We start from the raw sequence: 57,873 nt of genomic DNA on the forward strand, positions 1-57,873 counted from the left end.
GATGTCATTTAGCTTGCAGAAAGTTTCGAGGACCTCTTCCTGTTTTTAACCGTAAAGTTATATCTCTTTGTAAGCAATGGTGCCTTAACCTGGAAGACAATAAAAATATAATGAGTCAAATGTTGTTTTTAAAGGTAAACAGATGTAAAAATGTTCTTCTTATATACATGTAACAATCTGAATGGAATATAGTTTATCTTCAGCTAAAAATTTGTAGCCAGTAACTCAAAAGCAATACGGCGCTACAAATACAGCATTTTTTTTCTTTGCAAAAACCAACACAGCTTATTATGATGTTTGTCGCCAGAATTGATATCATCCCAGGAAGTTAATCTAACTGTGATTTATTGATTCTCAAATGCTTTGTGTCACAAAATCCTTAATGTTATTCATGTTTCTTATCCCTTTACCCACACAATTATCAAGAGAAGCAACCCCTCATCTCAAGCTTTTAAGACGTATCATCTCTCCAGCTGACACTTCAGCCTACCCAGCGTCTGGAGAAGCTCGAAGGAAGCATCTGAGGCCTTGAGCAGCAGCCAGTATCCCCTCCTCTGGGCTGCAATGCTGCTGGGACTCGGGGGAATGGAAGTCAATGAAACCAGGCCTAATTTAGCCTCCGCTGCTCTACGAGCTGCCAGGAACCAGAGTGAGACTCCTTCCCTTTTTAGGGCTCCCACACTGCAGTCTGCAAGTGGCACTGCTGCAATCCAAGCCATGCGATGGTGCTGCAGGAAGAGAAGGAGGTGACAGTGAAAACTAGTTACGAGAAAATGCTATCTTACCTATCATCAAGGTCTGAATGTTATAACCCTGCACAGAGGGAGCTATGTAAACAGAGCCCACGTTTATCGAAATCACACTGCTGTAAGCTTATTTTACTGCCAGTTTGGACACTTTTACAATCATCTTATCTTAACAGCACTTTCCGCAGACACACAAACAGCTTGGTCCTGTAAAAGAGTGAGACACACAGCCTGCTATCACAACAGCCAGCCATAAAATCACACCAGTAACCAGGTGTGAAAGAGAAATATTATAGAGTCTATGCTTACATGACGCACTCAGCTCAGCACTGACACCCTGACATATGACCTACAACCACAATCTACACTAAAACTACATTCAAGTCTTCCATCTTGTCTGATAAATACCCTGCCACTACAAAATAAAAATAATATAAAATAAACTGAACAAACTACCATCTTGTGTTATAATTTCCTTAAAAAAAAGAAAGTCTAACCTTACATGTTGATGTGTGTTAGCGCCAAAGAATCTGAAACTGGTAAGAGGCAGGGTGAGGCAGCTGTGCTCATAAAATGATGGACACGTCACAACTTATTAAGCGTGGCAGCCTAAGTATTTTAAATAAATGGATTAGATGAGGATTACTCATTGAGTCTTTGCTCCCTTCCTGTCCTTGTGTTTTCTACTTATGATATGATTACCCATGTATTATCAAAGAGACAGTGATCACATAAGCCATGTAAGGAATACACAATAGGATTATCTGTGGTGGGGAGATGAAGTTTCTTCTCTGCCTCCTACCTCCTATAGGGAGCACTAAATTCATGGCTCCAGTTTTGCAGCAGGAGTTTGGAATAACCCCTGCAAAGACCAATTCACACCGACATAATCCCATTAGTCTATTCAAGGTCCCTGTCCTCGTCCGACCACCCTGCATAATGAACAGAGAATGCTACTTGGGCGATTTCCATTAGGAGCTGTTTTTAAGAAACATTATTCATGCCTCTTGTGTCATGGTCAACTCTTGATTCTGTGAATACTCTCTCATGGGAACAGCATATTAAGAAATGTAAGTATCTTAGAGGGCTTTTGGCTTTCACACACCTTCCTCACATACTGTTAGGATTGCTGTTTAGTTGCTGAGACTTGTTTATTCTACCTCGCCCCTATCAGACTCCAGATCTCCATTTATAGAGCACTTCATGGAAATCTTTGCAGCTCCTTGGAAAACTGTCTACCATGTGACATCATTTATGTGAATGATGAGCTCAGTAGCTGTCATCAGCCCAGTATGCAATTAGATAAGTAGCTTCATAGCTGGAGGCTATTCAGTGACAAGTGACATCAATAAAACATTAAATAACAGTCTTATGATGGTATTTAAGTTGAGCCTGCTTTGCCAGCGCACTTAGATAACACAGAGTCATACAGTGTTACAGAGGTGAATTCATAATAATAATATATCAGGAACATGAGTGGGCTTTTTAGCTTTATATATAGTGCTTTACAGATAACCATCTGTCATAAAAATGAGAAAACCACCCAACATTATCAAGTGCTTTAACTCTTACTCTTTGTTTTTTTTAGGGATTTCCTTACGCCTTAATATTTTGAACAGGAATGAGGTGTTTCAAACTGATTATTTTATGTATTTAAGTCCAAATTTGAGCCAGGAAACTGGAATTCACTAAGAAGTCAGGAATTCTTTACAATAATATTCAACTAATGAATCACTTTTCTGTTCAGAAACACAAGTAATAACTGTAAATCAAAATTAATCATGAGATTAACCTTTTTCTGCTTTTTTTTTTTTTTTTTTTTTTTTACAAAACAGTAGAATTGAAAATGCATGGATAACGACAAGATCATATTTTAGCATCAAATACTAGGGATGCACATTACCGGTACTGGTATTGGGTATAGGGTGTCCCTCAAGGCTGGATCGGTATCAGTAGGAAGGGGCCAATCCATGGTGCTGATACAGGCAAACAGCTCTATGCCTTTTTTTTTATTTTATTGTTTTATTTTTTTTACCAGCCCTCTTGGCTACTTAATTTTAAATGTTACTTCTGATGCACTTTCTTTGTTTTTTTTTTGCTGCATTACCAATCTACAGGGTGTAATACTTTACAATTTAATAGAATTTCTGCACATTATAATGCATTTTTAGCTGGTAAACATTTAAATATTTTATAGTTTAAAAAAGCATTAACTCCAGATATTCCATATGCTCATTTTTTGCCTTTTGCTCAAAGCATAACCAGTCTCATCCCACAGTAGGGCAAGCGGGTTATTATTTAATACTGGTTTCGGTATCAGTTGATACCCAATGCTCAGGAATCGGTACCAGAACCTGAAAAGTTGGATTCCTGCATTCCTATTAAATACATAATTTAAATCAAAGAGCTTGCACTAACCATTACAGAAACAGGAAAAGTGTTTTGGTAGTCAACTAAATACTGTTAAGTGAGGGCGGGGGTGGCAAACACATTACACTGTGTGGTGTTCTTATAAAGTAGTTAAACCCTGTATGTCATGATTAGATTAAAACTGTGCAGAAATACAAACTAAACATTTATTTCAAATCATTCCTAGGTTTCATGATATTTTTTATGTGTGTGTTCTGTTTGATAAACAACAGGTTCTTTGATTATCCTGTTAATTCTATATAATGCAACAGTTTCTTTTTATATATTCCTCTGTGCAAATGACCTTCCCCCACTTACGGATATACCATTGGAAGATGATAAATTGTCAGAAGTACTGTATATTAGAGCTCATTTATTTCACTTGTTACTCCTGTGTTTACCTTTGGGATAAAAAAGCTGCATTCATGCATTTTTAAGATGTTGTGAGCCATTTAGTATGACTTTACCTTCACCTAGTCTGTTGAAAAAATAATCAGGTGGTCATTTGTCCTGGGGTTATTCTGAAGTGACTTTTTCCAAGTTGTTGAACATTTTAATTCCAACCAACTAACTGGTATAGAAAAATCAGAAAACAGTCGCACTTGGGCACAATTATCTAACACAGGATCATAGAGTTTGGGGGAAAACAATCGAATATTGGTTAGTTGCGCTAGCACCACCAGGATTCAGTCATCTTTGCACATTATCATCGACATGCTTATTTTGGTCACATGTTGCTCTGGACACATGTTTGAAAAGTGATTTGACCTGACACAACATTGATAAAAATTTATGGTAACGCTTTATATCAAGGTCCTGTAATAAGCATTAATAAGACCTTTGTAAGTACTTATACGATCCATATTAACATTATTTGTTTATAAGACTATATAACTGCTTAATAAGTGTTTAAAAAGGTCATTTTAATAGTTACTTCAAGACAACTTAATCTATAAGCTATATGGAACCTAACCTTAACCCTCTTTGTTTTTTGTCTTCTGCTTTTGTCTCTCATGAGCCCTACCCCAGCCCTTCCCCTAAACCTAACCATTCAGGGCCCCATGCCTAAACCTAACCTGTGGGACCTTATCAAACACTTATTAAGCAGTTATATAGTCTTATAAACAAATAATAATTTGAATAAGCATCTAATAAGTACTTACAAAGGTCTTACTAATGCTTACTACAGGACCTTAATATAAAGCGATACCAAATTTATCTCAATTTTTTAGATTAAAACAGTGTCAAACAAGAGCGGCTAAATGTGACACCATCTAATCATTAAGACGTTTACTCATTTAGTCACATAATACGGGATTCCACTCCTTGAAGGGATATTGGTGATTACTTGTGCTGTATCAGTGATGAATTAAATGGTCCAGTGATCATTACCTCATGGAGCTGAGGATAAATAAGAGAAAAGGGGTTCAAACATCAGACCAAGATTTAAATGAAACACATATTCTATACAGTACACAACCCTCCACTTAGTATCATAGCAACCAGTGAACTGAACATGGCACCTATTGTAATTCTAAAACTAGCTAAGCTGTGTGCCAGACATAATTATATCTCTACCCAGCCAATCAAACAAGGCTGAGCCATAAATAACAGACTGCTCCCCTACAGAGCAGCAGTCTGTGCCGAAAAGTCAACAAAGACTTTCTCCAGTAGCGGCTCTGGCTCACTACTGGATTGGTCCTGCTCATCTGAGAACAAACAGAGGGGGCGAGAGGCCTGTAGGTTTATGAAAGAGAAAAGAAGGAGCACGAGAGATATGGAGAGTGGAGAGGAAAAGAAAAACAAATGCAGCCTATGATTACTGAGTCATAATGAAGGCTGCTGGATGGGACTGCGGCCATGAGCTATGTCATTAAAGACGGTGCCGAGTGGCTGGAAGACCTACAGGTCGCTATTTGAAACACTGGCATGCTGGGAGACAAGGATGCAGACAGCAGCATGGGATTCAAAAGGCCTCCAAAGAGCTTCTCCAATGTTATGACAGCATTTCACAAGTATTCCCCCTATATTCTCAATGTCAGAGGCTCCCTTGTACGAGGCAACAGCTCAATGTCCAAGGCCTATTACCCTGTTTGTGTTATTGCCAGGCAGCTACTACAGCACTCTGTGAAACAGCTTAGTCCCAAGGGCCTTATATTTAGATTTTACGACCAATATTGAATTCTGACCTAAGTTATTTTCACCAGGGTGATTTAAGGTGTCACCTCAATAGGGCAACAAGTTATGGCAGCAATTACGACCAGCTCACATCACATCACATGGCTAGAGGAGGACATTGGTACATTTGTTCCCTCTGGGTGTTGAGAGATGGGCTCTACTATGTATCTGCACATTGGGCCTTATTAAGATGTCACACATAACAGCACATTTGTTTTTGAAAAGAGGATTTAAGATTTTATCTCACCTCTGAATGTCATGTCATCACTGTCATTGTGGTGACACGTCAGCAGTGACAAAAACTGGCTGACACAAACTGACCAAGCTGTTTTAGACGGATCTGTTAGTTTCAAGTTACTTCAAGGCTCTTGAAACTCTACATTTTTGCAGCATTTGATCTTATCAGCAGAGAAGCCAGTGTATCTGAGTAATGTGTAAGAAATGTAAACAGGACTGACAGAGGTGCTGTAACATATCTTTGGCATGTATCACATAATAAAACAGCTGTGTCCCAATTTCCCCTGTGCTATTGGTTGTACTTAGCACCTTTCATATGGGAAGGTGGTGCTTTTGTGACTTTAGTGTCACATACCCGTGAGTCATAGTCTTATCCTTGTTTGTGACAGATGGAGTTTACGTGTGTGCACATCTTGACTGGGATTAGGTCAGCGTCGGCATTTGGTGTGTGATATTGTATGCCACCATGAGAGAGCTTACTCTATCATCACTTACAATGACACACGCCACTTAAAGGAGGGCAAAGAAACCATGCACTTGCCATATTTCAAAATTCATTCTTTGAAAAGGGCCAGATTTAGAGCTCAATGTGGCCTTTAAAACCTCAGCCTCAACTATAATTTTAGGATTTTGATTGGATGAAATAAGAAGTCATTTTGTGATGTTATACATAGAATCTTTGGACTATAATGACAGCTGGTCAAATCAAGAAAAGTAAATTGTGGTTATGTTATCACACAATCTACAGCATAAGCTAAAATTAATGCTATCTTCTAAGTGTTTACCTGCAAATCTGAAGGACAAGAGCACTTTTGTAGAGGTGAGGAGGCTGAGTGTGATGCTACAGGCACAGGCCTGACCCCTCTCTCAGCTCCTTCCTACAAGCCTCCCTATTGGGATTCTGCTAGCCTACATTCCCTGCTTCAAGGTCGACGGCAGTGGCAAATTAAATTACTTGTCCTGTTTTGTGGTGTTGGCGTCGGGTCAACAGCAACTTGGCAAAAATGATGACGCGGGATTCTGAAGGGAGCCGCATTTGCCCTGAGCCTCTGGTGTCATGTTTGCAAAGCAAGTAGCAGCGATGAAAAGAGCTGAAATCAAAGGCAGTGTATTAAATTCTGCCTCTGTAATCACTTGCAAAAAAATCAATTACCACTGCTTTCAAATGCACCACTTTATACTGTTGTCCTTTGGCTTTACCCTGCTGCTGCTGCAGGATGTCATGTGCTTGCACATGAAGGGAGGCTTGAGTACATTAGACCTAATTCTGTTAAATTCACACCACATCGCACGCCACCTGCTGGCTCATTTCTATACATGTGGCAAACAAAACTGAACATTAACTGTATGTTTCACATGAATGCTGCTCAAAAGGGTGTATAGTACCTATAGTAACATGACTGTTTACGTAAGATCTCTCCACACAGACATCCTTCCTTCAGTTGAGCCTCCATTTCCACAACCACGATGTATTTATGTCCTGTAGGCTGTCAGCATCTCGTGTTAGCTGTCTGTACGGCAGTATGTGGAGTTTATCTCTCTGTCACTGAGAGGGTTGTTATCAGCAGACAAACAGCTTACACACAACACTGTGGAATGGGAGGAACTTTGAGAATGCAATGCTTCATCAAAACACACACACAGGAACACAGGCTACTTGTTATGATGCTTCACTTAAGAGCTCAGATGCGTGTCACCAAGGTTCAGCTAAATAACAGAGGAGTCAGTGAGGGACAAGGTGACATCAGTGTCTCTCTCCTCTGCTCCCAGGCTGTCTGTAACAAACAATAACATAACTTTGCATCTTTATGAGATGATGGCATTTGCTAGATTGTGAAGAAGAGTTGAATAATCCCAATCGTAAGTGAATTTTGGCAGTTATAAGAAACTTGTCTATTATCAAGAATGGATTTTGGTCTTAAAAATAAAAAAACATAAATCTTACCTTTGGAGAATAAAGTTATGTAATGCATCATTTTTACTTTCATGTGACACTATTTATTTAGTTAGATGCACTACAGCTTTATTTAGACAGTGGCTGGTTTTCCCCAACCTCATCAGTATTATTATCAGTGTTGTAGGGATTTATCTAGTTATATACCTGTATCTAATTTTTGTTATGTTCTGTCATATACGATTGCAATGCTATTCATTGACCAGGCTGGGTGAGTATGGTATAGCTTAAAAGTCTTACAAAGAGGCACCCAACAGTTTGTGTTACTGTCCATCAGCCAAAAGAGTGTCACATTATTGAGCAAAAGAAACTTCATCTGCCTTTTGCTTCCTGTTACTGTGTTCATGTCTTAACTATTGTCCATAAAAGGCCTTCTGTAGTCAAGCCAAAATAAAAAAAATAGAATCTGTTATAATAAATGCTTCTCAAAGTCAGTTTTAAAGGTAATCACCAGTTGATCAATACTGTCATTACTGTTTACATATTGATGGGTCTACAAGAAACCACTGATGTTTTCAACCAGAAGAGGTCAGTCAAATCATGTTTTTCTGCTCTGTTCTCCTTATGCATGATGCTGACAAAAGGAGACACTAGAGAGCAGTAGAGCAGCCGCAAACAGACACTTTCTGACTCACATTTCTTCCTCACTGTACTGCTCATAAAATGTACAGGTGCTTATACTGGAAAGCCTAATAAACTACATGTAATTACTGAGCGCTAAATCAAAACTCACACAAGTCAAATCGTTTAAGCTTATTTGAGTGTTATGGGTTTGAATGGGTGCACATTAAGTGAAAGAGCTTTGGTTAATATATCCTAAAAAACAGCTAAATGAATCAGGGATAGGAAACAAGACAACAGGATACAAGAAAAAAACAATAATGGAATGTGGAAGATTTGAACAATATCTATGTCCATTATAATTAGTCTGGGTTTATACGTGGAGCAGAGTTTATAAGATGCGATCGAGATCCACACTCAATTTAATTGTACCTAGTGCAATGACACTACTCTTCTATTCTATTCAAAAGCAGCAGCCCATTCATTCCTCTTGACACAGACCAGTAAAGAAATGCCTCTCCCAAGTGCCTATTGTTGCTCTGCGTTGGCAGAATAGATGAATATTTAACAGGAGGAAGGAAAGTGGAAGGCATCCGATCACTAAGAAGAAAATAACACTCTCCCCATCATGTGACCTGACTATCAATGCTCTAATTACAGACAAGCTTGGTGGTCCTGATTGGCTGCTCTTTTTTGTCATTGTCCAGGGCTGAGCTTAGAAAAAAAACACAGGTTTAAATTTAGGCTGTGGCCTGTATGATTTCAGGTTAGACTGGGTCATATGGTGGGTCAGACTCCTTTAATAGAGATATAGAAGGGAAATGCTAAGAACTAGCAACATGGGCAGTGAACAGAAGCTTCTGCAGGTGATCAGCGCCATGCAGATGGAAATCAGAAGGCTGGAGCTGGAGAACATGGGTTTGAAGAGGAGAGCTGGAGCTACTCTTCGAAAAAGTGCAACAGTTCCCATCATGACAGAAGAGAGTAAAGGTAGATGACATCATGCTGATACTGATAATAGCACCACTGATTAAAAAAGAAGTAAAGGATAAGGTTGTGGCATTAATTTAAGTGTAAATTGAGAATAATAAATGTGAATTTCCGAGTTTTGTGGCCTGACACTACAGTTTGATAAGTTTATATGGCAAGCCATGCTTTATGCAACCATAAAAATAAATTGACTTTTTTTAATGTTGGAACTCACCATAGTGTTGTTCATGGTTTTCCTCTAACCTAGAGAGCGTTGTCATGACGGTGAGAAGATATTCAGTCTTCCAACCGTTGGTCAGCCATGGGAATTCACAGTGTTAGAAGGCAACGTTGGACTGGAAAAGGACACAGAAAGTAATGAGTATGGAGCCAAACTCCAAAGCAAAGGCATGTAGCCATGCAATGGCTGTGCCTCCTGTTGAAGAGAAATGTTTACCAGTTCCAACCATCTGCAATTTCCTGAAGATTAACAATGAGGTGAGTTAGCTTAACTGTTATTAGCTGTGTGATTGTCTCCAAACGGTGAAAAATCCCGCACCGTTCGGTGTAATTCTTTATAATTGGGTAAGAAAAGGTTTAAAACCAAACTCAAAAAAGTTTTTGACACATGAATTAAAAAAATGTCGAAATATAATTGAAGAAATGCATATACTTTGATGTAAGTGGGCGGTTAATATTAACCTGTGGAATGCACCTGTCAGTACCATAGGACTTTACTATCGCGAGACTTCCGCGTTGCGCAGTGTTGTACAGTCGACCGCCATCACTGCATGCAAGCTAACATTAGCCAAAAACCACTGAGAGGAGAGCGAGTGACAACAACATAACAGACACACACCGACCTATTTCCTTAAGGGGAGGTCACTGAGTTTCCCTGCCGCTTCTCTGGCATAGAAAGCAAACTAGCAGCTGCCTTTCATGTAGTCTTTAAGTCAACTAAGAAACGAAAGTCGTTCTAATTAAACATGTCCAACCTCAAAGGCGGCACCAAGAAGGACACCAAGATGAGGATACGAGCCTTTCCCGTAAGTCTTTACCGGCTCTGTGAGCGCTGAGACCCGAACTATGAGACTCTAGTGCCGGGGATGATACACCTTTTTGCTAGCAAGTGCATGCTAGCTAGCTGGTCAAACAAGAAAAACATGTCATTGTAATCAGAAAATAGCTGTTAGCAGGGAACTGTTTTGTGAGAAACAGCATAAGCCTTTCAACAATTTTCTTTTTATTCAACGATAGCTAGCGTCTTGCTTTCAATGAGGCTAATGCCGCTTCCCTTGAGCTAATGTTAGCATATGTGAAGAAAGTTCCCTGGTAAATAGTAGCTATCTGTGTAGCAGGCCTGGTGGTGTTAGCTGACCTGACGCCAGCCAAGTTGCAGTCAGTCAACAACTATCATTACGCTTTGGAAACAGCAAACTCATTTGGATGTTGGCAAATGATTGCACAACGCAATTGACTGATATTGATGTGAATGTACACAAAATCACTCAGTGCTAGCGTCCTAGCTAATGTAATGTGAGACTACAGTAAACAAGCCACTAGTGACTTAAGCAGTTAATGTTATTGACGTTGTCAGCACAGCAGCCTGCCATGTTAGCTACGAACAATTTTTAAGTACACACCACTGCACTGTGTTGCATATTTTTCCCAGTCAGTTTAAAACTAATCCCACTCATGAGCACAACTGCCATTTTGTGAGATATGTAACATCGTCTGAATATTTCTGGCTCCAGCAACACATTTTCTTGTGTAGATTAACGGTGTGAAAACGGCAGATAGATGCCATTTGTACTCTTGGATATCTTGTGTTATGAGTGGGTGTTTGGTAGAATGAGTCAGTGAGCAGATGAGTGAGAGAGTGCACAGCTAATCCTTTCTCAAATGTTTAGCTCACATGCAAGTGCAAGTCCAGCCCCATTAGTGAAGGGTTAAATCCACTACCAGGTGGTCCTAGTTAGTATATCAACAAATACCAATGCAGGATTTATTATTTGTCATTTCAGCTGCTTCTGTTATAATTTTGTGATCCGTCTGTTGATTTTATTTGATCCTATTTTAAGCATAACTGTCAACAGGTATAGCCTTTCATCAGATGTATCTGGGTAAAATGTATCCACATCATGACTGGTTGCTTGTGTCTGAACCACATTGCAAAGAGTGGATAAGCCATGTAACTCAATATTATTTTTGCTCTGTTTTGTACTCATATTGGCTTATTATAAACGGTTTTGTCATGATTCATGCTTACTTTCACACCTGTTTTTTTGGCATACCTGTTACATTGTATTCTTTCTCCATAAAACTTATTTTCAAAACAAATCAAACTTTATTTACAAAGCACTTTTCATACATTAAAACCATAGCACAAATTGCTTTAGATGTCTAAAAGCAGCCTCCACACAGACTGCACAGTCTTCATCGTTGTTAAGCAAAGCCTCTCTGGAGATGGCACTGTCTTTGTGCGCTTAGGTTCTCAGCACAATTTGCAATGCACATTGTTTTGTTTTCTCTTGGATGTTGACTGCCAAAATATCTCAACTCTGCCAACATTCTCCAATGCCTGTTTCTTGGAAAGTGCATGGTGCTGCCAGCCCACTTGTTTCTTCTTTACTTCTCTTTTACTTAAGACTGCAGCAATTAAACCAACCAAGACTTTCCAGCTTACTTTCTAAACTCTAACAATACCATTCCTAGCTATATCTGATCACTACCTCCTTCGAGTTTCAAGTTCATTTAAGTTTATTCAGACAAACTTGTTAACTGAGTGAGAAATGGCAACAAAACATGGTAGTCTGAAAAGGAGTAGGCTGAAGCTGAAGCTTATTTTACCCGACCCCAACCAAGGTTATAATAGTTAACTAAAACATAACTAAAACATAACTAAAAACGAAAACTAAAATTTAAAATACATTGCAGTTAACTCAAATAAATAAAAACTAGAAAAACTAGAAAAGAAAACAAAAACGATAGGTAAACTAAAACTGTATCTTGTGTTCTCAAAACTAACTGAAACTAACTAGAATTAAAGAGAAAATGCCCTTAGTTTTAGTTTTTGACAATATTAAAAGCTTTTAGAATTTAAATTAATCCGACTCATTTTCCCAACCAATTTTACAACAATTTCCGGCAGTTGTTAGTGCTGTACGGCACCATCATAGCGATGTACTGGGACGTGCTTGTTTACTGTACTGACTGGCTGTGCTCTGTGCTGCAACGAAATGTAGTGGAGCAATGAGTTATAGCATCTGCAAAAGTCTGACTTTAATTGTTTTTAAGTCTGTCTTTCTTGTTAGACTCCAAGTTTCTAAAGATTTAAGCTCATATCATATTTTTTTTATATAGTTTTTGTTTATATTAATTTTATGTAGTTTAGGTCAACATTATTTTTTATATAATTTATGTATATATTTTTTATATTAAGTTTATATTATGTTTTTTGTGTTTAAGGCAGCAGCCAACAGTTCAGTATCAGCATTAACTAAGCAGTGAGCACTATGTTGGACCGGAAAATAAACAGTATTACAAAATATTTACTCTGACCTTTTTGAATCCTGCACCTGGTTAATAAGGTATGAAAAAAGTAAAACTAAACTAAAACTAAACTAAAACAAAGCCTTGTTGCAAAAATCAAAACTAAATAAAAACTAGAATGCCTGCTCTAAAACTAATTAAAACTAAACTGTAATAATAATAATAATACATTTTATTTATAGAGCGCTTTTCAAGTTCTCAAAGTCGCTTTACAAGGTAAAAGCAGTATAAAAAACAAGTTTAAAAACAGATACAAAAAATGAGATAACAGAAAAAGAAAGAAATATATAGAAAAGAAGACGAGACAAAAACAATTCAAAGGTGTAGAGTAAAAGCAAGTTCAGTTACCGGGGGTTGTTAAATTAAAAGCTATGCGAAACAGGTGAGTTTTGAGTTTTGTTTTGAAGGCAGTGAGGTCAGCAGTATCACGGAGGTGTTGGGGAAAAAAATTCAAAACTAACTAAAACTAAACTATAATAACAAATCCAAAACTATTTTAACCTTGCCCCCAACACAAGTTACACAATTTTTGAAACATATAGATGGCTACCAGTCCATACATCACAGCTTTAACAGAAACTACCAAATCTTTTTTGAACTGATATGCATCACAATGCTTTAATACAAGACACAAAACAAAATATACTGGATGCAGAGACTTTTCAACATTTTTTTTAAACAGTCATTGGTCACTCTCAACATAGGAATTTAAAATGTTTTGCTTGGTTTTCTTTTTGAATTGAAATAATGATTAACAGTCTTTTTGCTCTCGGTCCAACTTGTTCCAAATATTAACATCAGCAACACAAATACAGTGCTGTTTTATGTTTGTTCTCACAATCTGTTTTTTAAATATTTCACCTCCTGGGAAATTAAAAACCATATCTCTCTTTTGAAACATCCCTGGATATGAACAGGTAACTTATTGTTCTTTATGTTATACATAACCTGGGCTGTTTTAAAGACAACCAAGTCCGTAAATTTTAAAGCTTTCAGTTTGATAAAAAGTTTGTTTGTGTGTTCCCTGTAGGTCACTTTATTTACAATTCTAATTGCTCTTTTTTGGATCACACAAATCGGCTCAAGATTAGTTTTATACGTATTCCCCCACACCTCTACATCTTAGGCCATATAAGGGAGAACTAGGGAACAATACAAAACATATCAGTTTTTTTCATACAGGAACTCTTTGACTTTAGAAATTATTCCTAGTGATTTGCATAACGTTGCTTTGATATGGTTTATGTGAGGTTTCCAACTAAGTTTATTTTGTATAATTATTCCAAGAAACTCACAAGTTCTATTTTTGGTTTTGTGATAGTTAGGGGTTGATCTTTCTATTGGTCTATAACCAGACAATCTAGAAAACATTAAATGTAGAAGTATTTAATCTCCCTGACCAATGTGGACACCCAAACTACAAGATTTAAATATACATATTGCATTCTTCTGCCCATATCTGGACAATACAGCCACATGTTCTGATGGAAACACGCTTCTTTCTGCTCCTCCTAGATGACAATGGATGAGAAGTATGTCAACAACATCTGGGACCTTCTAAAAAATGCCATCCAAGAGATCCAGAGGAAGAACAACAGTGGGTTAAGCTTTGAGGAGCTGTACAGGAATGCCTACACGATGGTGCTCCACAAGCATGGGGAGAAGCTGTACACAGGCCTGAGGGAGGTCGTCACGGAGCATCTCATCAACAAAGTGAGAAACACGTCCTCTCTGATTGTCCCATCTTAAAGTTATTGATAGAAACACCCTTTTCAGAGATTAAGATGCAGTGATCTTTACGAAATTTCCACTCTGTTTTAAGTTTCTTTTCTGCAGGCAGAAAGGTAAAATGTTGACAGTACACTGGTTTTTTATCTCCGATAGGCAGTCTTAAGAAAGCTGAGCCCATCCATTGAAGTATTGCTAACTCAAAGTTCAACTCTTTCTCTTTGGCTTATTTGATAGCCTGCTGAGTAACCAAGTTAACAGAATTAGCCTGCTCCATGGCACGGCAACTGTCAAGCTTCATTTGGCTATTTGTCAAAGTAAGGTCATAGTACAGTTAACCCTCTCCCAGGTGCAGGTTTCCACCAGGTTAGATTTGAGCTATCTCCCATGTAGGTCTGTCACAATAACAAATTTTGCTCGACGATAATTTTCCAAAATATTATTGCCGATAAACGATATTATTGTCAATATTATTTTGATTTTTTTCCCACTTTTTCATTGATGTAATTATGATGAATGAGATAATAAAGTGAGTACACCATATCAAAAGCAAGAAACTTAAATTTCTTAAGAGTATTTAACTGTAATTAAAAGGTCAGGATCTTTTGAATAAAATAAATTAAACAAAAAAAATATATCATACATTTAACAAACAAGAAAGAGAAAAAAAACACAATGAAAATAAAATGGACTCTATTTTAGAAAAAAATACATGTCAATGAAAATAATTAACACTAATCAAAAACAATAAAACATAGACCCTGTCTCTAAAAAAAAACGAAACTCCAAAAAAAACAACAACAATAAAAACTCTAGCCTAAATAAAAGGGAGTTTATACAGTTCCTGAATTGTTTGTAACATGTACTTTTTCCCAGTCAATCCGTACTGTCTGTCAAACATTTTTAACATTTCTGGCTTTCAACAGTATTGAAGGGCTGCATTTCTTTGGCAATGTAGCTGTCTTTGAGCGCCCACCATTTGGCGCTTTTATTTCTATTTACTTTGCCGACCAAAAGCCTCAGTGAGAGCGGATTGTCAAAGAACAAGGCTCCACTGCACCTCCCTCTTCTTCTTCTTCGTCGCCACTATTTTCAAACAAACGCGACATATCAGCTTGTTGGTGTTCATGAGCTCACACTTTGTTCATTCTGATAAAAAACTAAATATTCCCACACTGGGACTGTGGCAGGCGGCTTAAGAACCGTATCTTTCGTGCCATCACTCATATTAGTGTGTGTTTCCTCCTTACCCCTCAGGACGCTTGCTTCAGCTCTCTCCGTGTGTATGCACGAGCAGCCCCATCTTCACCCCAAAGATCGCATTTTTGACAGATGCTCACTCCGCTATAAATCCGCTATAGAACCTATGCACCCCGATGTTAGGAAAGTGAGCCATCTTCTTATTCAGCCTCTTTGGTTGAAAGAGAGGAGGAAAACAAACGTGCATGCACGTGTCAGTTTATCGAGGCTGGCAAACTTACTGAGGACATTTTTATTTATCGCTCGGTTAATTGATTTATTGATTATCGTGACAGGCCTAGTTGTACACTATCTCTAAAAGAAATTCCCACATTACATTTGACTGGTGTATTTACAGTCATATTAATTTGTGACTGTAAGCTCCTGACTGTCAGTAGGAGTTGTTTAGTGATTGATGAGTGCTTTGAAGGGTTTTTGTCTGATCATTTCCCTCATCACTGAAATTTCTGGTCCTGAGAGGCACACAGCTTATTACCTTGGTTTTGCAACATTAAACCATCTCTCAATGAACCCTTCTGTGTTACGCGTTTCCCTGTGTGAAAAGCGCCAGGCATGCCAGATTGAAAGTGTTTTGATATGGCTGAGTTGTGTAAACATAATGGCGTGAGTCCAAAGGGAAAGTCTTAATTCTCAAGCAGCATTTTTGAGTACGTGCTGCTTTCATGGGCTGAGCTGATGGAACAACCAATATGTGCTTGAAAGACGTCAACACACAAATGAACAGAAATGAGCTTATCATTGTTTTTTCTGTTATATTTTCAGGTACGGGAAGATGTCCTTAACTCTCTCAATAATAACTTCCTGCAAACGCTAAATCAGGCTTGGAACGACCACCAAACTGCAATGGTTATGATCAGAGACATCCTAATGTACATGGTAGGTGGAGCTTTTTTTAAATGGAAATGACATAAAGTTGATCATCTTAGCGATGGCCTGTGGTGACTCTGCATGTGGATACATTTTCTTGTTAACTGTCATGAATAATTCCTGTTTTTGAAGAGCTGTGCCTTTGTTTCAAACTCCAGCCTGCTCTCATTTACATCTCATTCTGGACTTTGATTGTAAGGTGCTGTTTTACTTGCAGGCTCAACAATGAGCCTCTGTTGCTGTATTTGTTTGTTTTTTTCGTTGGAAAACTGGCAGAACTAGTCGATTTACTTGAGCCAGCAGCAAGTCCAAAGTGTTTGTGGGTTTGTGAGCGAGCCTTTGAGATGGCCACAAGCAGAGGCTAAACAATGGCACAGTTAGTACCCAGACCAGACAGCTCCCCTGGGCCCTTTTGTAGTACAGTCTCTCTTTTCTCCTGCCCGAGCTGTACCCCAGGCAGTCAGCTTTCTCTCATTTAACCACAACATACTCACCACGACTGTGCAATGAGAGAGGCCTGCTGTTGGTGTCAGCTGCTGCTGACCTCTGAAGGAGAGCCACAGGGATGCAGCAAGTGTGACTTTGTTTTCTTGTCAGGTGTGTTCAGCTCTGCTTCACTTTAGGCTTTGGATGCACTGATGTAGGTCCAAGAGGATTATAAATGCACACACTCTTTCCTTTAGTTCTGCTTGACTCTGAAGCACTCGTGTATTTGTTCTTTCATACATTTAAGCCTCAGTATCTGCTAGGGATGGGTACCTTTCACATTTGAAACGATACGGTACTGATACCCGGTACCTGGCAATCGGTACTGGTACTCAACGGTACCAATTTTCGGTACTTTTTTTGTGTCGCGTGGTAAAAAATATGAATTTCTTTAATAATAAAATATACATATATTTTGCAGTTGAACATATCTATTCTTCAATATATAACCTTGCAATGCTGTGTTCATGTCCAGCATGGAAAATCACCTACTCTCCCACTCCCTCACAGTCACAAGGTTACATTTAGGTACCTAAACATGGTACCTTTTGATTTTACATGAATCAATACCCGATACTTTTGACAAAATTCGGTCAGTACCTGTAAAAGTACCTAATTTGGTATCCATCCCTGGTATCTGCTGTTAGTACATAGAGAGTCTTCTAAAAGCCACACTTCCTAAGTACAAAAACACAGGATTTGAAATTGGAAGGACAGGAAGAAACGTTTCCTTTAAACAAACTTTAAATAAACAACATTGACATTTACAACACGATCACAGGATGTATCTTGGTGCTTTTCTGGTCTGGGAATAAGGTAATTATGGTTCTTGTAAATATTTGTCATTCTGCACTAATGCAGGTTGTTTTTCGAGTCTTGTCCCAGAGAAACTCACATGACCTGCACTCCCTCTTACAGCAGCAAAGTGTTCTCTGGTATTTGAAGCTGATTGTCTTTTTAACCCCTGTCTCATCTCCCAGGACCGAGTCTATGTGCAACAAAACAATGTGGAGAACGTGTACAACCTTGGACTCATCATATTCAGGGACCAGGTGGTGCGCTACGGCTGCATCCGAGACCACCTACGACAGACGTTACTGGACATGATCGCTCGTGAGAGGAAGGGAGAGGTGGTAGATCGGTATGCAGGAGGACATTTTTAATAAGTCATGTTGAATGCTACTGGGACTATGATTAGATTACATCAATTCTGAATAGGGCTGCAACTAACTATTAGTTTTAATGGGATTATTTTTTCGATTAGTCAATTAATCCCGATTTTTTGTGTCTCAACCTAATTTGGCCTTTAAAATGTGCAGACCTTTAAAATTCAACCTGTGTGTTGCATTTTCTCTGCATGTACCCAGAGTTACATACTCACCTCTGATTGGTCAGCCCTGTGGCTTTATTTCATTCATGATTACTTACATAGAAATATAAGCACAATACAAAAAAACAAAAACAAAATAAATTTCAAAATGAATGAAGCAGGTAACAAGACAATTAAGTTTTTGTTTTGTATTGTTTGGACAGACCGCTTATTAGTGACTTTGAGCTTGTTTTCTCATGTTTATTTGCTTATTGGGGCTTGCTTTGATCTCTGTACGATCCTGCTTGACTCTCTCCCAGCTCTCCATGACAACCCGTTTGGTTTCGTTTCTTTACATGCGCTACTTCCACTTCCTCCCCTCCTCCTCCTCCTCATCCTGCTGAGTGTTACCGGTACAGTGTGAGCATTAGTGTGAGAGCACCATCGGATAATTGTCCTCTCTTTTAAAAAGTTAGGGGAGTTTTGACTCTAGTTTGTGACTCAGGTCCTAAAAAACTGTTTAAAACAGAGTGCAAAGAAGACTCTGCAAATCACGTTATCAGACACTAAACACTGAGAGCTGTCAGGCCGTCCTAGCCAGAAATACAGAGCATCCGTCAGCACGCAGACCAGGGGTGCGGAGACATTTCCTCATCAGTGTTCCTAATATATGAACTTAGTGATCTTTTCCCATAAAAATATATGTTAACGTGGTGCCTCATGCAGTGAACTGAAGTTACATGAACATTACCACCTGGTACTTTATTCCACAATATGACAAAAACAATATAAACAATAACAAGACCTGTTGGCTGTTAAAATTTGTGTTTTTTATAGTTGACGAGTCAAATATGTCGACTAACTGTTGCAGCCCTAATTCTGAATGTGGTTTTAATTTCCGTGGAATTGTGTCAATTTTTCACATGTATTTTTGTAATATTGTAATATTGTAATATTTTATTTATTTAAAATGGCAAATGGGTAATTTAGTGGCTGTACTTTTGAAACTTTGCAAACATTTTCCTTTTTTCTTCTTTGCAGGGGTGCCATCAGAAACGCCTGCCAGATGCTGATGATTCTGGGCCTGGATGGCAGGTCTGTGTATGAGGAGGACTTTGAGGGCCCTTTCTTAGAAATGTCAGCAGAATTTTTCCAGGTGAGTCTGTGGTTCCATGTTCTTGTCCTCGCCACGTTTCTGTAGCCACTGAAGCATTTTCAAACAAAACAACAAATCACATCTCTGCTTTTTAGATGGAGAGCCAAAAGTTTCTTGCAGAAAACAGTGCCAGTGTCTACATTAAGAAAGTGGAGGCTCGAATCAATGAGGAGATTGAGCGAGTTATGCATTGCCTGGACAAATCCACTGAAGAGCCCATTGTCAAGGTGGTAGAGAGAGAGCTGATTTCGAAACACATGAAGACAATTGTGGAGATGGAGAACTCGGGCCTCGTTCACATGCTGAAAAATGGAAAAACAGAAGGTAAAAATTTGTCTTGTTGATGTGATGATCTTTATTTATTAATAAAGTCAGGGAAGGAAGGATTTATTTTCTTGTCAGCCTTTTCTTAGAGGTTTCTGTTTGTTCTCCCCCTCCTTCTCTCAGACCTGGCATGCATGTATAAGCTGTTCAGTCGTGTGCCAAATGGCCTTAAAACCATGTGCGAGTGTATGAGCTCTTACCTGAGGGAGCAAGGCAAAGCTTTGGTGTCAGAGGAGGGAGAGGGAAAGAATCCTGTCGACTATATCCAGGTACGCTGGTTAAATGAGCCCAAAAGCATGACTGAATTTCTCAATACTTTAAAAATAGGATAAATCTGTTGCAGATTTTGACCTCTTTGTGTTGCCTCTAAACAGGGCCTGCTAGACCTGAAGACACGATTTGATCGTTTCCTCCTCGAGTCCTTCAACAACGACAGACTCTTCAAACAAACCATAGCTGGAGACTTTGAGTATTTCCTCAACCTCAACTCCCGCTCACCAGAGTACCTCTCCCTCTTTATCGATGACAAGCTAAAGAAAGGGGTCAAAGGGGTACGAAGCCTTTCAGCATCACAGATATGTCTGCATGTTTGTTCTCTATATGTTAAGTGTGGAGTCTCATTCGTCTTTGTCATGTTTTGTTGACCAGTTGACAGAGCAGGAGGTAGAGTCCATCCTGGACAAGGCCATGGTGTTATTTAGGTTCATGCAGGAGAAGGATGTGTTTGAAAGGTACTACAAACAGCATCTGGGCCGCAGGCTGCTCAGCAACAAGAGTGTCTCAGATGACTCTGAGAAGAACATGATCTCTAAGCTTAAGGTAAGAGAAAAAGTTAGCTATAGCTGCACGGTCATAAACTGGTGGTGCTGCCTTCACAGTGTCAGTGGTTTGAAGTCTGTGTCCTCTGATTTTCTGCTCCACAGACAGAATGTGGCTGTCAGTTTACCTCAAAACTGGAAGGGATGTTCAGAGACATGAGCATCTCAAACACTACCATGGATGAGTTCAGGCAGCACATACAAACCACATCGGTAAGACAGCCCAACACCTTTGAAGAAAAACACAAGATATTGATACATGAGTCTTTGGGTTTTTTTTATCAAAGATAAAGGAGAAAAAACCTTAATCTGGTTACATTCTTCATTTGTGTATTCCAGTCACAGAAAGTAATGCACAGTTTTTCTGTGATCAAGATGTTTAACCTGTTCACTCATGCTAACTGAAAATCCACATTAAAATAAATTCTAAAAAACATCCCTGCGTCTCTCTAAAGGCATCTCTAAGTGGTGTTGACCTCACAGTAAGAGTCCTCACAACTGGCTACTGGCCTACACAGTCAGCAACACCTAAATGCACCATCCCCCCTGCTCCCAGACACGCTTTTGAAGTCTTTAGAAGGTAATCCCCACAAATTTTAACCACATCACATAAAGAGTCTGAACATTGTTCCTGTTTCTACAGAACTTAAACATCGCTCTCATTTGACAGGTTTTACCTCGCTAAGCACAGCGGCAGACAGCTTACACTACAGCACCACATGGGCGGGGCTGACCTGAACGCAACTTTCTACGGGGCTGTCAAAAAGGTAAACATAACTCATGAAATGCTGGTGGATTCTCTTTTAACTTTGAGATGCAAGGTGATCCGTAATAGAATCAGTCAAGAACGTGTTTTCTTCAAGGAAGAATAACGTCTGTATGTATCTTTTCTTTACTTCATGTGCAGGAGGATGGTTCAGAAGTGGGTGTGGGTGGTGCCCAGGTAACGGGCTCTAACACCAGGAAGCACATCCTGCAGGTCTCCACCTTCCAGATGACCATCCTTATGCTCTTCAATAACAGAGAAAAGTGCACTTTTGAGGTGGGGACGCACTTTCATCCCACTCTGCCTTTAAATCGTTTTGCTTTTAAAAAGACACTCGTAGCCCGCAGCAGGACTTGACTAAATTATTACAACCTTGCCGCCTTCCTCTTGTAGGAGATCCAACAGGAGACGGATATTCCCGAGAGAGAGTTGGTGCGGGCGCTGCAGTCTCTGGCCTGCGGGAAGCCGACGCAGAGAGTTCTCACCAAGGAGCCAAAGTCCAAGGAGATCGAGAGCGGTCACGTGTTTACAGTCAATGATCAGTTTACTTCCAAACTGCACAGAGTCAAAATACAGACAGGTGGGTGAACGTTTGTTTACAACACATGGGGTAACCATAGTGAACTCCTGGCCTGGCTTGCTCTGGGTGGAGAGTCTGAAATCTGAAACACGATGCTGAGAGCTTCGTTCTATACTTGACCTCACACTGCACTTTAAAAGCTGAGCATCCTGTCATGTTTGAACACATCTAAAGATTTTTAGTTTATTGGTCATTACAGGTTCAACTACTTGTGGACAGATTTAGATTAACAGCTAGTTTGGAATATCAACAGAACACTCCAGTTTCATGTTTCTTTCTGGATGTTCCTGTCAGAGCTAAGAATAGCCATACGCTGTATGACTTATAAGGTACATTTACCAGCAACCCCCATCCCAATAAAACACCAACCCTACACCCCAGCAAGGAAAGTTTGGTTTCATTGCTGATGCCAGGGTTTCTGCTACATGTAAATGATCGTGGCGCTCCGCCATAAATAAATGTAAATTACACTGTACAGGGCTCTTTTTACATGCGACCAAAATTGCTTTGACTTAAACTCACACTCATGGTAGGATCGTATTGTGGTCAAACATATAAGAGACGGAGTGAGTCTTTCTCAGCTCTCTTCATCGCGCACGGCAGAACTCCGCCGATGCACATAAGACACAAATTGATTCTGCTCTTACTTTGATCATTAATCAGTGTTTACAGATATGTGTTATCTAGCTCTATTCTTTTTATGCTGTAATGATGCAAATCATGTCATAAATATCCTGTGAGTCGCAGAGTTTCTATCCGTATATAGAGTCAGCACGAGCAGAAGTTCCTCCCGTCACTCTGCCTGGTTTGTATTTACTCTAAACTTCATCCTTCCTGATCAGTTTGTGGAGACTAATGCTGATCAGTGCTGTGAATCTGGTGGCGCATATTGCACCAGCTGATCGTTAATTTTCCTCGCATTCATACAGGAGTCACCTCTCTGCTGTCTCTTTGGGACAACAAGTTGCAGTTTGTCTGTCTTTCCCTTCATCCTTTAAAAAACAGAAGTTTTCCACCAGCTTTTGTTGAACAAACCTTAAAGCCTGTCAGCTTTCATACCCCTATTACCAATGTTACTATGTGCCTCTGTGCAGGGGCATGTCCAGACTTTCAGAATGGTGTGTCACAATGAGTGACATAAGTAGGGGTGGCCAGAGTGTGCAAACGTAAAAAAAGCATCACCATTTATCTTATTTATCTTTACTCTCTGTAGGCCTGTCACGATAATCAATAAATCGATTAACCGAACGATAAATAAAAACGTCCTCTGTAAGTTTGCCAGCCTCGATAAAGTGACACGTGCATGCATGTTTGTTTTCCTCCTTTCTTTCGACCAAAGAGGCTTAATGAGAAGATGGCTCACTACGTCTATCTTTCCTAACATCAAGGTGCATAGGTTCTATAGCGGATTTAGCGGATTAACAGCAGAGTGAGCATCTGTCATAAATGCGATCTTTGGGGTGAAGACGGGGCTGCTCGCGCGTACACACGGAGAGAGCTGTCCTGAGGGGTAAGGAGGAAACACACAGGCCTGCCACAGTCCCAGTGTGGGAATATTTTGTTTTTTATCAGAATGAACAAAGTGTGAGCTCATGAACACCAACGAGCTGATATGTCGCATTTGTTTGAAAATAGTGGCGACGAAGAAGAAGAAGGGGAGGTGCAGCGGAGCCTTGATCTTTGACAATCCGCTCTCACTGAGGCTTTTGGTCTGCAAAGTAAATAGAATGGTGGGCGCTCAAAGACAGCTACATTGCCAAAGGAATGCAGCCCTTCAATACGGTTGAAAGCCAGAAATGTTAAAAATGTTTGACAGACAGTACGGATTGACTGGGAAAAAGGACATGTTACAAACAATTCAGGAACTGTATAAACTCCCTTTTATTTAGGCTATAGTTATTATTGTTGGGTTTATTTTGGAGTTTTGTATTTTCTTTAGAGACAGGGTCTATGTTTTATTGTTTTTGATCAGTATTAATTATTTTCATTGACATGTATGTTTTTCTAAAAGAGAGTCCATTTCATTTTCATTGTATTTTTTTTCTCTTTCTTGTTTGTTAAATTTATTATATTTTTTGTTTAATTTATTTTGTTCAAAAGATCCTGACCTTTTAATTACAGTTAAATACTCTTAAGAAATTAAAGTTTCTTGCTTTTGATATGGTGTACTCACTTTATTATCCCATTTATCATTATTACATCAATGAAAAAATGGGAAAAAAAATCAAAATAATATTGACAATAATATCGTTTATCGGCAATAATATTTTGGAAAATTATCGTCGAGCAAAATTTGTTATCATGACAGGCCTAACTCTGTTTTATTAGATAAGATATTAGACAAGGCTAAATTATTTTTGTATTGAGTAAATAATTTATAAAAGTTTGAACATGTGAGGGGCTCCCCCACAGTTTTAAAAAATCCCAGAGGAAACCCTGGATGTGATCATGTGTAGAGGACAGTGTGCTGCACTGAAAAAGAGGATAGAGGAAGGAGACTCCAAAAAAAAACAACCATTGACCAGTGTTTCCCAGCATGTAGGGATAAGAAGCTGTCCAAATGTTTCACTGCATGGTTCATTTGTTGTTATCAGGCATTGATCGTGCATCATCCAGTGAGTGCTGAAGATATTGTTCATTATGTATTTCTATCTGTAAAGCCAGCACAAGCATCAGTATTTCCCTCTTCCAGTCACTCAGTTTGTTTAGTATTCAACTGATCGACTTGTAGGAGACTAATGCATCAGTGCCATGCTGTGGAATCAGTGGCACATTTTAGGATCCACTTGATGATTAATCCTCCTCCTGCCTGTGTGGGAGTCACCTTTTAACCATATTCTCTGACGTTGTAATCCAATCTGGAAACGTGACGTGCTGTTTGGGTGAAAGCATTCTGAACTTTACTGCACTGCCATGAACATTTGTTGGCAGAGAGAGAAAAAAGCCTTGTATTTGGACCCATCTGGCTGTTGGTATTTTTAACACTGAGTGTGTTTTGATCTTTTCTCTGTCAGTTGCTGCTAAACAAGGGGAGTCAGACCCTGAAAGGAAAGAGACACGGCAGAAAGTGGACGATGACAGGAAGCACGAGATCGAGGCGGCTATTGTACGAATCATGAAGTCGAGGAAGAAGATGCAGCACAACGTCCTGGTGGCAGAGGTAAGATTCACATGAAAACTCATATTATAGTGTTTTTCCTTAGTGTTCAACTGATTGATCATTTGGTTTAAAGATATACAATAATAAAGCCACATTAATGCTGAAAATTTTGACACCTGGCTGTTGTTGTTTTGCCTTCAGGTGACCCAACAGCTCCGGGCACGATTTCTTCCCAGCCCCGTGGTTATCAAAAAACGTATAGAAGGACTAATAGAAAGAGAATACTTGGCAAGGACGCCAGAAGATCGTAAAGTGTACACCTACGTTGCGTAGAGGATGCACCGTAGGGAAGAGGAGGAAGAGACTGGTCAGAGAGGATTCGTTTGTTTTCTTTGGACTGTTGTTACGCATGGACTGGAAGTTTCTTTAAAAGACAAACGCTGGGAACCTGATTCATCGTCCCTGACAAAAACACAGTAAACACACGTAAATGGGGAATAAAATGTTGGCGCAGAAAAAAAAGAATCCATCAAAACTTGTAGACGATTTTAAAATGGGGCCCAGTCTTCCTATTCCCTGTGAGTTTTGGATGGATCCAGCTTCAAGCTTTTCACTGTTTTACCCTTGTAGAGATCAAACTTGCAAAGAATCCCTTGGGAAAAATGTGAATGCACCACATTATTTTTTTTGTTTCAATACTGTATAAAAATAATAAAATTATTAAAAACAGAAACTGTGGATTGTTACAAAACAGAAATAAAAGTAATGAGTATTGATGCTCTGTAGTTTTTCACACTAATGCTTTGCTGGATAGCAACATTGTGCTTTTATGCTGTTTTCAGTATAAAAAGATCTCAGTCCAAACACTGTTTATTTTTCCTTTTTGTATTTGATCAGTTGACATTTTTTCACTTTACAGGCATTGGATTAGACTTTTGAAAGTTCTGAGAATCACATTTTAAGTCATATTGGTGTTGACTTCAGCAGTGCCAACACAAAGGGCAGAAGTGTTGAAATCCACAGAAAGTTTTGCAGTTGAAAGGGCAAAATTTCACAACAAATCTTGGTGTGTGATTCAAAGATCAGAGAACTAAATCTCATCCAATGAATCCAGTTTATTCATGGACACAAAGGCATGTTTCTACATGCAGTAACCATAGAACATTTTATGACGCAAATTGTTGTCCTACATGTTGCAGTCATCACACTTATCCACAAACCTGTCAACACACACCTGAAAGTTTACAAGACCTTACACATAGAGCCTGTGATGTGTTTTGAGACAATTGCTTTAATCGTCAGTTTCTCCATCACCTCTCAGACAAACTGAGGTGCAGCAGAGGTCATTGGACCGTTGTGCTCTTCCTCAGGTTGTGACAGAATGTCTTCTGCCAAAGTTTCCAGCTGACTCATGAAGCTCTCCACATCCTGAAGAGAACTGTGAGTCCAGGCCAGAGGCAGGTGGGTGGGAACGGGGCAACGGTCTGCAACACAAACAGCCTGTCAGAGCCGGTAATGCCAGGTGATGAAGACGTGGGAACTTAACACTGCTCACCTTCAAAGAACTGCCCGCTGCGTGATCTGGATGCAGCTCGACACAAAGCCAGCCACACCACGGTGTCGGCTCCCTGCTCCACACTGCGCAGCCTCTCCCCCATCATGTGGTGGAACTGTGGCATGGATGTAGCAACAGCTGGAAACAAGGTATGACAGATGTGGTAAGTTGAGTTAATACTGCCAACACATTAAAAATGAGAAACAAGTAGGGACAAAACATTTAAAATGACATTTATTTCAAATGTGTTGACACTTATTTGTCCTGATAAGACATCCTCTGATTACACTTCTACACAAATTTCAGGAAATGAAATGTTTTGTTTTTAACATCGACTTTCAGAGTCAACCAAGGTCCTTTTTTTGTCATTGTTTTTTTGGTTTTTCCTAAATCAGGAAATTCACATTTTCCACAGGTTACAACATTAGAATAAAGGGTAGAATTTGAACAGTTTAAAGTAAAATCTAGATAGCACAACTAAATAATTAAAAGAGCTATAAAGGAAGAAACACAGTCTTTGTTTTATCTGTCTGACAGCAAAAAAAATGCAATTGCAAATCATTTACCTCCGAAGCCTGATTTATATGAGCGTACTTTTTAGACATGCACCGATGGATTGGATTGGTGCCGATTTCCTTAATTTTTGGGGATCGATGATCGGCCCATCCTTACATATGAAACTGGTCTTTTACACTTCCAGGAAAGTCTGACAGCCATTGTTGCTTTTTGCTCTGAGACCTAAAACTCAGGACACTTTATTGGTTGTTTAAGTTAAAATATAAAGATTTTATTGTTTCACAAGTAGTGTTCAATGATTTTCAATAAAATAAGATTGGAACATTGAAGATCAGCAACTCTAAGTCTGAGGCCATGGTTCTCAGTTGGAAAAGGGTGGACTGTCCACTTCAGGTCGGGAGAGAGTCTTTGCCCCAAGTGGAGGAGTTGAATCATCTTGGGTGGTTCACGAGTGAGGGGAAAATGGAGTGATAGATTGACAGACAGATCAGAGCGGCGTTGGCAGTGATGCGGACACTATACCGATCTGTTGTGGCAAAGAGAGAGCTGAGCCAGAAGGCAAGGCTCTCAATTTACTGGTCAATCTACGTTCCAACCCTCATCTATGGCCACGAGCTGTGGGTTGTAACCAAAAGAACAAGATTGCAGATAGAAGCGGCTGAAATGAGTTTCCTCCGCAGGGTGTCTGGGCTCAGCCTTAAAGATAGGGTTCAGAGCTCGGACATCCAGGAGAGGCTTAGAGTAGAGCCGCTGCTCCTCTGCATCGAGAGGAGCCAGATGAGGTGGTTCGGGCATCTGGTGAGAATGCCTCCTGGACGCCTTCTTTGGGAGGTGTTTTGAGCATGTCCAACTGGAAGGAGACCCCAGGGCAGACCCAGGACACAGCGGAGGGATTATATCTCTGACCTGGGAACGCCTTGGTATCCCCCCGGAGGAGCTGGTGGAAGTGGCCGGGGACAGGGGTCATTTGTCTTCGCTAATGGCACTGCTGCCCAGGACCCAGATAAGTGGTGGAAAAAAATTAAATGAAATGAACATTGAAGGTATATGCTGTCAGTTAAAAAAATAAAAAAAATAAAAATCGGTATCGGCCCAAATCGGTATCAGCAGGTCAATGGTATCGGTGACTGGCCAGAAGTGATCGTGCACCCCTGGTACTTTTTCTTATGAGCTTAGTTTTAGATGTATTTTTAATAAACTGATCAGACAATATGTTTGCAACATCCTGCATCAATTTCCTTCATAAATGTGCAACCTGTTCAGAGCCTGTGATTTGTTTACTTTATTAGAAAGTGTTGTTTTGCTCATTCCACACATTCTTATAGTTTTGCAGTTGAATCACTTGCTATAGGATTACCATGGATCACCTGGATTACTGCCACTGTAATGCCATAAAGTTATGCTGTAAAGTATTTGTGCAACTCTTGGTGCACTTAAAGGCTTCTTTTTATTGATAAAATAAATTAAAGATTAAAGAAAACAACAACAACATCATTAATCTTTTTTTTAGCCATCCTGTACCTGGAGTATTTACCCAGCCTGGGTGCATCACAGAGAAGTGAATGAGTGGATTGGCTTTTGCCCACTGTTGTGTCAGCACCACCTGCTGTCTCTGAGGAGAAACAACACGTTACTGTCATCCTGGAAAAAAAAACTTTATATTTAACCACAATATTCTGAGAGACTTTTTACCAAAGTATTCATATTTTTTGCATAAGCAACAGTAGCTTTACCACAGTTTATGTGCACAGCTAATGTACTAATTAGGGTGAAGCTAAGATTAAAAAATGGAGTTTAGAAAAAAATTCAATATGGCCAATGTTAATATCAAGTAAATTACAGGATCATTACAGGATAAGAATATAATTGTTGAGGAAGTAGCAGTTTTTATGCCTTAAATATTGAATTGTATACTGCAATCTATCTTTATATAATATATTATGATTATTAGTAGCTAAAGGTGTTAAAGAAATGTAGAGACGTATTAATGAGGATTTGTTTCTTAACTGTCTCTTTATAAAATCACCCACATTGTCATCTCCTACCTTGTTCTGAGCGTACACCATGATACCATCAAAGTACCCCTTCTCTGACTGCAAGTCATCGACTCTGAGCTTCTGGACCAGCATGCCTCCTGATGACACAGTGATCTAACATGCAGGGAGAAAAGAGACCCAGTGTGTTCAGACAACAGCCACTGCAGCACTGTAAACAGAAGGGGCTTTATTTTGCTGTCCTCATAAAACAGATGAGCATTTTGTTTGTGTGTATCCGTGCTTGTGTGTGTTTATACCACTCTTGGATCACGGCTCTTCTGTAGAAGTGGTATAAGAGTCTGGGTGAGTATGTACGCTCCTGCAGAGTTGGAGATAAATGTGGTTATGTTTTTTTTTTTTTTTGGTGAAGCAGCGTGACACTTTTGGACCATCTGACTGACGTCTCACCCATCGTGTTTGTTGCAAAGTTCTTCTCCAGTCCATCAGCAGTCATCTCTCTTTTGTGCACGATGCAACCTGCGTTATTTATCTGGACAGAAAAGAGCATAAACACTCAACACTGACTTAAATATCAGTTTGCAAAAGAAGTGTAAAGCAGACAACAGACTCCTACCAACACATTCAAGGATGAGTACTGCATCTCAAAGTCCTTTGCAAACTCCCAGACTTTGCGTGTCTCTGACAAGTCTACAATATGGACGTAGACTTCCTAAAAAAAATAACAAGATAAGCATCAGCTTCTCTCATAACACGAATCATGGGATTAATCCTTTTATTTTACCGTTTAGTCACGGTGAGGCAGAACAACACTCACTGTATTTCCAGACTCATAGATGATGTCCTCCCTTGCCTCCTCTGCTCTGTCTCTATTCCTGCACACCATGTGGACTGTCCCACCTGAAAACAAACCGTTAAACACTTATCCTTATATAATACTCATTTAATAACATTTCCAAGACTTACCTCTCTTTGCTACAGCCATGGCTGTTGCTTTGCCAATTCCACTATTTGCTCCTGTGATCATAAAAGACCTCCCAACGACAGATACATTCAGATGTTGGGGATCGAAGTCTTTAGCTGCCACCTCATATCCCTTCCTATAGCCACACATAGAAAATCAATCAATAATAGATCTGAGACTTATTTCTTTGAATGTAAGCTTCAGTGCAAGCAGGTTAGGTAAGCTTTGTCCACAAGAAACTGTCAATGGGACTATTGTGAGTGTCTATAAAGGCTAGTTTGTGTTGTGGTGAGTGCCATTCAGTGATCAGTCTGTTTATTTCCCTGTGTTAAACAATCCTAAGGTACATGAAAAAATACAATATTTAATCAATCAGCCTTATACAAACTCAAGCATCCACACAAAGAAGCTTCCAGCAGACTCTTTTAGTCTATAAGTAAGCTCCAAAGTTAGGACTTAAAAGTTTTTACATACCTTGTGTAGTGGTGAATTCCATTCAGAAACCAAACTGTATTTCTGTACATAGACATGTCTCCAAATGGAAATCAATCCCATGAAGTGCCTCAGCCTGAGCTCTTGAAACCACTCTTACAGAAGTCAGTCTTACGGAAAAAAAAACACAGAGCAGGAGAGGAAGAGGGAACACTTACTGCTCTCTGCTGACGCTACATGGAATAACACACACAAAAAAAAACGCTCAGCCTGACAGTCAGATGCCACAAGTTAAACTTGTATGCGCTCATTCATTACTTCTATTGTACTGGTCACGTGGTGTTTCTCTCCAGGTTGTGATGGGCTGCTCGCTGAGCGCATTCCTGCAGCAAGCATCCACAGCAGCCAATCCAGATGGTTGTGACGTTTGGTGACGCGTCCTGCAGGCACCGCTCCCCTGGCAGCCAGGAGGGGCGGAGTTTACTAACTTTCACACTGGCTGAAAGCGACGACGGGTGGATAATGTGTATAGCAGGACCAGTTGACCCCCTGTGAGGGTTAAAGTGCTTTATTTTTTATTTATTTAAATGTTTTTATAGCTCTGGTGCAGCTCCAAAATGGTAAGTGTTGATTTTACATGCGTAAGATAGCGTCAAAGTACATGCAGCTGTTCACCTGTTGCACCTGTTGTGGCTTTCAGGTTGCTAGAGAGGCTTTACGTACACCTGTACACCACTTCCTGTTACACACCTGTTAAGTCTTATCCTCACAAAAAGGTTGCTGTTTGTGTTTCTTATTTTTATCGTTGGTTTTTATTATGAGTGTCAATGTATTTGAGGCTGTCGGAAGTAAGGTGTGCATTTCCTGAAGCTGGTCCACCTCAGTGGAACAGGTTTCGTCACTTTGCGTCGAGTCCTGCCCTGGTGGCAGTTTGACGCTTTTCATATCAATTTGCCTGGAGCTGACTCAGGGGACACACGCCTAGAAATACCTGTATATTCAGTCGTTTTGAGCCTATTGTTATTTTGGTAAAATTTGAATGGTGCGCCAGGGCGCAAGTGATTTTAGAATATTCAACAATGTATATTTTTCATGTACTTTTTTTTTTCTAACTAGTTTAACTCTGACACTCTGTTAGAATTTCATACAGTTGATTAATATTAAATTCTTAGGCTAAAATTTAATTCATTGTATTTGTCCTTTGCAAGAGGAGTGCAAGTTTACTATTATTGTCATTCAGAATTGTATAGTACAATTCCATTATCCTTAGCACCAAATATCAACACTGTAATCCGTAATTTTATCTAAAAACTGATGCAAGTCTGTAAACAGCCATCCAGTTTGAACCACCTTTCATTGCTTCAACATTAAAGGGGCTGTGAGAGGTTTCTAAGTGATCTTGCAAAAGTCTCCCATCTAGATGTATGCTTAATTGTAATCCACACTTTGACATAAGATTATTAGTGCCAATATCAAAGGTTACAGGTTATTTCAACATGCTACTTCTTGGCTTCCCGATTGGGTCGAGCAGTACTGAATTCAGTTACAGCACATCTAGGTCTCTATGACAACACCACGCTGGCTGTTGAAGTTTGGTACTGAGTTTTCTCTCCTGAAAATGATTTCTGTGATTAATTTTGTAGTGATGGTGGACACAGGAGCCTAACTGTCAGACAGAAAAAAGACAGAGCAGAAGAAAGATAAACGGGAGACTGATACAGCCTTAGCTAAAGGCTAACACAGGAGCTAAATTGTTTGTTTCAATATTGACAGCTAAACTACTTACAAACTGACAGTGTTTACTTGTTGTCAGGTTAGCCTACAGATACGTCGGAGCACCAGGCTGCCGATAGCACTACATATAGCTGGTACTGATGTCACATTTCAAACCGTAGTGTTATGTAACTACTGATGAATACCTTACCTCGGCGTGTCATATCCAGTAAAAAGTTGTCTTGAACAAAGACATTTTTTTTTTGATCCAATCTCCATTTAATTCCTAAACAAACACACGCCTGGCTAAAAGTAATTTGCGACAGTGTGTGTGAGACTCCGGGCCAGAAGGTGGCGAGGGAGTGCAATTAAAACAGATCCTCCTCCAGGCATCTTTAAGCAATGAAAGCATTACCTCTCCTTTGTTTCGTTTTATTTGTTTATTTGTTATTTCGATTACAACAGTGCTTTGGGATGCAGATTGACCTCTTTACTGACTTCTGCTTCTATAGACCAAAGACAAGACAAGAGAAGAGAATCTCACTCAAAGATGTCACAAAAGCACCCTCTATTTCAGGACTGTTAAACCACATCAGGACACACTCCATAAAAGATGTGTCCATCTATTGAGAATCCTTTTAGTCCTTGAATCAACAATAAAAGGAAGACTTAAAGGAAACAGTGCATGACCAAATTAGCAAGGGCAAAACAAATGGCTTCTTTAACACAAAGCCAAATCTATTCCCAAGTCTAGGAAGGACGTTCTGTAAACATCCGTAACCCAACTCCTGAAAGTTGGCGAGGAAACTCCAAACTGCCCCTTGCTCTGTTGTTTCTGACCTTCACATTTCTGTCCGCCTGCTGAAGTTACTCTTTAATGAACCTTTACAGCCATAACCACTTGTTTGACCCTCTGTGCATGTTAGAGGGCAGTTAACGTCTATATCTGCTTGCGTGCGTGGTTTGTCTGGCCTAATGCATGTATCACAGTCGCCACTCTGACCCTGCTGTGTGTCTGTGCTGTCAGATGCGCTTCCTGCTGCTCTTCAGTCGCCAGGGGAAGCTGCGTCTGCAGAAGTGGTTCACGCCCATGTCAGAACGTGAGAAGAAGAAGATCATTAGGGACATGACCTCCATGGTGTTGTCACGGCAACCTCGCTCCTGTAACTTCCTGCACTGGAAAGACCTGAAGATTATTTACAAGAGGTGGGTGCCGCCCCCGCATGTTGGATTATTTATCTACTTCCTGAGCAGCATGACCACCAGTTGTTCTTCTTCTTATAATGATGCCTCTGACTGTCTTATTTATGACTTCTCAAATGTCCATTGAAGCCTAAAAACGCTGTGTCACCTTCAGGTATGCCAGTTTATATTTCTGCTTGGCCATCGAGAACCAGGAGAATGAGCTGTTAGCACTGGAGGTCATTCATCGCTACGTGGAGCTGCTGGACAAATACTTTGGCAATGTATACACTGTGTTTTCACTTCTTTTTTTATTTTACATTAAGCTTTAGCCTCAAGTTTGTCATGGCAATTAATTTTATTGGTGGGAAAAACCAGAGGCCAGATAATAAAAAGCTAGCACAACGCCACAAAGTCATCCTCCTCTGCAATTTTAAACATTTGGTACGATAAATATTTCCACAAAAGCAGGAACTGCACATCCTCTGCAATTAGTGACCTCTTTTAAATTCAACATCTGTTTTTGTTAGAAAAGAAATCGCCTCTAAGTGCTATTCAGATTACAGTAATTTTACCATCTTTGTTTAAACCAATTGACTTCCAGATCACACTCAGAAACATGTGAACGAAACAATTCTTTTTATTCAAGAAGAAAAAGGTTCAGACTCATTTGAAGTAATAAAGTTTGAATGTTTTTTATGAACATGTATTTATTGGGTTTTTACAAGTTTAAAAAATACATTAAACATGATAACGAAACATAGATCCATCAAACTGTAAAATAATCCAAAAGTTAATGACATATCACCGTCACATTACCAAAACTTCTAAATTTTACAGTTCCCTAAGGATGCAAGAAAGGGGTTCCAAATCTCTTTAAATTTGTCTGATTTCTTTTTACCTGCGTATGTTAACTTTTCAAAGACAAGGCACGCTGATAGTTCTTTCAGCCAGTGCTCAACTGAGGGGCTCTTGACATCTTTCCAGCAAAGAGAAATCAGGCGTCTAGCCTGTATTACACATAAATCTGTAATTTTTTCTCTTTGTTGCTTAGTACACAGTCCTTTGGGTACAAATTAAGAAAGTTTGAATGTTGACATTATAATATACACCAGTCAGTCATAACACGCTGATCACTGATTGGTAAAGTGACTATGGATTTCCGTGGTCACTTGGATAGGACAGATTAGAAGCATTTTGTTGTTTAAGTTGAGGAAGCAGGAAAAATGCACAAGAGTGCGGATGTTATCAACTTAGCAAAGAACCGAACTGCGATGGCCAGACAACTTGGTCAGAGCATCTCCAAAACTGCAGCTATGAAGGTAGCCTGAGACATTACTTATTCTATAGCTTTGAACGTTTTTCCTATCCCCTTGATCTCAATCCAATCAATCATCAGATGTTCTAGAACAGAGGTCGCCAACTTGTCGATCGCGATCGACCGGTCGATCTTTGAAGCTTCCCAGGTAGATCTTGAAAATAACAGAGAAATGAATCATTCCTCATCATGCATGATGGAGTTCTGCCACGTACCTCGCACATCATGGACAAATGCGGACTATGGCTGGAAAAGTTGCTTGAGGGAACCAAATCCACACTTCCTGTGATTATTTACCAGTGTTTATAGACACGCTATCATCTACCTCTCTGTTCTCTATACTGTAGGAAACAAAGTCTGATCCACCAAGACCACACATTGTAATTTACAGGGCTTTAAGGACCGTCTGCCAACATGTTTCCGAATACAAACTTGCACCTTTAGAGGTGTAGTTTTATCAGGTCAGGGCTGGTATGGCCTTGAACTAATGAGAAGGGGATCTGTATACATGTAGCATGTGGTCATAATGTTAAGACTGATCAGTACTGATACACTACTAAAAGTGCCATTCAGAATAAAAAAGGAAAATAACCACTCAACTCAGCTGTGGAGTTTATTTCCATATCAGTGAAAATTAGTCAACACACTTTTTTTTTTTTTTAAGTGTCTTATGTTAAAGAAAATCTCAATAATCCCTATCATAACTCCCCCAGGTGTGTGAGCTGGACATAATCTTTAACTTTGAGAAGGCCTATTTTATCCTGGATGAGTTTCTGATGGGTGGAGAGGTTCAGGAAACCTCCAAACAGACGGTGAACCGCTGCATCGAAGCCTCGGACATGTTACAGGAGGTGAGACATGTGTACGACATGACACACACAACACAAGGCGTGGCTTTTTATCTCTGTGGTGTGATCTAAATAGTGCTTCAATCTAGTTTGCAGTTGATTATGAAAATATCCTTTTTATAATCTTTCTGTGGGTTTCTAAGAGGGTTGGAAATGTTAGAATGAAAAGCACTTTAGTGTGGTTCCAAGTAGTAAGTGTCGTGAGTTCAATTAACAGTGGTGCTGCTGAGTCCCTGGTGTGCCTTTCCTCCTCGTAGCTGATAGGCTTGTGATTATTAGCTGTTGCTTCTGCTCTGTCTAGACTTGTGTCTGTGCTGCTTTTTCTTCCCCCTCTTGTGTGTGTTTCTCTCGCATTATGCCCTCTTGATGCAAGTGAGAAATAGATTTCCCTGGACCACGGTGTAAGTTTTGAGGGTTTGGCTGGCCTCCTCCCCCTGTGCCCCCTCCCTCTGTAGGTCCTTGGCTCTGGGTGGTACGCTCTGGTGTTTGTTGTTTTGTGCTTCGGAACAGGGCTGACTAACACTTTTAAATCTAGACTTGGACTGTGTGCAGCTTAGCCCCCTCATTCATTTTGACTTTGACTATTATCGCTTCAGGATGACAGCAGTGAGTGGTATGAGGTGGAGCTGTTTGGATGACCGTGAATATGGACAGACAGGTTAGATGTTGTGCTTGTGTTAGTCACGTACCTTGTGTTGGTGTGCTCAGCATTCAATAGCAGGTGATGTGTGCCTGCCTATGATGATTAATGGTGTTATTAAACATTTTTAACAGGCTTACACGCTATTTTTTACCCTTTTTTCTGCATTCTTCTAGACTATGGAGGAGTATATGAGCAAACCAGCGTTTTAACCTCATGTGGTGGAAAAAGGGAACAAAAATAACAGCATGGAATCCGGAAGTCAAACTTTTGATGAGTCAAAGGAGTTTCTGAAAAGAAGATGAGAATTAACTTTGATACTACTGAAAGAACTATTTAAAGTCTGTTTGCTTTCTGCCTTGTGAGTATGTCTAATGTTTGTAGTTGTGCATTCAATATATACACTGATTGCTGTATTAAATTTGATGAAGTAGTAATAGAAATTCAGGGAATGATAAATGATTTTTTTTTTAATGAAATAATTTTAGATTTGTAAGAGTTAAATCTGTAAATGTGTTTTATTTAAAACTCGTGTAAATATATATTGAAAGTTGATGATTTCTTTCTTAGAACACTACAGATTTATTGTTTGAAATACAAAAAAAACACATTAAAAATGAATGCTTTATAAATCCAGGAATAGGATTTTACACTATCAGACAGCTCACTCTGAGGTAAATTTCCTGTATGTTTTGACTTTTTGTTACTTTTACTGATGTATTTGCCTTTTTTTCTTTTCTTTTCTTTTTCTTTCTTTTTTTTTTAAACATGTTTCCAGTGTGGGTTTGAACATCATTACTTTTATAATGTGCAATGTATGATGTTGAGTCTTTTGATTAATATATGTATTTTGATAAGCATTTTACCTTTGAGTAAGCATTTTTATTTGTTATATGAGAAACTAATGTCACCAGACATCTCAAAAACCAGGGACATTAATTTAATCCCCCATCATTCCCTCTGTTTCCACCACTTTCTCCTATTTGAAACCAAGCATGGTGTTTGTGTACAGTGCTTTTTTAATAAGGCAACACAACTCAGCAAGAAGAAAAATAATACAGCTGATGCTTTATTCATCTGTGATTCATCACACATTATTGAACATGTACAAAATGGTTTAAAAATGAGCATACATAGCACAACCACTGGTAGGCCAACGTTACAGAGCTTTGCAGTATGAAAGGGTTGGAAGGCAGGCAACGGTCTGCTGTTTAGACTTGGAAATAATTATCCTTAATAATAACATTAAATCCACTAACCCTGAATATATCAAGAGCCACAACAACACCTCATCTCTGCCATACCAACAACTCCCATCTTTTCCTGTACTTCTCCTGCCGTTATACTGCATACTTGAGTTTACAGGCCTGGTCTGTATGATAATCAACAGATATAATCACACATGTCATTAAATAGATAGATGAAAATAAGTAGCTTTACCAATACTCAGGTGATTATAGTTGAAAATATAGGCCCGTTTCCGCTGTTTACAAACAACATTAATGTAAACAAACCTGTAACATCGTCACAAAACTTTAATAACTTCGGTTTTCATAGTGATATTGTGATTTAATCAATGCATTCATAGGCAATTTGAAGACAAAGACAGGTTAACATCCAATCAAAGTGTTCTGAGGATGTCTTTTTCTTTATTGATTGCACCTTTAATATTTCTATAATGTTCTTGCAGCAAGTAGGGACTTTTTAAGTGTTCATTTTTATAAGGATGACATTTGTATAAGCTATAACTCTATGATAGAAATTTGTAAACTAGATCACGTCCACCAAACTTTATTTTTGAGACAGTATAAACACTATGTTCTGATTTCTCCTGCAAGGCTACATCCCAGCCACTGTTTTCTCACGGTGCTCCTTCATCTCCTCCTCTTCATTTTTCACGGTCTGTGGAGCGGACGTCTTGGCGGGTACCTCCTCTTTCCCTTGCATCTCTGTGGGGTTTACCTTCTCCTCCGTGGCCACCTCGGTCTCCCTCTTGGCTACCGGCCTCTTCTCAGCATCCGCTTGTCCCAGGTAGTCCTTCAGAGCCCGCTCGTACAGCTCGTAGGGGAACTGGCCCTTCAGCTGCGCCTGCGTGTCCCGCTTGGCGATTGGGTTCGGGTACTCTGTGAGGATTTTCGCCGCCAGGTAGGTGGTCACTTCGTCTTCTACATCTCCATCATCGTCGTCTTCGTCGTCAGCAGCAGCAGCCGCCTGGCGCTTCAGGGGCATTTTGTTGAGCTCGGATAAAAAGAGGTTCTCCCTGCGTCCGGATGGAGGAGGGATTTTAATCGGACCTGAATTTACTGCCGGGCTTGACGCGGCGGAGATCCTATCCACGGGGGTCTTCAGGGGTCTTTGCACCACAGGGTACTCGTTACTGATCGTCTCCACGCCGATGATATCCAAAAAATCCTCCCTGTCCATGTCCTCGTTGGCAGGCTTGCTCTTGAGCGGCAGTCTGCGGCTGTAGTACCGGATCTTTGGGGTCTGGCCAGTGGTGAAGCGACCTGGGGTGTGGGAGTCACGGTGGAGCTTCCTGAGCTCCTGTGTGAGCAGCATATCGATGAGGTCCTGCGGAGGGACGTGGAGTTTCAAGGAGAGGTCCAGCAGCTCTTTCACCGTGCGGGGGTCCACGATGGAGGGGCGGATGAGCCTCTTCCTCTGCTCTCCGGTCTTGTCCCTCTTCTGGGTCTGGTCGCTCATCTCCAGGACCTTCAGCAGGTAGTAATCCACGAGTTTGGTGTCATCATCAGCCTCCTCCTGGTCCTGGTTTGCCCTGCGCTGCATCTCCTCTCTTTCTGCCTCCTCCTGCTCTCCAAGCGCCCTGTCCATCTCTTCATGACTCCCGTTCTCCACCTCCTCGGTCTCCTCTCTTTCCTCCACAGGGACCCACTCCTCTCCCCCGGCAACGTCCTCATAGGCAGGGTTCCTCAGGCTGATCCCCTCGTCTTCTTCCTCATCTTCATCCCCGAACACGTCTCTCTTCTGGCCACCGACGGAGGGCATCCTCCCGAGCTCCTCAAAGATGGAGCGCAAATTGGCCAGACTCTGAGGAGTGTACTGCTCATCCAGGTCCTCCGTGGCCCTCTTGGAGGCGTCCGTGTTCTCCTCATCCTCAAACATGAGCGGATACTTCTTGTGGGGTCTGGGGAAGTTGCCGTAGTCAGCCGGCGCGCTTTCGGGGACTTCCTTGTCTTTGGTGCGATGCCTGTGCGTGCGTCTGTCGTTCCTGGGCGCTGACGCGGGGCTGAGCTTTGCATCCCTCCCGGCTTGGTCCTGCAGAGACCTGAGCAGGGCTTTCATCAGCTGCTCAGCGGTAATGTCCTGCCTCTGCTGCGCGGCGGGGGCAGGCTGGCGGTCCCCGGGAGCCTCGTCCTGCTGCGACGCGAGCTGGAGCAGGACCCTGAACTTTTCTACTTCGTCGTAATCCGCGGGTTCAGGTCGGCCCCCGTTCCGCTGCTTCAGGTTTTCGATGTACTCCAGGGCTTTCATCATGTCGGAGCTGGGTGGGTAGGAGGCCGGCTGCCCCTCACTCTCCCCGCCTCGGAGTCTGTAGCGGCGGGGGAGAGACGCAGCCTGCAGGGAGCATCCATGGAGGAGGAAGGCGAGCAGGACCAGGGCTCCCCCCGCGGGCAACTTGTGGTGGAAATGCAGCATTATAGGCTATGTATTACCTGCGAAGGGAGAGAGAACAACATGTAACTGAAGAAACACAATGGCACAACCCCACGAAAACTCAGTCTCTACCCAGTGCAGACTATTTAAGATTAAACCCACTGAAGAGACACCAGCGTCAATGCGCGCGTGTCGGTTTTAATCCGGGATTTGTTTGCTATCAAGGAGTTCCGCTCCACAGATTGAAAACGCTGCTGCGTGTGAGGAGACACATTCACATCACTGGATGAGTCACTCCCCGCGTTGTTATGAGCAACCTCAGCATCCGAGACCTTATTTTTTATGACACAGATCAGTGTTTTAAACATCATTCTTCGTCATCCATGTGTAGCAGCGACTCATTTAATCACCAATAGTCGATGGAGCGATTGCTTACATCGATAACCTCCATTGTTACATGGCGCGATAAAATCTGCATAAAGCCTTTGTGAAAAAACAACAACAAAGGATCCTGCTTTCTTAGACTCAATGATGTGCATCTGTGCTGAATAATATTCCACACCTGCATTAAATCAGCGTCTTACCTTTGGCAGTAAAGCTCAGACAGCAGTGAAGGTGTTTATCATCTCCTCTGAAGCGGTCTTGTTCTCTTCTGTTTTCAGCACTTGGACAGCTCCCCTCGTTATATGAGGCGACACCTGACCACCGCGTCATCACACAGCACACGCAAGAGCCGGTCCGAAAAAATCCATATAAATGATTCAGGTCTATGATATGGAATACTAAAAAACCTCGCTGATTTAAAAATAGTTCTCCTTGCTGTCTGTTACCCAGCGGAGATCTGTAAAAGCATATCGACTGGAAGGAGCTTTAAAAGCCTGAAGGCAGCCGTATTGAGTTGAAGGGCCAGGTCTCAGACAGAGTCATATGTTTATGTGAACGATGGATCATCAGAAAAGTGAATCTAATAATCTGTTTCTGCACAAATCATTATAAGGAAACTTTTATTTAGTAGATCAGCATCTCATTCTCCTTCCTTGATACAAAAACACCAGCATGTGGGACTATTTTCTCTTAAAATGCATTACACCTGCACCAATATGACACATCCTGTCATATGAATAAACATGAACATAAAGGTAGGACTTAACATAAAAGGAGCAGAACACTTCACAGTTTTATTCCATCAACCTTTTCTCGGTAAATGAAGAGTTAAACCCTTTCAGCGATGACTCACAGACAAAAACCACCGCGGAGTTGCTGTCGCAGTTAAGCTGCCCCACCTTCTCCTTCTCCCCCTCCCTCCTGTCGGCTTGGGGCCAAAGCGCTGGCATTCCGCAGGTCGACCAGATAAAGGGGCCACACAGCAGGTGGGAGGTTGTGACAAAGTTCATGGTGAGACCCGGGTTTTATTTGCTTACAAGCTGAAAAAAAAATCTGTTATAAAAACGGCATTATTAATAACATGGGTATGCAAGGTCTTGCTCACTTTTCCAAACCATAGTTTGAAAAAGGCTGTGACGAGTTTGAAAGTGATCTCGAATGAGTCTCCCTTCTAGATATATGCCTGATCGTAATCCACACTTTAAAATGAGATTATCAGCGCAAATATTGCTGGTTACAGGTTGTTTAAATTTGCTACTTCTTGGCTTCGTAGCTTCCAGGTTTGTTTTACGGCACGTGTATGTCTCTATGACAACAAGCTGACGAAGATTAGCAGGGAGAAGAAATAAAACACAGATATATGTGTTTTTTTCTGCTTGAAATTATTTCTGTAATTAATTTTGTAGTGATGGTGGACACAGAAGCCTAACTGTCTGACAGAAAAAGGACAGAAGAGCAGAAGAAAGCTAAACAAAAGAGTGATACAGCCCAAGCTAAAGGCTAACACGGGAGCTAATCTGTCTGTGCTAACGTTCACTCCAACCCACAGTCAGCAGTTATTCTGCAGTGGTCTGTTCAAACTTGAGAGTCTATCAATAAAATGAAGAGTGAGGTTACGTTAGCTCTGCTTGGTAGATGACTGGAAGAACATAACCAGGATTTACTAACGTTCCACATTACAGACATGTCTTAAAGCACTGGACTGCCAGCTGTGCTAAATATAAACAGCTACTAAACTACTTACAAACTGACAGTGTTCACTTGTTGTCACGTTAGCCTACGGATAGGTTGGAGCACCGAGCTGCTGATAGCACTACATATAGCTGGATACTACGACGTTTCAGACTGTAGGGCTATGTAACTGTGCAGATAAATACCTTACCTCGGCGTGTTGTATCCAGTGAAAAGTTGTCTTGAACAATGAATATTTTTTTGGTTCTGACTTCCATTTAATTCCAAAACAAACACATGCCTTGCTGTTAATTAATTTACGACAGCGTGCGAGGACTCCAGGCCACAAGGTGGGGAGTGAGAGCAATTAAAACAGATCCTCCTCATAGCATCTTTAATTTTTGCATCTATGATATTGGAGTTATTAATATTTTAGAAGTAAGAAACAACATTCTACTCTTTTTTGTGTACAGCAGAAAGGCCACACATTTAAATTACAATACACATTTATACACTTACAGTCCTGTAGCATTTTAGTCTACACTCTGACAGGTGAGCCTAGCAACACACACACACACACACACACACACACACACACACACACACACACACACACACACACACACACACACACACACACACACACACACACACACATTCATTTCAAGCCTGCTCCAACCCCACCCATCCTTCACCTTTTTTTTAATCACATCTAGCCTGCTTATTATTCCACATTTCATATTCACATAATCTTCTCACTTCACCGTCAATGCAGGGAGCATCTGGCAGAAGACCTAAATGTTTGACTGGAGGTTTTTTTTTCACGTGTTTGTGCTTTCAATCACATGTTCTCCAGGGTTGAAAGAGATGCAGGCAGCCTCCAGAAGTGAAAACACATGCATCTGGCTCTCTGCTGCAGGGTGTGCTATAGCTTATTTAAGTTCCTCTGTGTTTGTGACAAAAGATTGGGAGGGCAGGATGAGAAAATTAACCACATACCCAGGAGACTGGTAGGGGGACAAACAGAGAAGAGAAGGCGTGGTGATGTCTGTCAGAGGAGTTGTATAATCCCACAGCATCACACTCCTCCTCTGACATCACACATCTCCATTCACAACAGTCTCGACTGAAGAGGTCACAGAAGCAGCCTGCCCACTGTAGTATCAATCATATAAAGGTTACATTCTCCTGCACAGCAATCAGGAGTTAGATAATAGAATATACCTATCTACTGCTATCGATTTAACGGAAAGATGAACAAGTACACTGAGGGGCCATGAGCATGGAAATGAATTTATATTTTTGGTTCGCTGACTAATGAAAGTGTCACCATGAATTTGTCAGCTCTGGAGTAAATAACAAAGACCTCATTAAGAATACAAGAGCTAAGAAGAAATGCTTTGAAAGCATCAAGAAAACATTTGTTTTCACACACTGTATTTTTAAGTGTCTGAGTCAGAGATGCCCTTATGTTGTCGTTTGATGACCGCTAAGAATAACTCTGTCACACAGCTTTTTTGACGTGAGTGACTCATTATGCATCGCATCAAGCTGACAGTGATGCTTTCTTCATGTCGTACAGTATTCCTAAATTCTTAGCTCCACCAGGGTATTAAAGATCATACAGACAGTTTGACAGTATTGTGTGTAACTATTCTTCCAGTGCAAAAATACGTCATCAACCTGAGGTAAATTCAGAATCCAAACACATTTTACTGATATGTAAAAATGTGTTTGTGCAGCTCTCTGTGTGGCATCTGCCTATGTGAATGTCTGCCCCTCTATATCTGTTTTCAAGAACCCTGAATGATGGATTTGAAGATTTAAAACTCAAATCCCAGCAGGTTCTCCTCTAAATCCCTCATTCCTCTGTGGTGCTGGTGATGTGTAGCTCTCTGTGTGCGATGCTCCGTACAGACCCACACAGTCACAGCAGACACTCACAAGAGGAGTGTTTGTGGTGGTTGGTACTGCTGTGTCCCCCTGTTGCTCTCTCTCTTTGTTTATTGATTAGTGTAACAGAAAGGAAGAGGGGAAATCACAATAATTAGATTAAGAGTTCTTAGTGCCACCATTACTCTCATATTGGCTTTGTTTCCTGGTTTATTTAATACACATTATTCCTATGCATCTACAGCAGTGGGCTTCATTAGATTAGTGTTGACGAAGTTTTGATGATGGCTGTCTTCTGTTCTGGTTACAGTTGAAAATAACTTTGTTCATCTTACTTCACTTAGATATTACACAATATGCATGTTTGGTGAGGGATCGTCACGCTCTATTTGCTTTTGATATTAAGTCTTGTAGGTGGTTTATTTCCGTGAGCCTGTGTGATTAAGAGAACTGCAGCTGTGACCTTGGCCCTCACTGAGTCAGTTTCTAGTCAGCTTTTATTTCTTAAAAGCTTAAACCCTTACACACACACACACACACACACACACACACACACACACACACACACACACACACACACACACACACACACACACACACACACACACGCACGCAAGCACGCACACACACACACACACACGCACACACCCACAAACACACAAACCATGCATTAAGCTGAATTCAATGAAAAATTAAATGAGATGTTTGTCTTTAATTCTAAATAAATTTGAAAATACTTAAAATTTCATAAACTCTCTATCTGTTAAAAATGAAATAATAATAAATTATTGGCAACATTTCAACACCAGAAAATCAAATTTTCACCAACATGCTTGTCTTAAACAATATACTAAAAATAATAACAATAATGATTATATATATATTTATATATATATATATATATATATATATATATATATATATATATATATATATATATATATATATATATATATATATATATATATATATATATATATATATATATATATACACACACACACACACATTATAATTCTAATTATTATTATTATTAATATTGAACGCTTCAACTTTTTTCTCATTGCATTTACTTCCAAAAAAGCAATTCAAACAAAAATTCTACCTGACATTGGTATTAATTCCATACAAAATCTTTATTTATGGACTTGGATGTCATGATTTCTTTTCATGTGTGGATTATTTAAATTAATACCAATGTCTGGTAGAAATTTTGTTTGAATTGCAGCTTTGGAAATAAATGCAATGAGGAAAAAAGTTGACACCTTTAATACTTATTTTCCCCAATGTGTGCGTGTGTGTGAGTGTGTGTATTTATATATATGATTTTACCATATTGACGAACCAGAGAAATCTACAGTACAGCAGCATATTGAAATACAATACCACATTATTACAGTGGATTCTTAAGCCCCACCCACTTAACTATAGTTTTAAGGTTTGAAGTGACACTTCAGGTGGCCAATCAGATTTTTTCAGATGAAGGGAATCTGCCCACAACAGTTTCCACAAGCAGAAATCTCCTGTTGCAGAAAAATTAATTGTTTAAAAAAAAAATACAGATGGGGAAGTGTTAAAAAAGCTGCAGTTCCTCGAGTATCCACTGGAGGCTGACTCCATGTGTACCAGAAGCAACATTCATGCTCATTCAACACTCATTTAAAAGTGAACACATAGCTTTGTACATAAATCATTTTAGAGTAAATACTTAATTTCTCTATAGGGACACACATCATGGGAGGGATTTATTTTTATATCAAAGATTTACATGGAATGAGGGGTTTTTAACAGGTGAAAGTCTTATTATGAAAAAAAAAAAAACGAAATTAGAAGTCCAATCTCCTCATGGTTTTTCCTCTTACCATGGTGCAATTTTCTGAATTGGGCATTTTGATATTGATATTTTCAGCCAAGTCTAAATTTGCATGTCAAATTTAATCTTACTCTCATTCACTGCACATTTGCATAATTTGCCTCCACAACAAAACAATCAGCTACTTCATCCTCCTCCAGTCTCTAAACCCTCAGCAGTCAGTTGAGACCGTTCCACTGTTTATCCACATGTCAATCAAAGCAGCAGGGAGAGACTGATACGAGCTCATGTGCGTCACCATGGCACACGTCCATATGTTCACATTCAACCACATACACACTTTCAGGGCTGCATCTCTGGGCTGCTTTTGATCCTTTGTGTTTGTTCAAATTGAAGGCTTTATACATCAGCAGCTCAAGGATCCATGACTCAATCAGGAGTCAGGGCTGGAGAGCTGCAAAACACTTCATCGCTGCAGCCTTGGATTCTTTTGTCAAACATCATAACATTCTTATTAAAAACTAATAATACAATTCGATCACTGCGGAGGAATGAAGATGCATCCACAGGTGTTGTTGTCCCTTTGTTTCCATTCTCCACCCCCTCACCTAGTCACCCCCATCATGAGGCGGTGGGAGAACGGCACGCCTGTTGTCATGGCTCGCCTTCTTCTCAGCCAACGTCTCCATGGTGACGCAGCCCCTCAACCCTTTCATCTGTTTCCACCTTCATCTTCTTCCACAGGTTGGTATCCTTTCATAACATCGTCATTTGCCTAGTGACATGCATTAATGACTCTCTCTGCTCTGTTGTACCCTTCAGGCTCATCTTCCCCCTTGTGCCAATTACCGCCGTTAAAGAATGGTCCTTGTCTTCAGGTGCTTTCAGCCAGGAACAGAGGCTGAGGGTTGATAAGGGCTACAATGTGTTGTCTGGGTCATTAGGATAGAGGAGCGGTACAGACATAAGTGTGCTGGCTTTGGCAATGTAGTGAGGAGACAGGAGAAGTAAAGAAGAGGATAGACAGGAGAAAAGAGGAGTCTTTTGAAAAAGGGCATAAAATGGTTCACTGAGGAATGAAGCTGAACACCCGTGGGAGTAGGCTTCATTTCTCTGCATTAATGAGTCTGTCTGCTAATGATGGCCATGTTTTCACTCTGCGCTGTCTGACATTTGAGACACTCATGTATTAATTTACCAGTCACCCAGTTAGATTAGCCAAGGGTAAAGACAGCAGAAATGAACAGCTAGCCAGGCTTTAATAAAAATCCACCAACTGTGGCCTGCCAACAACTCCAAAACTCTGTCCTATGTTCTTTATGGTTTCAAAGATGCAACCAAAATATGATGTATGAAGTTTTGAGGTGTTGGTTGATTGTCGTATTTCTTAAACCACCTACGTTGGCAGCTTCTTTTTGTTTCCTACTTTTGTACTAGGCTAAGCTGACTGGCCAACAGAAAAATTAACATATGTGTCTTAAATGTTGAACTTCTCAGAACAAAAAAAAATGCCAGTAGTAGAAGAAAGTCTTATTAAAAGTGTTTTTTTTTAAAAATCAAATCAGGCCACAGATTTAGTTTCCATTTAGCTAGTTAGCAAAGCTTAGCATAAAGTAGAAACCAAGAGGTAAAGGCTAGCCAGTCTTTTTCTGAAAAACCCAGCTACAGTAGCCTTTTAACACCTCCAAAACCCACCCTGACGCTATTCATGATTTAAAAGAAGTGACCGATGATGAAGATGAGGTAACAATAATTTTAGAGGTGTTGGTTCAGTGTGTACATTTTTAGATGTGGTGTGTTGACCTTTTTCCTTTTGTTTCCCACTTATATGCTAGGCTAAGCTAAGTGCCAATCATAGACTTTATAATCAATGAATGTAGCCCCTTTGATATCACTTGCCTGTTTCTGGAACACATTCTTAGAGAAAATTGGCTGGTCCACTCATATTAGAAGTTGGACGGGCTTTGAGTCTCCAAACTGACAGCTAACAGTGCCATCAGTCACGTGAGTTGAGCTGTGCCTCTGTTTGTGTGAACTTGCTACCTTAATATCCGCTAAACTGCCGAGTTAGAAAAAAATTCACCCCCAATACAGTGTGTGCCAATGGTGAAATAAACAATTCAGACAGGAGATGTTTTTTGTACCAGGCTGTAAATAGGTTTATTCCTGCTTTAAAATTGACCTTTCTTGACTTGGTGGTGACTTGGTGACTTCCAGTACTTCCAGAGCCAGCCTCAAGCAAACACTTGAGAAACAGCAGGTACTGAGTTGAAAAGGAGACTGGCACAGTGAAAAGATGTATCAAGCACCAAGTCCTTGCTTATTGGAGCCCACTTCTTCTGTGGTAATCATATTAAACTTGACCATTACTAGAAGAACTAGAACTACACCCACCAAATTGTTTTAGTTAATTGGTAAATTTAGTGTGATTGCAAATGCAGCTACATGAACCATTTCCCCATATATAGCCTTTGGAATTAGCTGAGCTAATCAGCAGGTATAGAAAGCTAAAAGCAGCCACATCTAGGGCTAAAAGTGAATCCAGTTCATCAAATAGATACATGAAGATTGGCCTGACTTGACTAGCAGTCAATTCCCATAAGTGCTTAAAGAGGCTGTGAGGATTTCCTGGATAAACCAGTGGTAGCGCCAGCGATAACGACTCCACTTTCCATGAGCACTTGCTCCATCAAGAGGCATGTTTGTTTTGAAAAGTGAATGGAGATCAGATCTTTTTAATTCTGCTTTTCTTGCTTCTGCTTTTACTGGAAAAAACACAACAAGGTAATGTATTTATTAATATTTGCTTAGTGCTGCTCTTTGAAACGTGACAACAAGCAAATTTTGTAAACTCAGTTTGCAGCATTGTTTACTAGCTGGCTATATTTATCACTGCTGACAGCCCGGTGCACTGAGATGCGTATTTGACAGAGCAAAGCAGAACTAATGTAACCTCACTCTTCATTTATTGATAGACTCTCAAATTTGAACAGACCACTGCAGAATAACTGCTGACTGTGGGTTGGAATGAACATTATCACAAACAGTTTGACCCATGTTTTAGCCTGTGCTCTACCACTCTCCTGTGAATCTTTCTTCTGCTCTTCTTTCCTTTTTCTTTCAGCCAGCTCCAGTTTCCATCCAAACTACAGCATTAATCCAAGAAATTGTGTCCAGAAGAGAAAAACCTTTACAGGGACTTTGACGTGCTGCAAGAAAATACAGTCCAGTCCAACATGCTTCGGAAGCTGAGAGCTATTATTTAGAAATAACCTTTTTCAGATTAATAATCAGGCATATTTTTAGAGATGAGACTTTTTCAAGATCGCTAGGAGAGTCATCACAGTCCCTTAAAACATCTGAACATTAAGGTTTTGCTTTCAGTGTCATCATGATGAAAGAGCGGTAGTAGCTTATGATATGCTACTTCATCTAGTCTAACACCCTGAACTTGAAGTTTTGTGTTTCTGATTATATTCTGAGGTGTACTTTGCTCACCAGCCTTTCCAAGAAATCTATGCTTCTGGATTTTTCTCAAGTGAAATTCTGGTATCAATGCTAGCATCAAGTAGCATACATCTCTGTTAGAACTTTTTTTCAGGGCTTGTAAAGTTACTGAGTGTTTCCAACAAGCACATTCAGTGCAGACAGCGTGTCCAATAGTTAGGGTTCCTGTTGGTTTGTCCTTACAGGGCAGACAGCAGGCCTGACTGTTAGTGTTGAACACAATCTGTGAGGAGCGAGTTTGCTACTTTTCACAGGCTCTCTTGGCTTTCCCTTTGACACATCAAATTTCTCAGGGTATCACATCTTTTGGAAATACTTTGAATAACCAATCCTGTCGGCGATGTGAACAAATACAGCTACGTGAAGAGACATGAGTTGTGATCATCCTCCAATCTAACACGCAGCACAGCTGAATACAGGTGAATGACGCATCACTAGATTTAAAAACACCTCTTTAACTCAAGGTTTCATCTAAAGGTCCCATATTCTGCTCCTTTTCTGCAGTTTAATATGGATCATTGATGTCTTCATGAAATGGTAGTAACATGTTTCCAGGCTCTCATAGCCCCTCTGTTCAGAACGCTCTGATTTAGTGGGCGTGGCCTTCATATGTAAATGAACCACCGCTGATACCGCCCTGCTCTTCCACGTCGATGAGAGTGGCACCACGAGCCCCGAGTGCACAATGTTTAGAAAACAGCGAAGCTCGTTTTTCGTAACTTTACAGGCTAAAACAACAATCTAACCGTAGCTAAAGTTAGCATCCTGGAGCTAACACAGAGACAGGAGGGATACTGAGGAAAAGCTCTTACATCTGCTCCACAGCACACAGCATTTAAAATACTCACATTTCCAGGGTCCCAGGTTTGTTGGTGGATGGTTGGTAATGTGCCTGAATTCAGGACCAGTCTATTCTCTAGCCCTCTGATGTACTGTCCAAAGTTGGAAAAACAGTCGGCCGTGAAGTGACTAGCACACACATGCACAGTTTTACTGAGTGTAGCTGGAACATTTCCTTGATAAACGAACTCTAGCCACTCAGTCTTGTCTTCTTCCGAGTTGGGAAGCTTGTGCATGGAACTATGTGGCTGTTTACAGCCAAAAACAGAGCAGTGATGGCTCTTCAACTTTGGCATTCTCTCTCCCGCTGCTGGGTTCGGGGGTATCTGCTTCGGTGGACCAATCAGGTCAGACTTGCTCCCGATTGGTCACAAAAGGGAATCGCTCTCGTCGGCAAATCATCAAAATATAAACAGCTCGTTTTAGGTCAGGATTTTACATTCACAAGCTCTACTAAGTACAGGTTTGTCATTAAATATCACATTTTGTGGGCTGGGAGGAAAGCCAAAGACCCACAAATTTCACTTAAAGACTTAATAAAGTGATTTTTGTATATTATGGGACCATTAAAAACACACAATTCTAATTTTTTAACATTTTGAACACACTTTAAGCTTTTCCTAGCTCACACAGTTGATTTGATCATAGAATAAACACAACAAGTGATCCTAGAGCAGTCATTCATCAAACATGTTGATTGTACAACTTGTGAGTTATGGTTTGTGGCTTGGAAGCAAGAAAAGGGGGATTTGTCATCCCTCCTCATGGATTCACGCTCACACTTTGGCACCGTATCACTACAGTTTGACTAAAACCTTGTTTGCTTGTTAGTGGCCAGGAAACTTCACACCCACTGTCCAAAGTTGAACGCCAAGGATTCCTTCAAAGATAGCAGAATGAAAAATACAGACAGATGGTGGCTGACTATTAGGGGATAATGACTGATAACTGAGATTTATTATTCTTGTATGAGTCTCTATATATAGATATATAGGGAGAGCCTCATTAGCACCACAGCTCATTTCTTTGCAGTTCATCTGGAAGAACACCTTTTTTACATTTGTGTAGCTTCTGTCACACTTTCCCTCCAGCTTAACAAAACCCTGATTCTCCTCCCTCTGAGGGCCGTACCCCAATTTGAAGCACCGTTTTCTGCCTTTCCCAAACTTCTTTTCCATTTCCCCTCCTTCCCGTCCCTGCTCTCCACCAACCCTGACCTCCTCTCTGCACTCCCCACTCATTATTAATCCACTCATTATTAATCCCCTCCACCCCTTGTTTTAGACCCTGTACATTTTAATGACTGCGAGTGTTCACCTTGGTTGTTCTGACTCATCCCTTTTCAACTCACCGTCTTTGTGCCGATCCCCTTCACCTCCGCGTTGTGTGTTGCGCGCGCGCGCGTGTGTTAAAACCCACGTGCGGAGATTATGTTAGTGTCTGCGGTGAGGGATGCGGCCTGACGCACTGGCTGACGTCACGGCCGACTGAGACAGGATGTGTTTTTTGATGAAGAAATCCTGTCAATGAAGCAAACCGATTTAGAAACTGAAAGCAGCTGAAGTGTGAAATGACAGTTTGTCGACACAGGGAGATTAATTCGTAATACATTAAATTACAACTCAATTCACATTCATGTTAACAGCCTCTGGATACTTATTAACATCTAAAACGTGAAACAAATTACAATGACTACATTAATGTATTGTAATCACTAAGGTCCGTGTTTTCTTTTCCTCCCACTAATCTGAATTTTGTCCTTTTTTCTTCCTAATTGGTTGTCCATGTCACAGCTCCATGTGAGTCCATTATTTGAGATGTACAGTGTCCAGGCAACCACAGTGATTTTTATATTCATCAGAGTCTGCCATCTCTCCTTGTCCTCCTCTGCATGACTCCATTTGACCAGTGAAAAGTGTTTTGCAAATGTGAGTCACTACAAACACAGAGATACAAAAGATTAATTAAACATGGTGATTTTTCAATATGTTCACGTTTTCTCCATGTTAGCAAGCAGCTGCACAAGGTTGTGTTAAAGATGTTTAAATATGCTCTTCCTCAAGTGAATAATGTCCTATTTTTATCTCCCCTCTCTTCTTCACACTTCATCCTCCCATCTTTCCATTGTTATTCATTCTCATTCATCCAGCCCTCCCCTCTCTGTCTTCGTCTTCTCCACTTTGCTTGTTATTTCCAACTTCCTACTCTCCTCCATCCCTCCTCCCACCATCCTTTCCTCTCTTTCTGTTGCTCTATCACTGCAGTTTCTCCCTCCGTCTCTCCACCACTCCCTTCTGGGCGGTGCGATGATGCTGATCTGGCTGCCTCCCAAACCGTTTGCCCCCTCCACTCCTCCACTCCTCTCCTCCACTCCCTCCCTACTGATGCTATAAATACCCGGCATCGGTGAGTCATCGCCGAGACGTATCAGTTGCCTCTCCCTCTCTCCATCTCCCCAACCCCACCTCCCCCTTCCTCTCCTCCTCTCTTTTAAGTGTGTGTGTGTGTGTGTGTCTCTCATACCCAAACCTCACACTTCCTCCCCTCCTCCACCTTCTGTCCCTCACATCACCACCCTGACCTGTACCTGGCCTGGCATGGTGCAGCCCGTGGAGCCAAAGGTCAGCTTGACTTCAACCCACTCAAAACAAAAACAGCAGGTGTGCAAAATATTAGAACCTGTTAAAAAATCACAACCGTATTCACAAACTGTCCAATTAGTGTGAAAGAAATGCAGCCTACTTTCTCCTCAAACGCCCCCCGAGGAGCTTCAAAGTCAGACTAAACTCTGTTTCTGTCTTGCAACATGCAATGAGAAGAAACATATTCTGCACCAGCTTGTTCTGGTGCTGCTAGCTCACACATCAAAAGGCAAAGCCTCATGTTTCTCCCTTTTTACAACATCTTAGCTCTTGTAATTGTTTTTTTCCTGAAGTCTTTATATATTGATTTCACTGAAAAACTAACCTCACTTGATTACAGAATTATAATTTGCCATGCATGGGTTCAGAAATTAGCTCACAAAATAAATAATAAAAAAAGACTTGAGGAAACTTTAACATAGAATAGAAGAGAATAGATGTTAACTGTAGTTTGTACAAGACAGGAGAGTACAAGTGTATTTAAACTGCCCCTCTTCAAGCTCTGATGACCAGTCTGAGAAGCTGTAGTTTTGCCACAGTGTCAACTGTTTCAAACCCACTGTGCAAAAGCTTAAAAGAAAAATATAACAGGAGCTCAATATTCAAAATTTGACACGAAAAATGCAAAAAGGTCACCTCAAGTTCAGCTGGCTTTCCTCAGAAAAGACAGTGGCTACATTAACATGCAGTCAAAAGTCAGGTTAAGGTCAATATTCTGGTTTCTGAATCATTCAGAATAATCTGTTTCCATTTGTGAGCAAACAGAGTTTTTCCTGTTTACATGGTTTCCCGATCAAATCGGCGATGCACGGGCAACATCTTGATGCACGCAAGTGAAACGTGATACGCGTAATCTCCGCTCTGTCTTGCAGTATCCATAGCAACAACAGCAGCAGCACGGCGGACTTCCTGTACTTAAAAGATCAAGATTAATACTCCTTTGGATGGGGAAATCCTGATAGGCATATACATGACCAAATACTCCGGTTAGAAAAAGAGTACTCTGGGGGTGTTTATCAGGTTTCAAACCCAGAATATGAGCATATTCTGTTTTTTTTCAGAATGGTTATTGGTGTTTACATGGCCCTTGCACAACCGGGTTATTGCTATTTTTCAGAATATGAAAGGATTACTGACTGCATGCATGAGTGTAGAGCCCTGTTTCCACCAAGCAGACCGGTTCGGTTTGTTTCGGTACAACGCGAACTTTGTGGCGTTTCCTCTGACTTATCCCGGGACGGTTCCCCAAATAACCGAGACAAGCCGTCCCACTTTTTGGGACCCTTTCGTATGGGTGCCATTCTGAACCGATCTGCTTTCGTAAGGTGGAGCTACAACACTGCAGACTGTTGATTGGTCGGTAGAATCATCACTTACTGTGCAACAGCGGCACACAGTCTTCTCAGAAACAAAGCTTAATTGCACTTTGTATCGAAGAGCTACATGCCAATCACAGAGACGACGAAATGCTGCATGTATTCCATCTATGCTCTTTGTTTACTGTGTCGCATCTTTCTTCTTGGTTGGATTTATTAGCAGGGTACACGGTGTTGCGCTGCTACGGCGTCATGCTATTATTAAACAGATGTGGCATCTGGCTTACACGCCGCCTACCACAAGAGGGCACAGTTTGCTGTGGAAACTCCAACTGGATCAGGCTTAAACGTACCAAACCGTACTGAACCAAACCAAACTGCTTGGTGGAAATGTGGCTTTAGTTAGGGTTGGATCGTTGAAGCCAGCTGTTTTCACAGCCAACTGTGCCTCCTCTTGGTAGGCTCTGTGTAAGCCAGATGCCGATAGCCATGTCAGTTACATAAAAGCGTGACGCCATAACAGTGCAAAACAGTGTAATAAATCCAACAAAGAAGAAAAATGCGACACAGTGGAAGACGTCCTGCAATTCATCTTCTTTGTGATTGGCATGTGGCTCTTTGTTACAAAGCGCAATCAAGCTTTGTTTCAGAGAAGTCTGTGTGCCATGAGGAGAAATTCAGCAGTAGCTGTCGCACGGTAAATGGCGATTCTTTTGACCAATGAATAGCCTGCAGTGTTTCTGGCTCCACCTTCTGAGGTAGGAGCAGTATATCTGGCACCCCAAAAGAGGGGTCCCAAAAAGTGGGATGGTTCCTTTCTGAAATTTGGGGACCTGTCCCAGGATTAGTCACTAGAAACGCCACAAAATGCATGCAGTATGGAGATGAACTTAACTGAACTGCTTGGTGGAAATAGGGATTTAGTGAGCTCTGATCCCAATTTTGTAAATTTCCAAACTGTTTTGAGGGGCAGCGCCCTCTGGTGGCAAGATATAATGAGTGTTACAACCAACCCCGTTCTCTCCAATTAGTTGGAAGTAAAACACATTTGTTACTGCATCATTATTTGCTCAGTGTCACCATAGTGTTATTGCACTGTGATGGTTGGAGACCCCACCTGGACTTTTTTCATAGACAGGCTTTTAAAAGTTTTCCCTCAGCTCGAAATCCAGCATATATAATCTCAACCCACACCATCTCTGTGTGTCTTGTGTGGAATGTCAACAACTCAGTGTCATATCTCACCTCCAGTCCTTGCTGTGCCACCATCTTTCTGCCTCGCATGTAATCTCCGCTTTTTTTTCCCCCTCTCTGCCTGTCTCTCTGTTTCCCACCCACCTCTTCAGAGTTATGAGGCAGCTCCAGTTCACCTCCGCTCATCCTTGGGTAAACTCCAGGATGGCTTATTGGCTCACAGCGGAGTGTGCGCAGAGAGCACATATATCTACGGATAAAAGTTTTTCCCTTTTTTTTTTTTTTGCGCACTTCTGAGTCATAAATAGAAAGGAAGACGGAGCTACTGGGGGAGTGGGAGAAACAAAAAAGTTGGGAAAAAAGTGTCAAAGAGCAAAAAAGATGACAAGCAAAAGAAGAGCACAACACACAGATCATACAACAGGAACAATGTCCTCCACAGTTTCCTGCAGCTCAGTGCTTTGTGTGTGTGTATATGTGTGTGTGCGTCAGAATCAGTGGGCTAATGAAGGCAGCATTATGCCTCTGACGCACTCCCCGGTCCCATAGGGTTGGATGGAGGGAATAGAGAAGGGAGGAGAGGAGGGGAGAGGTTAGATGAAGTGTTTGTCTCTCTGTGGTCTAGTTGCTGTTGTTTTTATTGGAAATGAAATGCAAAACCAGCACAGACAGATGCACAATGTGGGATTTAACCACACACATCCTCTCAGACTGCTTTAACAGACTGTGAAAGATGTGTTGTAGTCAGAGAAGAAAATGTTAGACAGGTTTTTCTTCTCAAATTCATTTAAGACTCAGCACAAAGACCCCCTGTGTCTCATATTGAAATTAAATTGGATTAATATTTTTATCTAACCCGTGTGAGTCACCATGAAGCTGTCGGAGCAGATTTTAACTGCAGGCTAATTAAATCAGAGTTGAATAAAACCATTAGCAGGTCATTAAATCATAACAGAAAACATTAATTTTTTTCCATGGGTGTTATCGGAACTGACTCAAATTTTTCAAAGTTGCAAAGATAAATTAATTTCCTTCCTGTTTTAAACTCTGTGTCAGTTTAGAAAAAACACCTGCAGATGTCACTGATGTCTCTGTCTGTGTGAAGTCTAACCACCCAGAAAACTAATCCAGACTTTGTGATGGATGAAAAATGCTGATACTGTTTTGTCTGACTCAGACATGAAGCAGTATTGACTGAAGCAAGTTTTTAGACGACAGGCAGTTAATGACCGGCTGAAGCAATGCATCCTGGTCTTTGCGCTGCCCACATGGCTCAGTGAGCAGGCACTTATTGTAACAAGCAGTCTGATTCTTTTAAATCTTTAAAACAGTACATCTTAAAATCACGTTATTCAATAGGAAAATAAGGGTTATGTAACCAGACGAGTTAAGCCAGTCTTGTTTTTTTGTTTGTTTGGACAAAACCTGCAGTATGAGCTGTTCAAAACTTTTGTGACGCACTGGAATGACTTTGCTCAAACAATATAATTCAGATTCTTTTGTTATCAGAGTCATTGAGTGGAGTTTCTGAAGGTCAAACAAAACAATTTTTATACAATGTTGAAGTTCAATATTTACTTATTCATTTATTTATTTATTTTTATATTCATTTTTTGCAATTGAGAGCTGTATTGCAAGTGTGACTACTGGGAAGACTTAGGGTTGCAAAAAAACTGAATATGCTTAAAAAAAAAAAAACTTGCCAAATTGTGTCAATACAAGACATTCAACATTCATTTTGGCGCCGTCTGTGGACGGGAGACGTAGCATGGAATTGATAATGAGGGCTTGTATGTACGTCCAGCAATTAGCGATGAAAACAGACTGGATGTACTATATTGTTAAAAAAAAATCAGTTAGTGGTATACATACGCCAGGTTAACACCCCAACAGAGCATTACAGAGTGATAACGTTAAAGAAGAAATATGCAAAATGAACTGATATTTAGGGATCAAACTAATCCTTTTGAAAAGTGTTACGATGTGGAGCTTTACAGAAAATTTAGATGTAGATGTCATGACATTTTTCAGTAAACAGATGAACACAGGGAGGCAGTGGAAGTCTCAAACTGGCGAGGCTCCCTGCCATAAGTTTGCTTGCTCTTATATGAAGCTCAATATTAAATGACTTGTCATGACTGAGAGGAGCAAAGGAGGAGATCTAAATAACACAAATGGCAAGATAATTTTGATACATTTCAAGTGAAATAGGACTCACATAATTAATATGTTTAAAAAATTATTACTTGTGTTTAAGAAAATTACAGTTTTTTTTATATAGTTAATTACTTTACCAAAATGACAAATTTTAATAGCTTTTGAACTCATTGTCTTTAATCTGCACTGCAATTTTATCTTACAACCTGTTTTAAAATCTATTTTAATCTTTTGTTTGTTTGTTTTTGTTGTTTTGTTTTATTGTATCTTTTTAATTAATCTCCTTTTTAATTGAATTTTAAATGTTTTCTTTAATTTGTTCTGCCTGTAAAGCACTTTGAATTGCCCTGCTGAAATGTGCTATATAAATAAACTTGCCTTGCCTTGCCTCGCCTCATTGTGGGTTATCCTAAACCTCACCTGTAAATAATGATCATACCCATAATAATAGAGTTTATTGCAACCACATAATCCACTTTTCATTTTCTGAAATATTTTATGTTACATTATTAAGTATTATTGTTGTGAATAGAAATGCCATATACAAGAAAATAAATGTTGCATTAAAGGTACAGTCTGCTGAAATTTCCTACACAATAGACTGGCAACTTTCAAAGGAATGATCCTACTTAATTGCCTCCATTTATGTGTGTCAGTGTCTGTGTCAGTCTCAACACCC

General features: G+C 40.4%; 4 protein-coding genes and 1 long non-coding RNA gene across 8 annotated transcripts; 2 read left to right on the top strand and 3 right to left on the bottom strand.

Annotated features, from left to right (window-relative positions):
• Window positions 1-521: 521 nt before the first annotated feature.
• LOC141804848 (uncharacterized) lies at window positions 522-9,771 on the bottom strand. The gene is made up of 3 exons (XR_012599660.1): window positions 9,568-9,771; window positions 9,290-9,410; window positions 522-728 (listed from the first exon to the last, which is right to left on the bottom strand). It is a non-coding gene; the product is annotated as an uncharacterized LOC141804848 (long non-coding RNA).
• Window positions 9,772-9,834: 63 nt separating this feature from the next.
• LOC141804844 (cullin-3-like) lies at window positions 9,835-25,774 on the top strand. Of its 2 annotated transcripts, none has more exons than XM_074689485.1 (16): window positions 9,835-10,100; window positions 14,122-14,319; window positions 16,357-16,470; window positions 17,928-18,088; window positions 19,298-19,412; window positions 19,508-19,736; window positions 19,860-20,005; window positions 20,111-20,287; window positions 20,385-20,555; window positions 20,660-20,767; window positions 21,010-21,134; window positions 21,225-21,321; window positions 21,456-21,596; window positions 21,714-21,900; window positions 24,915-25,060; window positions 25,202-25,774. In XM_074689485.1, exons 1-16 carry the CDS (start codon window positions 10,041-10,043, stop codon window positions 25,331-25,333), a joined length of 2,307 nt encoding a protein of 768 aa, XP_074545586.1. In that variant the 5' UTR covers window positions 9,835-10,040; the 3' UTR covers window positions 25,334-25,774. The 2 variants fall into 2 exon arrangements, with proteins under 2 accessions (XP_074545586.1, XP_074545587.1); XM_074689486.1 differs by having other exon boundaries at window positions 21,462-21,596.
• A 74-nt stretch (window positions 25,775-25,848) lies between these two features.
• Window positions 25,849-30,835, bottom strand: LOC141804846 (dehydrogenase/reductase SDR family member 12-like). Its single transcript, XM_074689489.1, has 10 exons — window positions 30,504-30,835; window positions 30,032-30,165; window positions 29,883-29,965; window positions 29,682-29,777; window positions 29,516-29,597; window positions 29,365-29,426; window positions 29,117-29,221; window positions 28,593-28,683; window positions 26,556-26,693; window positions 25,849-26,484 (listed from the first exon to the last, which is right to left on the bottom strand). Exons 1-10 carry the CDS (start codon window positions 30,557-30,559, stop codon window positions 26,318-26,320), a joined length of 1,014 nt encoding a protein of 337 aa, XP_074545590.1. The 5' UTR covers window positions 30,560-30,835; the 3' UTR covers window positions 25,849-26,317.
• A 21-nt stretch (window positions 30,836-30,856) lies between these two features.
• On the top strand, window positions 30,857-36,891 carry ap1s3b (adaptor related protein complex 1 subunit sigma 3b). Of its 2 annotated transcripts, XM_074689490.1 has the most exons (6): window positions 30,857-31,081; window positions 33,202-33,380; window positions 33,532-33,640; window positions 35,388-35,525; window positions 36,119-36,180; window positions 36,339-36,891. In XM_074689490.1, exons 1-5 carry the CDS (start codon window positions 31,079-31,081, stop codon window positions 36,158-36,160), a joined length of 471 nt encoding a protein of 156 aa, XP_074545591.1. In that variant the 5' UTR covers window positions 30,857-31,078; the 3' UTR covers window positions 36,161-36,180; window positions 36,339-36,891. The 2 variants fall into 2 exon arrangements, with proteins under 2 accessions (XP_074545591.1, XP_074545592.1); XM_074689491.1 differs by lacking the exon at window positions 36,119-36,180 and having other exon boundaries at window positions 30,867-31,081; window positions 36,339-36,878.
• Window positions 36,892-37,207: 316 nt separating this feature from the next.
• On the bottom strand, window positions 37,208-40,517 carry scg2b (secretogranin II b). Of its 2 annotated transcripts, none has more exons than XM_074689487.1 (2): window positions 40,362-40,517; window positions 37,208-39,836 (listed from the first exon to the last, which is right to left on the bottom strand). In XM_074689487.1, the coding sequence occupies exon 2, from the start codon at window positions 39,817-39,819 to the stop codon at window positions 38,002-38,004; it is 1,818 nt and encodes a 605-aa protein (XP_074545588.1). In that variant the 5' UTR covers window positions 39,820-39,836; window positions 40,362-40,517; the 3' UTR covers window positions 37,208-38,001. The 2 variants fall into 2 exon arrangements, with proteins under 2 accessions (XP_074545588.1, XP_074545589.1); XM_074689488.1 differs by lacking the exon at window positions 40,362-40,517 and adding an exon at window positions 39,940-40,070.
• Window positions 40,518-57,873: the final 17,356 nt, after the last annotated feature.

This window comes from Halichoeres trimaculatus, unplaced genomic scaffold, assembly GCF_033239565.1.
Source record: "Halichoeres trimaculatus isolate MK-OKI-2021-1 unplaced genomic scaffold, fHalTri1.1 fHalTri1_scaffold_15, whole genome shotgun sequence".
NCBI classification, from domain to species: domain Eukaryota; kingdom Metazoa; phylum Chordata; class Actinopteri; order Labriformes; family Labridae; genus Halichoeres; species Halichoeres trimaculatus.

Bases quoted from the DNA above. Each gene is read 5' to 3' on its own strand.
- LOC141804844 (XM_074689485.1), top strand. From the start codon at position 10,041: ATGTCCAACCTCAAAGGCGGCACCAAGAAGGACACCAAGATGAGGATA. The intron at 10,101-14,121 runs GTAAGTCTTTAC...TGCTCCTCCTAG, and splicing joins TGAGGATACGAGCCTTTCCC to ATGACAATGGATGAGAAGTA. The intron at 21,322-21,455 runs GTAAACATAACT...TCTTTACTTCAT, and splicing joins TCTACGGGGCTGTCAAAAAG to GTGCAGGAGGATGGTTCAGA.
- LOC141804846 (XM_074689489.1), bottom strand. From the start codon at position 30,559: ATGTCTATGTACAGAAATACAGTTTGGTTTCTGAATGGAATTCACCAC. The intron at 30,166-30,503 runs GTATGTAAAAAC...GTGTGGCTATAG, and splicing joins GGAATTCACCACTACACAAG to GAAGGGATATGAGGTGGCAG. The intron at 29,966-30,031 runs GTAAGTCTTGGA...GTTTGTTTTCAG, and splicing joins CATGGCTGTAGCAAAGAGAG to GTGGGACAGTCCACATGGTG.
- ap1s3b (XM_074689490.1), top strand. The intron at 33,641-35,387 runs GTATACACTGTG...TAACTCCCCCAG, and splicing joins TGGACAAATACTTTGGCAAT to GTGTGTGAGCTGGACATAAT. The intron at 35,526-36,118 runs GTGAGACATGTG...TTATCGCTTCAG, and splicing joins CCTCGGACATGTTACAGGAG to GATGACAGCAGTGAGTGGTA.
- scg2b (XM_074689487.1), bottom strand. From the start codon at position 39,819: ATGCTGCATTTCCACCACAAGTTGCCCGCGGGGGGAGCCCTGGTCCTG.